Source organism: Heterodontus francisci, unplaced genomic scaffold (assembly GCF_036365525.1).
Source record: "Heterodontus francisci isolate sHetFra1 unplaced genomic scaffold, sHetFra1.hap1 HAP1_SCAFFOLD_61, whole genome shotgun sequence".
In the NCBI taxonomy this organism is placed as follows: domain Eukaryota; kingdom Metazoa; phylum Chordata; class Chondrichthyes; order Heterodontiformes; family Heterodontidae; genus Heterodontus; species Heterodontus francisci.
This window is the reverse complement of record NW_027141441.1, coordinates 991,563-1,063,651: the sequence shown is the minus strand read 5'-3', so window position 1 is coordinate 1,063,651 and position 72,089 is coordinate 991,563.

Here is a 72,089-nt window from a genome sequence, read left to right as displayed (position 1 = left end):
CCAAGTAACAATGACGTACACTTACACCAAGTAACAAAGACATACACTGACACCAAGTAACAAAGACATAAACTTATACCCAGTAACACAGACACACACTTACACCAAGTAACACAGACATACACTGACACCAAGTAACAAAGACATACACTGACCCCAGTAACACAGACACACACTTAAACCAAGTAACACAGACACACACTTACACCAAGTAACAGAGACATACACTGACACCAAGTAACAAAGACGTACACTTACACCAAGTAACAAAGACATACACTGACACCAAGTAACAAAGACATACACTTACACAAAGTAACACAGACATACACTGGCACCAAGTAACAATGACACACACTTACACCAAGTACACAGACATACACTGACATCAGGTAACAAAGACATACACTGATACCCAGCAACACAGACACACACTTACACCAAGTAACAAAGACAGACACTGATCCCCAGTAACAAAAACATGCACTGATACCCAGTAACACAGACACACACAAACACCAAGTCACAAAGACATACACTGACACCCAGTAACAAATACAAACACTGACACCCAGTAACAAAGAAACACACTGACACCCAGTAACAAAGACAAACACTGACACCAAGTAACAAAGAAATACACTGATACCCAGTAACACAGACAAACACTTACACCAAGTAACAAAGACATACACTGACACCAAGTAACCAAGGCATACACTTACACCAAGTACCACAGACATAAACAGACACCAAGTAACAAAGACATACACTGATACCCAGTAACACAGACACACACTTACACCAAGTAACAAAGACATACACTGACACCAAGTAACAAAGGCATACACTGACACCCAATAACAAAGACATACACTGACACCCAGCAACACAGACACACACGGACACCAAGTAACAAAGACATACACTGACACCAAGTAACACAGACATACACTTACAGCAAGTAACAAAGACAGACATTGATACCCAGTAACACAGACACAAACTTACACCAAGTAACAAAGACAGACACGGATACCCAGTAACAAAGACATACACTGACACCCAGTAACAAAGACACACACGGAAACCAAGTAACAAAGACATCCACTGACACAAACTAACAAAGACATACACTGATACCCAGTAACAAAGACACACACTTACACCAAGTAACAAATACATACACTGACACCAAGTAACAATGACATGCACTGATACCCAGTAACACAGACACTCACTGACACGAAGTAACAAAGACAGACACTGATACCCGGTAACACAGACAAACACTTACACCAAGTATCACAGACATGCACCGACACCAAATAACAAAGACATACACCGACACCAAGTAACAAATACATACACTTACACCAAATAACACAGACATACACTGACACCAAGTAACAAAGATATACACTTATACCAACTAACAAAGACACACACTGACACCAAGTTACACAGACATACACTGACACCAAGTAACAAAGACATGCACTTACACCAAGTAAGAAAGACACACGCTTACACCAAGTAACACAGACTTACACTGACACCAAGTAACAAAGATATACACTGATACCCAGCAACGGAGACACACTCTTACACTACGTAACAAAGACAGACACTAATACCCAGTAACAAAGACATGCACTGACACCCAGTAAGAAAGACACACACTGACACCAAGTAACAAAGAAATACACTTACACCAAGTAACAAAGAAATGCACTTACACCAAGTCACAAAGACGTACACTGACACCCAGTTACAAAGACATGCACTGACACCCAGTAACAAAGACATGCACTGACACCCAGTAACAAAGACACACACTGACACCAAGTAACAAAGACATACACTGATACCCAGTAACACAGACACACACTTACACCAAGTAACAAAGACATACACTGACACCAATTAATAAAGACATACAGTGATACCCAGTAACACAGATACACACTTACACCAAGTAACAAAGACATACGCTGATACCCAGTTACACAGACACACACTTACACCAAGTAACAAAGACATACACTGATACCCAGTAACACAGACACACACTTACAACAAGTAACAAAGACATACACTGACACAAAGTAACAAAGACATACACTGATACCCAGTAACACAGACACACACTTACACCAAGTAACAAAGACAGACACTGATACCCAGTAACACAGACATACACTTACACAAAGTATCAAAGACATACACTGACCCCAAGTAGCAAATACATACACTTACACCATGTAACAACGACATACACTGACACCAAGTAACAAAGACATACACTGACACCAAGTAACAAAGACATACACTTACACCAAGTAACAAAGACATACACTGACACCAAGTAACATAGACGTACACTTACACCAAGTAACACAGACATGCACTGACACCAATTAACAAAGACATACACTTACACCAAGTAACAAAGACATACACTGACACCAAGTAACAAAGACATACACTCATACCCAGTAACACAGACACACACTTACACCAAGTAACACAGACATACACTGACACCAAGTAACAAAGACATACACTGATACCCAGTAACACAGACGCACACTTCAACCAAGTAACAAAGACAGACAATGACACCAAGTAACAAAGACATACACTGATACCCAGTAACACAGACACACACTTACACCAAGTAACAGAGACATACACTGACACCCAGTAACAAAGACAAACACTGACACCCAGTAACAAAGAAACACACTGACACCAAGTAACAAAGACACACACTGACACCAAGTATACAAAGACATACACAGACACCAAGTAACAAAGAAATACACTGATACCCAGTAACACAGACAAACACTTACACCAAGTAACAAAGACATACACTGATACCCAGCCACACAGACACACACTTACACCAAGTACCACAGACATAAACAGACACCAAGTAACAAAGACATACACAGACACCCAGTAACACAGACACACACTTACACCAAGTAACAAAGACATACACTGATACCCAGTAACACAGACACACACTTACACCAAGTAACAATGACAGACACTGATACCCAGTAACACAGACACACACTTACACCAAGTCACAAAGACATACGCTGACACCCAGTAACAAAGACATATACTGACACCCAGTAACAAAGACACACAATGACACCAAGTAACAAAGGCACACACTGACACCAAGTAACAATGACATACACTGATACCCAGTAACACAGACACACACTTACACCAAGTAACAAAGACATACACTGACACCAAGTAACAAAGGCATTCACTGATACCCAGTAACACAGACACACACTTACACCAAGTAACAAAGACATACACTGACACCAAGTAACAAAGGCATACACTGACATCCAGTAACAAAGACATACACTGACACCCAGTAACACAGACACACACGGACACCAAGTAACAATGACATACCCTGACACCCAGTAACAAAAACATACACTGACACCTAGTAGCAAAGACATACACTGACACCCAGTAACAAAGACATTCACTGATCCCCAGTAACACAGACACACACTTACACCAAGTAACAAAGGCATACACTGACACCAAGTAACAAAGACACTCACTGACACCAAGTAACGAAGACATACACAGACACCAAGTAACAAAGACATGCACTGATACCCAGTAACACAGACACTCACTGACACGAAGTAACAAAGACATACACTGATACCCGGTAACACAGACAAACACTTACACCAAGTATCACAGACATGCACAGACACCAAATAACAAAGACATACACCGACACCAAGTAACAAATACATACACTTACACCAAATAACACAGACATACACTGACACCAAGTAACAAAGATATACACTTATACCAACTAACAAAGACACACACTTCCACCAAGTTACACAGACATACACTGACACCAAGTAACAAAGACATGCACTTACACCAAGTAAGAAAGACACACACTTACACCAAGTAACACAGACTTACACTGACACCAAGTAACAAAGACATACACTGATACCCAGCAACGGAGACACACTCTTACACTACGTAACAAAGACAGACACTAATACCCAGTAACAAAGACATGCACTGACACCCAGTAAGAAAGACACACACTGACACCAAGTAACAAAGAAATACACTTACACCAAGTAACAAAGAAATGCACTTACACCAAGTCACAAAGACGTACACTGACACCCAGTAACAAAGACATGCACTGACACCCAGTAACAAAGACACACACTGACACCAAGTAACAAAGACATACACTGATACCCAGTAACACAGACACACACTTACACCAAGTAACAAAGACATACACTGACACCAATTAATAAAGACATACAGTGATACCCAGTAACACAGATACACACTTACACCAAGTAACAAAGACATACGCTGATACCCAGTTACACAGACACACACTTACACCAAGTAACACAGACACACACAGACACCAAGTAACAAAGACATACACTGATACCCAGTAACACAGACACACACTTACAACAAGTAACAAAGACATACACTGACACAAAGTAACAAAGACATACACTGATACCCAGAAACACAGACACACACTTATACCAAGTAACAAAGACAGACACTGATACCCAGTAACACAGACATACACTTACACCAAGTATCAAAGACATACACTGACCCCAAGTAGCAAATACATACACTTACACCATGTAACAAAGACATACACTGACACCAAGTAACAAAGACATACACTGACACCAAGTAACAAAGACATACACTTACACCAAGTAACAAATACATACACTGACACCAAGTAACATAGACGTACACTTACACCAAGTAACACAGACATGCACTGACACCAATTAACAAAGACATACACTTACACCAAGTAACAAAGACATACACTGACACCAAGTAACAAAGACATACACTCATACCCGGTAACACAGATACACACTTACACCAAGTAACACAGACATACACTGACACCAAGTAACAAAGACATACCCTGATACCCAGTAACACAGACACACACTTCAACCAAGTAACAAAGACAGACAATGACACCAAGTAACAAAGACATACACTTACACCAAGTAACAAAGACATACACTGACACCAAGTAACAAAGACATACACTCATACCCAGTAACACAGACACACACTTACACCAAGTAACAGAGACATACACTGACACCAAGTAACAAAGACGTACACTTACACCAAGTAACAAAGACATACACTGACACCAAGTAACAAAGACATACACTCATACCCAGTAACACAGACACACACTTACACCAAGTAACAGAGACATACACTGACACCAAGTAACAAAGACGTACACTTACACCAAGTAACAAAGACATACACTGTCACCAAGTAACAAAGACATACACTTACACAAAGTAACACAGACATACACTGACACCAAGTAACAATGACACACACTTACACCAAGTACACAGACATACACTGACACCAAGTAACAAAGACATGCACTGATACCCAGTAACACAGACACACACTTACACCAAGTAACAAAGACAGACACTGATACCCAGTAACAAAAACATACACTGATACCCAGTAACACAGACACACACAAACACCAAGTCACAAAGACATACACTGACACCCAGTAACAAAGACAAACACTGACACCCAGTAACAAAGAAACACACTGACACCAAGTAACAAAGACACACACTGACACCAAGTATACAAAGACATACACAGACTCCAAGTAACAAAGAAATACACTGATACCCAGTAACACAGACAAACACTTACACCAAGTAACAAAGACATACACTGATACCCAGCCACACAGACACACACTTACACCAAGTACCACAGACATAAACAGACACCAAGTAACAAAGACATACACTGATACCCAGTAACACAGACACACACTTACACCAAGTAACAAAGACATACACTGATACCCAGTAACACAGACACACACTTACACCAAGTAACAATGACAGACACTGATACCCAGTAACACAGACACACAATGAAACCAAGTCACAAAGACATACGCTGACACCCAGTAACAAAGACATATACTGACACCCAGTAACAAAGACACACAATGACACCAAGTAACAAAGGCACACACTGACACCAAGTAACAATGACATACACTGATACCCAGTAACACAGACACACACTTACACCAAGTAACAAAGACATACACTGACACCAAGTAACAAAGGCATTCACTGATACCCAGTAACACAGACACACACTTACACCAAGTAACAAAGACATACACTGACACCAAGTAACAAAGGCATACACTGACATCCAGTAACAAAGACATGCACTGACACCAAGTAACACAGACACACACGGACACCAAGTAACAAAGACATACACTGACACCCAGTAACAAAAACATACACTGACACCTAGTAGCAAAGACATACACTGACACCCAGTAACAAAGACATTCACTGATCCCCAGTAACACAGACACACACTTACACCAAGTAACAAAGGCATACACTGACACCAAGTAACAAAGACACTCACTGACACCAAGTAACGAAGACATACACAGACACCAAGTAACGAAGACATACACTGATACCCAGTAACACAGACACACACTTACACCAAGTAACAAAGACATACACTGATACCCCGTAACAAAGACATACACTGACACCCAGTAACAAAGACACACACTTACACCAAGTAACAAAGACATACACTGACACCAAGTAACAAAGACATACACTTACACCAAGTAAAAAAGACATGCACTGACACAAAGTAACAAAGACATACACTTATACCCAGTAACACAGACACACACTTACACCAAGTAACAAAGACAGACACTGATACCCAGGAACACAGACATACACTTATAGCAAGTATCAAAGACATACACTGACACCAAGTAGCAAAGACATACATTTACACCAAGTAACAAAGACATACACTGACACCAAGTAACAAAGACATACACTTACACAAAGTAACAAAGACATACACTGACACCAAGGAACAAAGACATACACTTACACCAAGTAACACAGACATACACTGACACCAAGTAACAAAGACATACACTGACACCAAGTAACAAAGACATACACTTACACCAAATAACACAGACATACACTGACACCAATTAACAAAGACATACACTTACACCAAGTAAGAAAGACGCACACTTACACCAAGTAACACAGACCTACATTGACACCAAGTAACAAAGACATACACAGATACACAGTAACACAGACACACACTTACACCAAGTATCAAAGACATACACTGACACAAAGTAACAAAGACAAACACTTACACCAAGTAACAAAGACATACACTGACACCAAGTAACAAAGACATACATTTACACCAAGTAACAAAGACATACACTGACACCAAGTAACAAAGACATACACTTGCACCAAGTAAAACAGACATACACTTACACCAAGTAACAAAGACAGACAGTTACACCAAGGAACACAGACATACACTAACACCAAGTAACAAAGACATACACTGTTACCCAGTAACACAGACACACACTTACACCAAATAACAAAGACAGACACTGATACCCAGTAACACAGACACACACTTACACCAGGTCACAAAGATACACACTGACATCCAGTAACAAAGACGGACACTGATACCCAGTAACACATACACACACTTCCAACAAGTAACAAAGACAGAGACTGATACCCAGTAACACAGACACACACTGACACCAAGTCACATAGACACACACTGACACCCATGAACAAAGACATACACTGCACCCAGTAACAAAGAAACACACTGACACCAAGTAACAAAGACATACACTGACACCACTTAACAAAGACATACACTGACAACCAGTAACACAGACACACACTTACACCAAGTAACAAAGACATACACTGACACCAAGTAACAAAGACACACACTGACACCAAGTAACAAAGACATACTATTATATCCAGTAACACAGACACGCACTGACACCCAGTAACAAAGACAGACACTGACACCAAGTAACAAAGACAGACACTGATACCCAGTAACACAGACACACACTTACACCAAGTAACAAAGACATGCACTGACACCAAGTAACACAGACATACACTTACACCATGTAACACAGACATACACTGACACCAAGTAACAAAGACACACACTTACACCAAATACACAGACATACAATGACACCAAGCAGCAAAGACATACACTGACACCAAGTAACAAATACATACACTGACACCAAGTAAAAAAGACATACACTTACACAAAGTAACAAAGACATACACTGACACCAAGTAACAAAGATATGCACTTACACCAAGTAACACAGACATACACTGACACCAAGTAACAAAGACATACACTGACACCAAGTAACAAAGACATACAATGACCCCAAGTAACAAATACATACACTTACACCAAATAACACAGACATACACTGACACCAATTAACAAAGACATACACATACACCAACTAACAAAGACACACACTTACACCAAGATACACAGACATACACTGACACCAACTAACAAAGACATGCACTTACACCAAGTAAGAAAGACACACACTTACACCAAGTAACACAGACCTACATTGACACCAAGTAACAAAGACATACACTGATACACAGTAACACAGACACACACTTACACCAAGTATCAAAGACATACACTGACACCAAGTAACAAAGACATACACTTACACCAAGTAACAAAGACATACACTGACACCAAGTAACAAAGACATACATTTACACCAAGTAACAAAGACATACACTGACACCAAGTAACAAAGACATACACTTGCACCAATTAACAAAGACACACACTTACACCAAGTAACAAAGACATACACTGACACCAAGTAACAAAGACATACACTTACACCAAGTAACAAAGACATACACTGACACCAAGTAACAAAGACATACACTTACACCAAGTAACACAGACATACACTGACACCAAGTAACAAAGACATACACTGACACCAAGTAACAAAGACATACACTGACCCCAAGTAACAAATACATACACTTACACCAAATAACACAGACATACACTGACACCAATTAACAAAGACATACACATACACCAACTAACAAAGACACACACTTACACCAAGATACACAGACATACACTGACACCAAGTAACAAAGACATGCACTTACACCAAGTAAGAAAGACACACACTTACACCAAGTAACACAGACCTACATTGACACCAAGTAACAAAGACATACACTGATACACAGTAACACAGACACACACTTACACCAAGTATCAAAGACATACACTGACACCAAGTAACAAAGACATACACTTACACCAAGTACAAAGACATACACTGACACCAAGTAACAAAGACATACATTTACACCAAGTAACAAAGACATACACTGTTACCCAGTAACACAGACACACACTTACACCAAATAACAAAGATAGATACTGATACCCAGTAACACAGACACACACTTACACCAGGTCACGAAGATACACACTGACATCCAGTAACAAAGACAGACACTGATACCCAGTAACACATACACACACTTCCAACAAGTTACAAAGACAGAGACTGCACCCAGTAACACAGACACACACTGACACCAAGTCACATAGACACACACTGACACCACTTAACAAAGACATACACTGATACCCAGTAACACAGACACACACTTCCACAAAGTAACAAAGACATACACTGACACCAAGTAACAAAGACACACACTGACACCAAGTAACAAAGACATACTATTATATCCAGTAACACAGACACGCACTGACACCCAGTAACAAAGACAGACACTGACACCAAGTAACAAAGACAGACACTGATACCCAATAACACAGACACATACTTACACCAACTAACACAGACATACACTGACACAAAGTAACAAAGACATACACTGACACCCAGTAACAAAGACACACACTGACACCAAGTCACAAAGACATACACTGACACCAAGTAACAAAGACACACACTTATACCAAGTAACAAAGACATACACTGACACCAAGTAATAAAGACATACACTGATACCCAGTAACACATACACACACTTAAACCAAGTAACAAAGACATACACTGATACTCAGTAACACAGACACACACTTACACCAAGTAACAAAGACATACACTGACACCAAGCAACAAAGACATAAACTTACACCAAGTAACAAAGAAATACACTGACACCAAGTAACAAAGGCATACACTGACACCACTTAACAAAGACATACACTGATACCCAGTAACACAGACACACACTTACAACAAGTCACAAAGACATGCACTGACACCCAGTAACAAAGAAATAGACTGACACCCAGTAAAAAGACACACACTTACACCAAGTAATAAAGACATACACTGATACCCAGTAACACAGACACACACTTACACCAGGTAACAGAGACATGCACTGACACCAAGTAACAGAGACATACACTGACACCAAGTAACAAAGACATACACTTACACCAAGTAACAAAGACATGCACTGACACCAAGTTACAAAGACATACACTTACACGAAGGAACAAATACATACACTGACACCAAGTAACAAAGACATACACTTACACCAAGTAACAAAGACATACACTGACACCAAGTAACAAAGACATACACTGACACCACTTAACAAAGTCATACACTGATACCCAGTAACACAGACACACACTGACACCAAGTAACAAAGACATACACTGACACCAAGTAACAAAGACATACACTGACACCCAGGAACACAGATACACACTGACACCAAGTAACACAGAGAAAAACTGACACCAAGTAACAAAGACATACACTGACACCAAGTAACAAGACCAGACACTGATACCCAGTAACACAGACACACACTTACACCAAGTAACAAAGACATGCACTGATACCCAATAACACAGACACATACTTACACCAACTAACACAGACATACACTGAAACAAAGTAACAAAGACATACACTGACACCCAGTAACAAAGACACACACTGACTCCAAGTAACAAAGACATACACTGGCACCAAGTAACAAAGACATACACTGATACCCAGTAACACATACACACACTTAATCCAAGTAACAAAAACATACACTGACACTCAGTGACACAGACACACACTTACACCAAGTAACAAAGACATACACTGACACCAAGTAAAAAAGACATACACTGACAACAAGTAACAAAGGCATACACTGACACCACTTAACAAAGACATACACTGAAACCCAGTAACACAGACACACACTTACACCAAGTCACAAAGACATGCACTGACACCCAGTAACAAAGAAATAGACTGACACCCAGTAAAAAAGACACACACTTACACCAAGTAACAAAGACAGACAATGACACCAAGTAACAAAGACATACACTGATACCCAGTAACACAGACACACACTTACACCAAGTAACAGAGACATACACTGACACCAAGTAACAAAGACATACACTTACACCAAGTAACAAAGACATGCACTGACACCAAGTTACAAAGACATACACTTACACAAAGGAACAAAGACATACACTGACACCAAGTAACAAAGACATACACTTACACCAAGTAACACAGAAATAAACTTACACCAAGTAACAAAGACACACACTTACACCAAGTAACAAAGACATACACTGGCACCAAGTATCAAATACATATACTGACACCTAGTAACAAAGACACAAACTTATACCAAGTAACACAGACATACACTGACACCAAGTATCAAAGACATACACTAACACCAAGTAACAAAGACATACACTTACACCAAGTAACAAAGACATACACTGATACCCAATAACACAGACACACACTTACACCAAGTAACAAAGACAGACACTGATTCCCAGTAACACAGACAGACACTTACATCAAGTAACAAAGACATACACTGACACCCAGTACACAAAGACACACACTGACACCAAGTAACAAAGACGTGCACTGATACCCAGTAACACAGACACACAGTTACACCAGGTAACAAAGACATACACTGACACCAAGTAACAAAGCCATACACTGACACCAATTAACAAACACATACACTGATACCCAGTAACACAGAGACACACTTACACCAAGTAACAAATACAGACACTGACACCAAGTAACAAAGGCTTACACTTACACCAAGTAGCAAAGACATACACTGACACCAAGTATCAAAGACATACACTGATACGCAGTAACACAGACACACACTTACACGAAGTAACAAAGACAGACAGTGATACCCAGTAACACAGACACACACTTACACCACGTAACAAAGACATACACTGACACCAAGTAACAAATACATAAACTGACACCAAATAACACAGACATACACTGACACCAAGTAACAAAGACATACACTTACACCAACTAACAAAGAAACGCACTTACACCAAGTAAGAAAGACACACACTTACACCAAGTAACACAGACCTGCACTGACACCAAGTAACAAAGACATACACTGATACTCAGCAACACAGACACACTCTTTGATCTTTATGTCGTCATTGTCGACAGGAATAGTGCCGGAAGACTGGAGGATTGCAAATGTTGTCCCCTTGTTCAAGAAGGGGAGTAGAGACAGCCCTGGTAATTATAGACCTGTGAGCCTCACTTCGGTTGTGGGTAAAATTTTGGAAAAGGTTATAAGAGACAGGATTTATAATCATCTTGAAAAGAATAAGTACATTAGAGATAGTCAGCACGGTTTTGTGACGGGTAGGTCGTGCCTCACAAACCTTATTGAGTTTTTCGAGAAGGTGACCAAACAGGTGGATGAGGGTAAAGCAGTGGACGTGGTGTATATGGATTTCAGTAAGGCGTTTGATAAGGTTCCCCACGGTAGGCTATTGCAGAAAATACGGAAGTATGGGGTTGAATGTGATTTAGAGCTTTGGATCAGAAATTGGCTAGCTGAAAGAAGACAGAGGGTGGTGGTTGATGGCAAATGTTCATCCTGGAGTTTAGTTACTAGTGGTGTACCGCAAGGATCTGTTTTGGGGCCATTGCTGTTTGTCATTTTTATAAATGACCTGGAAGAGGGTGTAGAAGGGTGGGTTAGTAAATTTGCAGATGACACTAAGGTCGGTGGAGTTGTGGATAGTGCCGAAGGATGTTGTAGGGTACAGAGAGACATAGATAGGCTGCAGAGCTGGGCTGAGAGATGGCAAATGGAGTTTAATGCGGAAAAATGTGAGGTGATTCACTTTGGAAGGAGTAACAGGAATGCAGAGTACTGGGCTAATGGGAAGATTCTTGTTAGTGTAGATGAGCAGAGAGATCTTGGTGTCCAGGTGCATAAATCCCTGAAGGTTGCTAACCAGGTTAATAGGGCTGTCAAGAAGGCATATGGTGTGTTAGCTTTTATTAGTAGGGGGGTCGAGTTTCGGAGCCACGAGGTCATGCTGCAGCTGTACAAGACTCTGGTGAGACCGCACCTGGAGTATTGCGTGCAGTTCTGGTCACCGCATTATAGAAAGGATGTGGAAGCTATGGAAAGGGAGCAGAGGAGATGTACTAGGATGTTGCCTGCTATGGAGGGAAGGTCTTACGAAGAAAGGCTGAGGGACTTGAGGTTGTTTTCGTTGGAGAGAAGGAGGAGGAGAGGTGACTTAATAGAGACATATAAGATAATCAGAGGGTTAGATAGGGTGTATAGTGAGCGTCTTTTTCCTCGGAGGGTGATGGCAAACACGAGGGGACACAGCTTCAAGTTGAGGGGTGATAGATATAGGACAGATGTGAGAGGTAGTTTCTTTACTCAGAGAGTAGTAAGGGCGTGGAATGCCCTGCCTGCAGCAGTAGTAGATTCTCCAACTTTAAGGGCATTTAAGTGGACATTGGATAGACACATGGATGAAAATGGAATAGTGTAGGTCAGATGGTTTCACAGCTCGCCGCAACATCGAGGGCCGAAGGGCCTGTACTGCGCTGTAATATTCTAATTCTAATTCTAATTCTAAGTAACAAAGACAGACACTGATACACAGTAACACAGACACACACTTACACCAGGTCACAAAGACACTCAATGACATCCAGTAACAAAGACAGACACTGATACCCAGTAACACAGACACACACTTACACCAAGTAACAAAGACAGAGACTGATACCCAGTAACACGGACACACACTTACACCAGGTCACAAAGACACACAATGACATCCAGTAACAAAGACAGACACTGATACCCTGTAACACAGACACACACATACACCAAGTCACAAAGACACACACTGACACCCAGTAACAAAGACATACACTGACACCAAGTAACAAAGAAACACACTGACACCAAGTAACAAAAACATACACTGACACCACTTAACAAAGACATACACTGATACCCAGTAACACAGACACACACTTACACCAAGTCACAAAGACATACACTGACACCAAGTAACAATGGCATACACTGACACCACTTAACAAAGTGAGGCACAGTGTGGCTTTCGTGCAGAGAGATCGACTATTGACATGCTGTTCTCCCTTCGTCAGATACAGGAGAAATGCCGTGAACAACAGATGCCCCTCTACATTGCTTTCATTGATCTCACCAAAGCCTTTGACCTCGTCAGCAGACGTGGTCTCTTCAGATTACTAGAAAAGATCGGATGTCCACCAAAGCTACTAAGTATCATCACCTCATTCCATGACAATATGAAAGGCACAATTCAACATGGTGGCTCCTCATCAGAGCCCTTTCCTATCCTGAGTGGTGTGAAACAGGGCTGTGTTCTCGCACCCACACTTTTTGGGATTTTCTTCTCCCTGCTGCTTTCACATGCGTTCAAATCCTCTGAAGAAGGAATTTTCCTCCACACAAGATCAGGGGGCAGGTTGTTCAACCTTGCCCGTCTAAGAGCGAAGTCCAAAGTACGGAAAGTCCTCATCAGAGAACTCCTCTTTGCTGACGATGCTGCTTTAACATCTCACACTGAAGAATGCCTGCAGAGTCTCATCGACAGGTTTGCGTCTGCCTGCAATGAATTTGGCCTAACCATCAGCCTCAAGAAAACGAACATCATGGGGCAGGATGTCAGAAATGCTCCATCCATCAATATTGGCGACCACGCTCTGGAAGTGGTTCAAGAGTTCACCTACCTAGGCTCAACTATCACCAGTAACCTGTCTCTAGATGCAGAAATCAACAAGCGCATGGGTAAGGCTTCCACTGCTATGTTCAGACTGGCCAAGAGAGTGTGGGAAAATGGCGCACTGACACGGAACACAAAAGTCCGAGTGTATCAGGCCTGTGTCCTCAGTACCTTGCTCTACGGCAGCGAGGCCTGGACAACGTATGCCAGCCAAGAGCGACGTCTCAATTCATTCCATCTTCGCTGCCTTCGGAGAATACTTGGCATCAGGTGGCAGGACTATATCTCCAACACAGAAGTCCTTGAAGCGGCCAACATCCCCAGCTTATACACACTACTGAGTCAGCGGCGCTTGAGATGGCTTGGCCATGTGAGCCGCATGGAAGATGGCAGGATCCCCAAAGACACATTGTACAGCGAGCTCGCCACTGGTATCAGACCCACCGGCCGTCCATGTCTCCGTTATAAAGACGTCTGCAAACGCGACATGAAATCGTGTGACATTGATCACAAGTCGTGGGAGTCAGTTGCCAGCATTCGCCAGAGCTGGCGGGCAGCCATAAAGACAGGGCTAAATTGTGGCGAGTCGAAGAGACTGAGTAGTTGGCAGGAAAAAAGACAGAGGCGCAAGGGGAGAGCCAACTGTGCAACAGCCCCAACAAACAAATTTCTCTGCAGCACCTGTGGAAGAGCCTGTCACTCCAGAATTGGCCTTTATAGCCACTCCAGGCGCTGCTTCACAAACCACTGACCACCTCCAGGCGCGTATCCATTGTCTCTCGAGATAAGGAGGCCCAAAAGAAAAGAAACTTAACAAAGACATACACTGATACCCAGTAACACAGACACACACTTACACCACGCAACAAAGACATACAATTACACCAAGTAACAAAGACAGACACTGAAACCAAGTAACAATGACAGACTCTGACACCCAGGAACACAGAGAAAAACTGACACCAAGTAACAAAGACGCACAATGACACCAAGTAACAAAGACAGACACTGATACCCAGTAACACAGACACACACTTACACCAACTAACACAGACATACACTGACACAAATTAACAAAGACATACACTGATACCCAGTAACACAGACACGCACTGACACCCAGTAACAAAGACATACACTGACACCAAGTAACAAAGACAGACACTGATACCCAGTAAAACAGACACACACGTACACCATGTAACAAAGACATGCACTGAAAACCAAGAACACACACACATACTTACACCAACTAACACAGACATACATTGACACAAAGTAACAAAGACATACACTGACACCCAGTAACAAAGACACACACTGACAACAAGTAACAAAGACATACACTGACACCAAGTAACAAAGACACACACTTATACCAAGTAACAAAGACATACACTGACACCAAGTAACAAAGTCATACACTGATACCCAGTAACACAGACACACACTTACACCAAGTCACAAAGACATACACTGACACCCAGTAACAAAGAAATAGACTGACACCCAGTAATAAAGACACACACTGACACCCAGTAACACAGACACGCACTGACACCCAGTAACAAAGACATACACTGACACCAAGTAACAAAGACAGACACTGATACCCAGTAAAACAGACACACACTGACACCAAGTAACAAAGACATACACTGACACCAAGTAACAAAGACATACACTGACACCAATTAACAAAGACATACACTGATACCCAGTAACACAGACACACACTTACACCAAGTAACAAAGACATACACTGACACCAAGTAACAAAGACATACACTAACACCAAGTAACAAAGACATACACTGACACCAAGTAACAAAGACATATACTGACACCCAGGAACACAGATACACACTGACACCCAGTCACACAGAGAAACACTGACACCAAGTAACAAAGACACACACTGACACCAAGTAACACAGACATACACTGATACCCAGTAACACAGACACACACTAACACCAAGTAACAAAGACAGAGACTGATACCCAGTAACACAGACACACACTTACACCAAGTCACAAAGACACACACTGACACCCAGTAACAAAGACATTCACTGCACCAAGTAACAAAAAAACACACTGACACCAAGTAACAAAGACAGACACTGATACCCAGTAACACAGACACACACTTACACCAAGTAACAAAGACATACACTGATACCCAATAACACAGACACATACTTACACCAACTAACACAGACAGACACCGACACAAAGTAACAAAGACATACAATTACACCAAGTAACAAAGACAGACACTGACACCAAGTAACAATGACAGACACTGACACCCAGGAACACAGATACACACTGACACCCAGTAACAAAGACAGACACTGAAACCCAGTAACAAAGACACACACTTACACCAACTAACACAGACATACACTGACACAAAGTAACAAAGACATACACTGACACCCAGTAACACAGACATACACTGACACCAAGTAACAAAGACATACACTGACACCAAGTAAAAAAGACAGACACTGATACCCAGTAACACAGACACACACTTCCACCAAGTAACAAAGACATGCACTGTCACAAAGTAACAAAGACATACACTGACACCCAGTAACAAAGACACACACTGACAACAAGTAACAAAGACATACACTGACACCAAGTAACAAAGACACACACTTATACCAAGTAACAAAGACATACACTGACACCAAGTAACAAAGCCATACACTGATACCCAGTAACACAGACACACACTTACACCAAGTCACAAAGCCATACACTGACACCCAGTAACAAAGAAATAGACTGACACCCAGTAATAAAGACACACACTGACACCAAGTAACAAAGACACACACTGACACCAAGTAACAAATATATACACTGACACCAAGTAACAAAGACACACATTGACACCAAGTAACACAGACATACACTGACACCAAGTAACAAAGACATCCACTGACACCAAGTACAAAGATATACACTGACACCATGGAGCAAAGACAGACAATTATATCCACGAACACAGACACGCACTGACACCCAGTAACAAAGACATACACTGACACCAAGTAACAAAGACAGACTCTGATACCCAGTTACACAGACACACACTTACACCAAGTAACAAAGACATGCACTGATACCCAATAACACAGACACATACTTACACCAACTAACACAGACATACACTGACACCCAGTAACAAAGACACACACTGACACCAAGTAACAAAGACATACACTGACATCAAGTAACAAAGACACACACTTATACCAAGTAACACAGACATACACTTACAACAGGTAACAAAGACACACAGTTACACCAAGTAACACAGACATACAATGACACCAAGTAACAAAGACATACACTGACACCAAGTAACAAAGACATACATTTACAGCAAGTAACAAAGACATACACTGACACCAAGTAACAAAGACATACACTTGCACCAAGTAACACAGACATACACTTACAACAGGTAACAAAGACACAAGTTACACCAAGTAACACAGACATACACTGGCACCAAGTAACAAAGACATACACTGATACCCAGTAACACAGACACACACTTACACCAAGTAACAATGACAGACACTGATACCCAGTAACACAGACACACACTTACACCAAGTAACAAAGACACACAATGACACCAAGTAACAATGACAGACACTGACACCCAGGAACACAGATACACACTGACACCCAGTAACACAGAGAAAAACTGACACCAAGTAACAAAGACACACAATGACACCAAGTAACAAAGACAGACACTGATACCCAGTAACACAGACACACACTTACACCAAGGAACAAAGACAGACACTGATAACCAGTAACACAGACACACACTTACACCAAGTAACAAAGACAGAGACTGATACCCAGTAACACAGACACACATTTTCACCAAGTCACAAAGACACACACTGACACCCAGTAACAAAGACAAACACTGCAACAAGTAACAAAGAAACACACTGACACCAAGTAACAAAGACATACACTGACACCACTTAACAAAGACATACACTGATACCCAGTAACACAGACACACACTTACACCAAGTAACAAAGACATACACTGACACCCAGTAACACAGACACACACTTACACCAAGTCACAAAGACATACACTGACACCAAGTAACAATGGCATACACTGACACCACTTAACAAAGACATACACTGATACCCAGTAACACAGACACACACTTCCACCAAGTAACAAAGACATACACTGACACCAAGTAACAAAAACATACAATTACACCAAGTAACAAAGACAGACACTGACACCAAGTAACAATGACAGACACTGACACCCAGGAACACAGATACACACTGACACCCAGTAACACAGAGAAAAACTGACACCAAGTAACAAAGACACACAATGACACCAAGTAACAAAGACAGACACTGATACCCAGTAACACAGACACACACTTACACCAAGGAACAAAGACATGCACTGACACCCAGTTACACAGACACGCACTGACACCCAGTAACAAAGACATACACTGACACCAAGTAACAAAGACAGACACTGATACACAGGAACACAGACACACACTTACACCAAGTAACAAAGACATGCACTGATACCCAATAACACAGACACATACTTACAACAAGTAACACAGACATACACTGACACCAAGTAACAAAGACATATACTGACACCCAGGAACACAGATACACACTGACACCCAGTCACACAGAGAAAAACTGACACCAAGTAACAAAGACACACACTGACACCAAGTAACACAGACATACACTGACACCAAGTAACAAAGACATCCACTTACACCAAGTAACAAAGACATACACTGATACCCAGTAACACAGACACACACTTACACCAAGTAACAAAGACATACACTGATGCCCAGTAACACAGACACACACTTACAACAAGTAACACAGACCTACACTGACACCAAGTAACAAAGACATATACTGACACCCAGGAACACAGATACACACTGACACCCAGTCACACAGATAAAAACTGACACCAAGTAACAAAGACACACACTGACACCAAGTAACACAGACATACACTGACACCAAGTAACAAAGACATCCACTTACACCAAGTACAAAGATATACACTGACACCAAGTAACAAAGACATACAATTATATCCACTAACACAGACACGCACTGATACCCAGGAACACAGACACACACTTACACCAAGTAACAAAGACATGCACTGATATGCAATAACACAGACACATACTTACACCAACTAATACAGACATACACTGACACAAAGTAACAAAGACATGCACTGACACCCAGTAACAAAGGCACACACTGACACCAAGTAACAAAGACTTACACTGACACCAAGTAACAAAGACACACACTTATACCAAGTAACAAAGACATACAATGACACCAAGTAACAAAGACATACACTTACACCAAGTAACAACGACATACACTGACACCAAGTAACAAAGACATACACTGTTACCCAGTAACACAGACACACACTTACACCAAGTAACAAAGACATACACTGATATGCAATAACACAGACACACACTTACACTAACTAACACAGACATACACTTACAGCAAGTAACAAAGACAGACACTGACACCCAGTAACACAGACACACACTTACACCAAGTCACAGAGACACACACTGACATCCAGGAACAAAGACATGCACTGACACCCAGTAACAAAGAGACACATTGACACCAAGTAACAAAGACATACACTGATACCCAGTAACGCAGACACACACTTACACCAAGTAACAAAGACATACACTGACACCAATTAACAAAGACATACACTGACACCAAGTAACACAGACACACACTTACACCAAGTAACAAAGACATACACTGACACCAAGTAACAAAGACACACACTTACTAAAAGTAACACAGACACACACTTACACCAAGTAACACAGACAGACAATTACACCAAGTAACAAAGACATACACTGACACCATGTCACAAAGACATACACTTACGCCAAGTAACACAGACATACACTGACACCAAGTTACAAAGACAGACAATTACACCAAGTAACAAAGACATACACTGACACCCAGTAACACAAACAAACACACTGACACCCAGTAACACAGACACACACTGACACCAAGTCACAAAGACACACTCTGACACCAATTAACAAAGACATACACTGATACCCAGTAACACAGACACACACTTACACCAAGTAACAAAGACACACACTGACACCAAGTCACAAAGACATACACTTACACCAAGTAACACAGACATACACTAACACCAAGTAACAAAGACAGACAATTACACCAAGTAACAAAGACATACACTGACACCAAGTCACAAAGACATACACTTACACCAAGTAACACAGACATATACTGACACCATGTAAGAAAGACATGCACTGATACCCAGTAACACAGACATACACTTACACCAATTAACACAGACATACACTGACACCCAGTAAAACAGACACACACTTACACCAAGTAACAAAGACATGCACAGACACCAAGTAACAAAGACATACACTGACACCCAGTAACACAGACACACACTGACACCAAGTCACAAAGACACACTCTGACACCAATTAACAAAGACATACACTGATACCCAGTAACACAGACACACACTTACACCAAGTAACAAAGACACACACTGACACCAAGTCACAAAGTCATACACTTACACCAAGTAACACAGACATACACTAACACCAAGTAACAAAGACAGACAATTACACCAAGTAACAAAGACATACACTGACACCAAGTCACAAAGACATACACTTACACCAAGTAACACAGACATACACTGACACCAAGTAACAAAGACATATACTGACACCCAGGAACACAGATACACACTGACACCCAGTCACACAGAGAAACACTGACACCAAGTAACAAAGACACACACTGACACCAAGTAACACAGACATACACTGATACCCAGTAACACAGACACACACTAACACCAAGTAACAAAGACAGAGACTGATACCCAGTAACACAGACACACACTTACACCAAGTCACAAAGACACACACTGACACCCAGTAACAAAGACATTCACTGCACCAAGTAACAAAAAAACACACTGACACCAAGTAACAAAGACAGACACTGATACCCAGTAACACAGACACACACTTACACCAAGTAACAAAGACATGCACTGATACCCAATAACACAGACACATACTTACACCAACTAACACAGACAGACACTGACACAAAGTAACAAAGACATACAATTACACCAAGTAACAAAGACAGACACTGACACCAAGTAACAATGACAGACACTGACACCCAGGAACACAGATACACACTGACACCCAGTAACAAAGACAGACACTGAAACCCAGTAACAAAGACACACACTTACACCAACTAACACAGACATACACTGACACAAAGTAACAAAGACATACACTGACACCCAGTAACACAGACATACACTGACACCAAGTAACAAAGACATACACTGACACCAAGTAAAAAAGACAGACACTGATACCCAGTAACACAGACACACACTTCCACCAAGTAACAAAGACATGCACTGTCACAAAGTAACAAAGACATACACTGACACCCAGTAACAAAGACACACACTGACAACAAGTAACAAAGACATACACTGACACCAAGTAACAAAGACACACACTTATACCAAGTAACAAAGACATACACTGACACCAAGTAACAAAGCCATACACTGATACCCAGTAACACAGACACACACTTACACCAAGTCACAAAGCCATACACTGACACCCAGTAACAAAGAAATAGACAGACACCCAGTAATAAAGACACACACTGACACCAAGTAACAAAGACACACACTGACACCAAGTAACAAATACATACACTGACACCAAGTAACAAAGACACACATTGACACCAAGTAACACAGACATACACTGACACCAAGTAACAAAGACATCCACTGACACCAAGTACAAAGATATACACTGACACCATGGAGCAAAGACAGACAATTATATCCACGAACACAGACACGCACTGACACCCAGTAACAAAGACATGCACTGATACCCAATAACACAGACACATACTTACACCAACTAACACAGACATACACTGACACCCAGTAACAAAGACAGACTCTGATACCCAGTTACACAGACACACACTTACACCAAGTAACAAAGACATGCACTGATACCCAATAACACAGACACATACTTACACCAACTAACACAGACATACACTGACACCCAGTAACAAAGACACACACTGACACCAAGTAACAAAGACATACACTGACATCAAGTAACAAAGACACACACTTATACCAAGTAACAAAGACATACACTTACAACAGGTAACAAAGACACACAGTTACACCAAGTAACACAGACATACAATGACACCAAGTAACAAAGACATACACTGACACCAAGTAACAAAGACATACATTTACAGCAAGTAACAAAGACATACACTGACACCAAGTAACAAAGACATACACTTGCACCAAGTAACACAGACATACACTTACAACAGGTAACAAAGACACAAGTTACACCAAGTAACACAGACATACACTGGCACCAAGTAACAAAGACATACACTGATACCCAGTAACACAGACACACACTTACACCAAGTAACAATGACAGACACTGATACCCAGTAACACAGACACACACTTACACCAAGTAACAAAGACACACAATGACACCAAGTAACAATGACAGACACTGACACCCAGGAACACAGATACACACTGACACCCAGTAACACAGAGAAAAACTGACACCAAGTAACAAAGACACACAATGACACCAAGTAACAAAGACAGACACTGATACCCAGTAACACAGACACACACTTACACCAAGTAACAAAGACAGACACTGATAACCAGTAACACAGACACACACTTACACCAAGTAACAAAGACAGAGACTGATACCCAGTAACACAGACACACATTTTCACCAAGTCACAAAGACACACACTGACACCCAGTAACAAAGACAAACACTGCAACAAGTAACAAAGAAACACACTGACACCAAGTAACAAAGACATACACTGACACCACTTAACAAAGACATACACTGATACCCAGTAACACAGACACACACTTACACCAAGTAACAAAGACATACACTGACACCCAGTAACACAGACACACACTTACACCAAGTCACAAAGACATACACTGACACCAAGTAACAATGGCATACACTGACACCACTTAACAAAGACATACACTGATACCCAGTAACACAGACACACACTTCCACCAAGTAACAAAGACATACACTGACACCAAGTAACAAAAACATACAATTACACCAAGTAACAAAGACAGACACTGACACCAAGTAACAATGACAGACACTGACACCCAGGAACACAGATACACACTGACACCCAGTAACACAGAGAAAAACTGACACCAAGTAACAAAGACACACAATGACACCAAGTAACAAAGACAGACACTGATACCCAGTAACACAGACACACACTTACACCAAGGAACAAAGACATGCACTGACACCCAGTTACACAGACACGCACTGACACCCAGTAACAAAGACATACACTGACACCAAGTAACAAAGACAGACACTGATACACAGGAACACAGACACACACTTACACCAAGTAACAAAGACATGCACTGATACCCAATAACACAGACACATACTTACAACAAGTAACACAGACATACACTGACACCAAGTAACAAAGACATATACTGACACCCAGGAACACAGATACACACTGACACCCAGTCACACAGAGAAAAACTGACACCAAGTAACAAAGACACACACTGACACCAAGTAACACAGACATACACTGACACCAAGTAACAAAGACATCCACTTACACCAAGTAACAAAGACATACACTGATACCCAGTAACACAGACACACACTTACACCAAGTAACAAAGACATACACTGATGCCCAGTAACACAGACACACACTTACAACAAGTAACACAGACCTACACTGACACCAAGTAACAAAGACATATACTGACACCCAGGAACACAGATACACACTGACACCCAGTCACACAGATAAAAACTGACACCAAGTAACAAAGACACACACTGACACCAAGTAACACAGACATACACTGACACCAAGTAACAAAGACATCCACTTACACCAAGTACAAAGATATACACTGACACCAAGTAACAAAGACATACAATTATATCCACTAACACAGACACGCACTGATACCCAGGAACACAGACACACACTTACACCAAGTAACAAAGACATGCACTGATATGCAATAACACAGACACATACTTACACCAACTAATACAGACATACACTGACACAAAGTAACAAAGACATGCACTGACACCCAGTAACAAAGGCACACACTGACACCAAGTAACAAAGACTTACACTGACACCAAGTAACAAAGACACACACTTATACCAAGTAACAAAGACATACAATGACACCAAGTAACAAAGACATACACTTACACAAAGTAACAACGACATACACTGACACCAAGTAACAAAGACATACACTGTTACCCAGTAACACAGACACACACTTACACCAAGTAACAAAGACATACACTGATATGCAATAACACAGACACACACTTACACTAACTAACACAGACATACACTTACAGCAAGTAACAAAGACAGACACTGACACCCAGTAACACAGACACACACTTACACCAAGTCACAGAGACACACACTGACATCCAGGAACAAATACATGCACTGACACCCAGTAACAAAGAGACACATTGACACCAAGTAACAAAGACATACACTGATACCCAGTAACGCAGACACACACTTACACCAAGTAACAAAGACATACACTGACACCAATTAACAAAGACATACACTGACACCAAGTAACACAGACACACACTTACACCAAGTAACAAAGACATACACTGACACCAAGTAACAAAGACACACACTTACTCCAAGTAACACAGACACACACTTACACCAAGTAACACAGACAGACAATTACACCAAGTAACAAAGACATACACTGACACCATGTCACAAAGACATACACTTACGCCAAGTAACACAGACATACACTGACACCAAGTTACAAAGACAGACAATTACACCAAGTAACAAAGACATACACTGACACCCAGTAACACAAACAAACACACTGACACCCAGTAACACAGACACACACTGACACCAAGTCACAAAGACACACTCTGACACCAATTAACAAAGACATACACTGATACCCAGTAACACAGACACACACTTACACCAAGTAACAAAGACACACACTGACACCAAGTCACAAAGACATACACTTACACCAAGTAACACAGACATACACTAACACCAAGTAACAAAGACAGACAATTACACCAAGTAACAAAGACATACACTGACACCAAGTCACAAAGACATACACTTACACCAAGTAACACAGACATACACTGACACCATGTAAGAAAGACATGCACTGATACCCAGTAACACAGACATACACTTACACCAATTAACACAGACATACACTGACACCCAGTAAAACAGACACACACTTACACCAAGTAACAAAGACATGCACAGACACCAAGTAACAAAGACATACACTGACACCCAGTAACACAGACACACACTGACACCAAGTCACAAAGACACACTCTGACACCAATTAACAAAGACATACACTGATACCCAGTAACACAGACACACACTTACACCAAGTAACAAAGACACACACTGACACCAAGTCACAAAGACATACACTTACACCAAGTAACACAGACATACACTAACACCAAGTAACAAAGACAGACAATTACACCAAGTAACAAAGACATACACTGACACCAAGTCACAAAGACATACACTTACACCAAGTAACACAGACATACACTGACACCATGTAACAAAGACATGCACTGATACCCAGTAACACAGGCATACACTTACACCAAGTAACAAGGACATACACTGACACCCAGTAACAAAGACATACACTTACACCAAGTAACAAAGACAGACAATTACACCAAGTAACAAAGACACACATACACCAAGTATTTTGACATGCACTGACACCAAGTAACAAAGACATACACTGACACCAAGTAACAAAGACATACACTTGCACCAAGTAACAAAGGCATACACTGATACCCAGTAACACAGGCACACACTTACACCAAGTAACAAAGACCTACACTCACACCAAGTAACAAAGACAGACAATTACACCAAGTAACAAAGACATTCACTTACACCAAGTAACAAAGACACACACTGACACCCTTTAACAAAGACATACACTGACACCAAGTCACAAAGACATACACTTACACCAAGTAACACAGACACACACTGACACCCAGTAACACAAACAAACACACTGACACCCAGTAACACAGAAACACACTGACACCAAGTCACAAAGACACACACTGACACCGAGTAAAAAAGACATACACTGACACCAAGTCACAAAGACATACACTGATAACAAGTAACACAGACACACACTTACATCAAGTAACACAAACACATACTTACACCAAGTAGCAAAGACATACACTGACACCAAGTAACAAAGACATACAAGTACACCAAGTAACAAAGACACACACTTACACCAAGTAACACAGACATACAATTACACCAAGTAACAAAGACACACACTTCCGCCAAGTAACACAGACATACACTGACTCCAAGTAACAAAGACATACACTGACACCAAGAAACAAAGACAGACACTGATACCCAGTAACACAGACACACTCTTACACCAAGTATCAAAGACATCCACTGACACCCAGTAACAAAGACAAGCACTGACACCAAGTCACAAAGACATACACTGATAACCAGTAACACAGACACAAACTTACACCAAGTAACAAAGACAAACACTGACACCAAGTAACAAAGACATACAATGACAACAAGTAACAAAGACAGACATTTACACCAAGTAACAAAGACATACACTGACACCCAGTAACACAAACAAACACACTGACACCCAGTAACACAGACACACACTGACACCAAGTCACAAAGACACACTCTGACACCAATTAACAAAGACATACACTGATACCCAGTAACACAGACACACACTTACACCAAGTAACAAAGACACACACTGACACCAAGTCACAAAGACATACACTTACACCAAGTAACACAGACATACACTAACACCAAGTAACAAAGACAGACAATTACACCAAGTAACAAAGACATACACTGACACCAAGTCACAAAGACATACACTTACACCAAGTAACACAGACATACACTGACACCATGTAAGAAAGACATGCACTGATACCCAGTAACACAGACATACACTTACACCAAGTAACACAGACATACACTGACACCCAGTAAAACAGACACACACTTACACCAAGTAACAAAGACATGCACAGACACCAAGTAACAAAGACATACACTGACACCCAGTAACACAGACACACACTGACACCAAGTCACAAAGACACACTCTGACACCAATTAACAAAGACATACACTGATACCCAGTAACACAGACACACACTTACACCAAGTAACAAAGACACACACTGACACCAAGTCACAAAGACATACACTTACACCAAGTAACACAGACATACACTAACACCAAGTAACAAAGACAGACAATTACACCAAGTAACAAAGACATACACTGACACCAAGTCACAAAGACATACACTTACACCAAGTAACACAGACATACACTGACACCATGTAACAAAGACATGCACTGATACCCAGTAACACAGGCATACACTTACACCAAGTAACAAGGACATACACTGACACCCAGTAACAAAGACATACACTTACACCAAGTAACAAAGACAGACAATTACACCAAGTAACAAAGACACACATACACCAAGTATTTTGACATGCACTGACACCAAGTAACAAAGACATACACTGACACCAAGTAACAAAGACATACACTTGCACCAAGTAACAAAGGCATACACTGATACTCAGTAACACAGGCACACGCTTACACCAATTAACAAAGACCTACACTCACACCAAGTAACAAAGACAGACAATTACACCAAGTAACAAAGACATTCACTTACACCAAGTAACAAAGACACACACTGACACCCTTTAACAAAGACATACACTGACACCAAGTCACAAAGACATACACTTACACCAAGTAACACAGACACACACTGACACCCAGTAACACAAACAAACACACTGACACCCAGTAACACAGAAACACACTGACACCAAGTCACAAAGACACACACTGACACCGAGTAAAAAAGACATACACTGACACCAAGTCACAAAGACATACACTGATAACAAGTAACACAGACACACACTTACACCAAGTAACACAAACACATACTTACACCAAGTAACAAAGACATACACTGACACCAAGTAACAAAGACATACAAGTACACCAAGTAACAAAGACACACACTTACACCAAGTAACACAGACATACAATTACACCAAGTAACAAAGACACACACTTCCGCCAAGTAACACAGACATACACTGACTCCAAGTAACAAAGACATACACTGACACCAAGAAACAAAGACAGACACTGATACCCAGTAACACAGACACACTCTTACACCAAGTATCAAAGACATCCACTGACACCCAGTAACAAAGACAAGCACTGACACCAAGTCACAAAGACATACACTGATAACCAGTAACACAGACACAAACTTACACCAAGTAACAAAGACAAACACTGACACCAAGTAACAAAGTCATACAATGACAACAAGTAACAAAGACAGACATTTACACCAAGTAACACAGACACACACTGGCACCCAGTAACACAAACAAACACACACTGACACCCAGTAACATAGAGAAACACTGACACACAGTAACATAGACATACACAGACACATACTGACACCAAGTAACAAAGACACACACTTACACCAAGTAACAAACACATACACTGACACCAAGTAACAAAGACATACACTTACACCAAGTAACAAAGACATACACTGACACCCAGTAACACAGACACACACTTACACCCAGTAACACACACACTGACACCCTGTTAGAAACACACACTTACCCCCAGTAACACAGACACACACTGACCCCCAGTAACACAAACAGGCACTGATACCCAGTCACACAGACACACACTTACACCAAGTAACAAAGACAGACACTGATACCCAGTAACACAGACACACACGGACACCAAGTAACAAAGGCACACACTTACACCAAGTAACACAGACACACACTGACACCCTTTAACAAAGACACACACTTACACCAAGTAACAAAGGCACACACTTACACCAAGTAACAAAGACACACACTTACACCAAGTAACAAAGACACACGCTTACACCAAGTAACAAAGACATACACTTGCACCAAGTAACAAAGAAATACACTGACACCAAGTAAATAAGACATCCACTGACAACAAGTAACACAAACACACTCTTACACCAAGTAACTAAGACATACACTGACTTTCAGGAACAAAGACATACACTGACACCAAGTCACAAACACATACACTGACACCAAGTAACAAAGACATACACTTACCCCAAGTAACAAAGACATACCCTGATAGCCAGTAACACAGACACACACTTACACCCAGCAACACACACACTGACACCCAGTTAGAAACACACACTGGCCCCCAGTAACACAAACACACACTGACCCCCAGTAACACAGACATACACTGATACCCAGTAACACAGACACACACGTACACCAAGTAACAAAGACATACACTGACACCAAGTAACAAAGACATACACTTACACCAAGTAACACAGACATACACTGACACCAAGTCACAAAGACATACAATTACACCAAGTAACAAAGACACACACTTCCACCAAGGAACACAGACATACACTGACAACATGTAACAAAGACATGCACTGATACCCAGTAACACAGACATACAATGACACCAAGTAACAAAGACATACACTTACACCAAGTAACAAAGACATACACTGACACACAGTAACAAAGACATACACTGACATCAAGTCACAAAGACATACACTGATACCCAGTAACACAGACACACACTTACACCAAGTAACAAAGACAAACACTGACACCATGTAACAAAGACATACACTGACAACAAGAAACAAAGACATGCACGGACACCGAGTCACAAAGACATACACTGACACACAGACACACACTGTCACCAAGTAACAAAGACATACACTGACACCCAGTAACAAAGACATGCACGGACACCGAGTCACAAAGACATACACTGATAACCAGTAACATAGACACACACTTACACCAAGTAACAACGACAGACACTGACACCAAGTAACAAAGACATAAACTTACACGAAGTAACACATACACACACTGACACCAAGTAACAAAGACATACACTGAAACCAAGTAACAAAGGCAAACACTTACACCAAGTAACAAAGACACACACTTACACCAAGTAACACAGACATACATTGACACCAAATAACAAAGACAGACAATTACACCAAGTCACAAAAGCATACACTTACACCAAGTATTTTGACATACACTGACACCAAGTAACAAAGACATACACTGATACCCAGTAACACAGACACACACTTACACCAATTAACAAACACATACAATGACACCAAGTCACAAAGACATACACTGATACCCAGTAACACAGACACACACTTACACCAAGTAACACAGACATACACTGACACCGAGTAACACAGACACACACTTACACCAAGTAACAAAGACATACACTTACACCAAGTAACAAAGACATACACTGATACCCAGTAACACAGACACACACTTACACCAAGTAACAAAGACAAACACTGACACCAAGTCTCAAAGACATACACTGACACTGACACCAAGTATTTTGACATACACTGACATCAAGTAACAATGACATACACTGATACCCAGTAACAGACACACACTTACACCAAGTAACAAAGACATACACTGACACCAAGTTACAAAGACACACACTGACACCCAGTAACAAAGACATACACTGACACCAAGTCACAAAGACATACACTGATACACAGTAACACAGTCACACACTTACACCAAGTAACACAGACATACACTGACACCAAGTATCAAAGTCATACACTGATACCAGTAACACAGACACACACTTACACCAAGTAACAAAGACAGACACTGATACCCAGTAACACAGACACACACTTACACCAAGTAACAAAGACATACACTGACACCCAGTAACAAAGACATACACTGACACCCAGTAACACAGACACACACCGACACCAAGAAACAAAGACATACAATTACACCAAGTAACAAAGACACACACTTCCACCAAGTAACACAGACATACACTGACACCATGTAACAAAGACATGCACTGATACCCAGTAACACAGACATACAATGACACCAAGTAACAAAGACATACACTTACACCAAGTAACAAAGACATACACTGACACACAGTAACAAAGACATACACTGACATCAAGTCACAAAGACATACACTGATACCCAGTAACACAGACACACACTTACACCAAGTAACAAAGACAAACACTGACACCATGTAACAAAGACATACACTGACAACAAGAAACAAAGACATACATTTACACCAAGTAACAGACACATACTGACACCCAGTAACACAAACAAACACACACTGACACCCAGTAACATAGAGAAAAACTGACACACAGTAACAGGGACATACACAGACACACACTGACACCAAGTAACAAAGCCTAACAAAGACACACAGTGTCACCAAGTAACAAAGACATACACTGACACCCAGTAACAAAGACACACTCTGACACCATGAAACACAGACATACACTGACACCAAGTAACAAAGACATACACTGACTCCAAGTAACAAAGACACACACTTACACCAAGTAACACAGACATACAATTACACCAAGTAACAAAGACACACACTTACACCACGTAACACAATCATACACTGTCACCATGTAGGAAAGACATGCACTGATACCCAGTAACACAGACACACACTTACGCCAAGTAACAAAGATATACACTGATACCCAGTAACACAGACACACACTTACACCAAGTAACAAAGACATACACTGACACCAAGTAACAAAGACATACACTTACACCAGGTAACACAGACATACACTGACACCAAGTAACAAAGATATACAATTACACCAAGTAACAAAGACACACACTTACACCAAGTAACACAGACATACACTGACACCAAGTAACAAAGACATACGCAGTTACCCAGTAACACAGACACACACTTACACCAAGTAACAAAGACATACACTGATACCCAGTAACACTGACACACACTGGGCGGCACATTGGCACAGTGGTTAGCAGCCTCACAGCTCCAGGGACCCCGGCTCGATTCTGGGTACTGCCTGTGCGGAATTTGCAAGTTCTCCCTGTGTCTGCGTTAGTTTCCTCCGAGAGCTCCGGTTTCCTCCCGCATGCCAAAGACTTGCAGGTTGATAGGTTAATTGGGCATGAAAATGGACCCTAGTACAGGTAGGTGGTAGGGAAATAGATAGGGACAGGTGGGGATGTGATAGGAATACGGGATTAGTGTAGGATTAGTATAAATGGGTGGTTGATGGTCGGCAAAGACTCGGTTGGCAAAAGGGCCTGTTTCAGTGCTGCATCACTAAACTAAATACTGACACACAGTAACACAAACAAACACTCACTGACACCAAGTAACAGATAAACACTGATACACAGTAACAAAGACATACACTGACACACAGACACACACTGTCACCAAGTAACAAAGACTGCACTGACACCCAGTAACAAAGACATGCACGGACACCGAGTCACAAAGACATACTCTGATAACCAGTAACATAGACACACACTTACACCAAGTAACAACGACAGACACTGACACCAAGTAACAAAGACATAAACTTACACGAAGTAACACATACACACACTGACACCAAGTAACAAAGACATACACTGACACCAAGTAACAAAGGCAAACACTTACACCAAGTAACAAAGACACACACTTACACCAAGTAACACAGACATACATTGACACCAAATAACAAAGACAGACAATTACACCAAGTCACAAAAGCATCAACTTACACCAAGTATTTTGACATACACTGACACCAAGTAACAAAGACATACACTGATACCCAGTAACACAGACACACACTTACACCAATTAACAAAGACATACAATGACACCAAGTCACAAAGACATACACTGATACCCAGTAACACAGACACACACTTACACCAAGTAACACAGACATACACTTACACCAAGTAACAAAGACATATACTGATACCCAGTAACACAGACACACACTTACACCAAGTAACAAAGACAAACACTGACACCAAGTCTCAAAGACATACACTGACACTGACACCAAGTATTTTGACATACACTGACATCAAGTAACAATGACATACACTGATACCCAGTAACAGACACACACTTACACCAAGTAACAAAGACATACACTGACACCAAGTTACAAAGACACACACTGACACCCAGTAACAAAGACATACACTGACACCAAGTCACAAAGACATACACTGATACACAGTAACACAGTCACACACTTACACCAAGTAACACAGACATACACTGACACCAAGTATCAAAGTCATACACTGATACCAGTAACACAGACACACACTTACACCAAGTAACAAAGACAGACACTGATACCCAGTAACACAGACACACACTTACACCAAGTAACAAAGACATACACTGACACCCAGTAACAAAGACATACACTGACACCCAGTAACACAGACACACACCGACACCAAGAAACAAAGACATACAATTACACCAAGTAACAAAGACACACACTTCCACCAAGTAACACAGACATACACTGACACCATGTAACAAAGACATGCACTGATACCCAGTAACACAGACATACAATGACACCAAGTAACAAAGACATACACTTACACCAAGTAACAAAGACATACACTGACACACAGTAACAAAGACATACACTGACATCAAGTCACAAAGACATACACTGATACCCAGTAACACAGACACACACTTACACCAAGTAACAAAGACAAACACTGACACCATGTAACAAAGACATACACTGACAACAAGAAACAAAGACATACATTTACACCATGTAACAGACACATACTGACACCCAGTAACACAAACAAACACACACTGACACCCAGTAACATAGAGAAAAACTGACACACAGTAACAGGGACATACACAGACACACACTGACACCAAGTAACAAAGCCTAACAAAGACACACAGTGTCACCAAGTAACAAAGACATACACTGACACCCAGTAACAAAGACACACTCTGACACCATGAAACACAGACATACACTGACACCAAGTAACAAAGACATACACTGACTCCAAGTAACAAAGACACACACTTACACCAAGTAACACAGACATACAATTACACCAAGTAACAAAGACACACACTTACACCACGTAACACAATCATACACTGTCACCATGTAGGAAAGACATGCACTGATACCCAGTAACACAGACACACACTTACGCCAAGTAACAAAGATATACACTGATACCCAGTAACACAGACACACACTTACACCAAGTAACAAAGACATACACTGACACCAAGTAACAAAGACATACACTTACACCAGGTAACACAGACATACACTGACACCAAGTAACAAAGATATACAATTACACCAAGTAACAAAGACACACACTTACACCAAGTAACACAGACATACACTGACACCAAGTAACAAAGACATACGCAGTTACCCAGTAACACAGACACACACTTACACCAAGTAACAAAGACATACACTGATACCCAGTAACACTGACACACACTGGGCGGCACATTGGCACAGTGGTTAGCAGCCTCACAGCTCCAGGGACCCCGGCTCGATTCTGGGTACTGCCTGTGCGGAATTTGCAAGTTCTCCCTGTGTCTGCGTTAGTTTCCTCCGAGAGCTCCGGTTTCCTCCCGCATGCCAAAGACTTGCAGGTTGATAGGTTAATTGGGCATGAAAATGGACCCTAGTACAGGTAGGTGGTAGGGAAATAGATAGGGACAGGTGGGGATGTGATAGGAATACGGGATTAGTGTAGGATTAGTATAAATGGGTGGTTGATGGTCGGCAAAGACTCGGTTGGCAAAAGGGCCTGTTTCAGTGCTGCATCACTAAACTAAATACTGACACACAGTAACACAAACAAACACTCACTGACACCAAGTAACAGATAAACACTGATACACAGTAACAAAGACATACACTGACACACAGACACACACTGTCACCAAGTAACAAAGACTGCACTGACACCCAGTAACAAAGACATGCACGGACACCGAGTCACAAAGACATACTCTGATAACCAGTAACATAGACACACACTTACACCAAGTAACAACGACAGACACTGACACCAAGTAACAAAGACATAAACTTACACGAAGTAACACATACACACACTGACACCAAGTAACAAAGACATACACTGACACCAAGTAACAAAGGCAAACACTTACACCAAGTAACAAAGACACACACTTACACCAAGTAACACAGACATACATTGACACCAAATAACAAAGACAGACAATTACACCAAGTCACAAAAGCATCAACTTACACCAAGTATTTTGACATACACTGACACCAAGTAACAAAGACATACACTGATACCCAGTAACACAGACACACACTTACACCAATTAACAAAGACATACAATGACACCAAGTCACAAAGACATACACTGATACCCAGTAACACAGACACACACTTACACCAAGTAACACAGACATACACTGACACCCAGTAACACAGACACACACTTACACCAAGTAACAAAGACAAACACTGACACCATGTAACAAAGACATACACTGACAACAAGAAACAAAGACATGCACGGACACCGAGTCACAAAGACATACACTGACACACAGACACACACAGTCACCAAGTAACAAAGACATACACTGACACCCAGTAACAAAGACATGCACGGACACCGAGTCACAAAGACATACACTGATAACCAGTAACATAGACACACACTTACACCAAGTAACAACGACAGACACTGACACCAAGTAACAAAGACATAAACTTACACGAAGTAACACATACACACACTGACACCAAGTAACACAGACATACACTGACACCCAGTAACACAGACACACACTTACACCAAGTAACAAAGACATACACAGACACCAAGTAACAAAGACATACACTGATACCCAGTAACACAGACACACACTTACACCAAGTAACAAAGACAAACACTGACACCAAGTCTCAAAGACATACACTGACACTGACACCAAGTATTTTGACATACACTGACATCAAGTAACAATGACATACACTGATACCCAGTAACACAGACACACACTTACACCAAGTAACAAAGACATACACTGACACGAAGTTACAAAGACACACACTGACACCCAGTAACAAAGACATACACTGACACCAAGTCACAAAGACATACACTGATACACAGTAACACAGTCACACACTTACACCAAGTAACACAGACATACACTGACACCAAGTATCAAAGTCATACACTGATACCAGTAACACAGACACACACTTACACCAAGTAACAAAGACAGACACTGATACCCAGTAACACAGACACACACTTACACCAAGTAACAAAGACATACACTGACACCAAGTAACAAAGACATACACTGACACCCAGTAACACAGACACACACCGACACCAAGAAACAAAGACATACAATTACACCAAGTAACAAAGACACACACTTCCACCAAGTAACACAGACATACACTGACACCATGTAACAAAGACATGCACTGATACCCAGTAACACAGACATACAATGACACCAAGTAACAAAGACATACACTTACACCAAGTAACAAAGACATACACTGACACACAGTAACAAAGACATACACTGACATCAAGTCACAAAGACATACACTGATACCCAGTAACACAGACACACACTTACACCAAGTAACAAAGACAAACACTGACACCATGTAACAAAGACATACACTGACAACAAGAAACAAAGACATACATTTACACCAAGTAACAGACACATACTGACACCCAGTAACACAAACAAACACACACTGACACCCAGTAACATAGAGCAAAACTGACACACAGTAACAGGGACATACACAGACACACACTGACACCAAGTAACAAAGCCTAACAAAGACACACAGTGTCACCAAGTAACAAAGACATACACTGACACCCAGTAACAAAGACACACTCTGACACCATGAAACACAGACATACACTGACACCAAGTAACAAAGACATACACTGACTCCAAGTAACAAAGACACACACTTACACCAAGTAACACAGACATACAATTACACCAAGTAACAAAGACACACACTTACTCCACGTAACACAATCATACACTGTCACCATGTAGGAAAGACATGCACTGATACCCAGTAACACAGACACACACTTACGCCAAGTAACAAAGATATACACTGATACCCAGTAACACAGACACACACTTACACCAAGTAACAAAGACATACACTGACACCAAGTAACAAAGACATACACTTACACCAGGTAACACAGACATACACTGACACCAAGTAACAAAGATATACAATTACACCAAGTAACAAAGACACACACTTACACCAAGTAACACAGACATACACTGACACCAAGTAACAAAGACATACGCAGTTACCCAGTAACACAGACACACACTTACACCAAGTAACAAAGACATACACTGATACCCAGTAACACTGACACACACTGGGCGTCACATTGGCACAGTGGTTAGCAGCCTCACAGCTCCAGGGACCACGGCTCGATTCTGGGTACTGCCTGTGCGGAGTTTGCAAGTTCTCCCTGTGTCTGCGTGAGTTTCCTCCGAGAGCTCCGGTTTCCTCCCGCATGCCAAAGACTTGCAGGTTGATAGGTTAATTGGACATGAAAATGGACCCTAGTACAGGTAGGTGGTAGGGAAATAGATAGGGACAGGTGGGGATGTGATAGGAATACGGGATTAGTGTAGGATTAGTATAAATGGGTGGTTGATGGTCGGCAAAGACTCGGTTGGCAAAAGGGCCTGTTTCAGTGCTGCATCACTAAACTAAATACTGACACACAGTAACACAAACAAACACTCACTGACACCAAGTAACAGATAAACACTGATACACAGTAACAAAGACATACACTGACACACAGACACACACTGTCACCAAGTAACAAAGACTGCACTGACACCCAGTAACAAAGACATGCACGGACACCGAGTCACAAAGACATACTCTGATAACCAGTAACATAGACACACACTTACACCAAGTAACAACGACAGACACTGACACCAAGTAACAAAGACATAAACTTACACGAAGTAACACATACACACACTGACACCAAGTAACAAAGACATACACTGACACCAAGTAACAAAGGCAAACACTTACACCAAGTAACAAAGACACACACTTACACCAAGTAACACAGACATACATTGACACCAAATAACAAAGACAGACAATTACACCAAGTCACAAAAGCATCCACTTAAACCAAGTATTTTGACATACACTGACACCAAGTAACAAAGACATACACTGATACCCAGTAACACAGACACACACTTACACCAATTAACAAAGACATACAATGACACCAAGTCACAAAGACATACACTGATACCCAGTAACACAGACACACACTTACACCAAGTAACACAGACATACACTGACACCCAGTAACACAGACACACACTTACACCAAGTAACAAAGACAAACACTGACACCATGTAACAAAGACATACACTGACAACAAGAAACAAAGACATGCACGGACACCGAGTCACAAAGACATACACTGACACACAGACACACACTGTCACCAAGTAACAAAGACATACACTGACACCCAGTAACAAAGACATGCACGGACACCGAGTCACAAAGACATACACTGATAACCAGTAACATAGACACACACTTACACCAAGTAACAACGACAGACACTGACACCAAGTAACAAAGACATAAACTTACACGAAGTAACACATACACACACTGACACCAAGTAACAAAGACATACACTGACACCAAGTAACAAAGGCAAACACTTACACCAAGTAACAAAGACACACACTTACACCAAGTAACACAGACATACATTGACACCAAGTAACAAAGACAGACAATTACACCAAGTCACAAAATCATACACTTAAAACCAAGTATTTTGACATACACTGACACCAAGTAACAAAGACATACACTGATACCCAGTAACACAGACGCACACTTGCACCAATTAACAAACACATACAATGACACCAAGTCACAAAGACATACACTGATACCCAGTAGCACAGACACACACTGACACCAAGTAACACAGACATACACTGACACCCAGTAACACAGACACACACTTACACCAAGTAACAAAGACATACACAGACACCAAGTAACAAAGACATACACTGATACCCAGTAACACAGACACACACTTACACCAAGTAACAAAGACAAACACTGACACCAAGTCTCAAAGACATACACTGACACTGACACCAAGTATTTTGACATACACTGACATCAAGTAACAATGACATACACTGATACCCAGTAACACAGACACACACTTACACCAAGTAACAAAGACATACACTGACACCAAGTTACAAAGACACACAATGACACCCAGTAACAAAGACATACACTGACACCAAGTCACAAAGACATACACTGATACACAGTAACACAGTCACACACTTACACCAAGTAACACAGACATACACTGACACCAATTAACAAAGACAAACACTGATACCCAGTAACACAGACACACACTTACACCAAGTAACAAAGACATACACTGACACCAAGTAACAAAGACACACACTTACACCAAGTAACACAGACACACACTTACACCAAGTAACACAGACAGACAATTACACCAAGTAACAAAGACATACACTGACACCAAGTCACAAAGACATACACTTACACCAAGTAACACAGACATACACTGACACCAAGTAACAAAGACAGACAATTACACCAAGTAACAAAGACATACACTGACACCCAGTAACACAAACAAACACACTGACACCCAGTAACACAGACACACACTGACACCAAGTCACAAAGACACACTCTGACACCTATTAACAAAGACATACACTGATACCCAGTAACACAGACACACACTTACACCAAGTAACAAAGACACACACTGACACCAAGTCACAAAGACATACACTTTCACCAAGTAACACAGACATACACTAACACCCAGTAACAAAGACAGACAATTACACCAAGTAACAAAGACATACACTGACACCAATTCACAAAGACATACACTTACACCAAGTAACACAGACATACACTGACACCAAGTAACAAAGACAGACAATTACACCAAGTAACAAAGACATACACTGACACCCAGTAACACAAACAAACACACTGACACCCAGTAACACAGACACACACTGACACCAAGTCACAAAGACACACTCTGACACCGAGTAAAAAAGACATACACTGACACCAAGTCACAAAGACATACACTGATACCATGTAACACAGACACACACTTACACCAAGTAACACAACACACACTTACACCAAGTAACACAGACATACACTGACACCAAGCAACAAAGACATACACTGATACCAAGTAACAAAGACATACACTTACACCAAGTAACACAGACATACACTGACACCAAGTAACAAAGACAGACAATTACACCAAGTAACAAAAACATTCACTTACACCAAGTATTTAGACATACACTTACACCAAGTAACAAGTACATACACAGTCACCCAGTAACAAAGACATGCACTTACAATAAGTAACAATGACAGACAATTACACCAAGTAACAAAGACTCACATACACCAAGTATTTTGACATGCACTGACACCAAGTAACAAAGACATACACTGACACCAAGTAACAAAGACATACACTTACACCATGTAACAAAGACATACACTGATACCCAGTAACACAGGCACACACTTACACCAAGTAACAAAGACCTACACTCACACCAAGTAACAAAGACAGACAATAACACCAAGTAACAACGACATTCACTTACACCAAGTAACACAGACACACACTGACACCCTTTAACAAAGACATACACTGACACCAAGTCACAAAGACATACACTTACACCAAGTAACACAGACATACGATGACACCAAGTAACAAAGACAGACAATTACACCAAGTAACACAGACACACACTGACACCCAGTAACACAAACAAACACACTGACACCCAGTAACACAGACACACACTGACACCAAGTCACAAAGACACACACTGACACCGAGTAAAAAAGACATACACTGACACCAAGTCACAAAGACATACACTGATAACAAGTAACACAGACATACACTTACACCAAGTAACACAAACACATACTTACACCAAATAACAAAGACATACACTGACACCAAGTAACAAAGACATACAAGTACACCAAGTAACAAAGACACACACTTACACCAAGTAACACAGACATACAATTACACCAAGTAACAAAGACACACACTTCCACCAAGTAACACAGACATTCACTGACACCATGTAACAAAGACATGCACTGATACCCAGTAACACAGACATACACTTACACCAAGTAACACAGACATACAATTACACCAAGTAACAAAGACACACACTTCCACCAAGTAACACAGGCATACACTGACTCCAAGTAACAAAGACATACACTGACACCAAGAAACAAAGACAGACACTGATACCCAGTAACACAGACACACTCTTACACCAAGTATCACAGACATCCACTGACACACAGTAACAAAGACAAGCACTGACACCAAGTCACAAAGACATACACTGATAACCAGTAACACAGACACAAACTTACACCAAGTAACAAAGACAAACACTGACACCAAGTAACAAAGACATACACTGACAACAAGTAACAAAGACAGACATTTACACCAAGTAACACAGACACTCACTGGCACCCTGTAACACAAACAAACACACACTGACACCCAGTAACATAGAGAAACACTGACACACAGTAACATAGACATACACAGACACATACTGACACCAAGTAACAAAGACACACACTTACACCAAGTAACAAACACATACACTGACACCAAGTAACAAAGACATACACTTACACCAAGTAACAAAGACATACACTGACACCAGTAACACAGACACACACTTACACCCAGTAACACACACACTGACACCCTGTTAGAAACACACACTTACCCCCAGTAACACAGACACACACTGACCCCCAGTAACACAAACAGACACTGATACCCAGTCACACAGACACCCACTTACACCAAGTAACAAAGACAGACACTGATACCCAGTAACACAGACACACACGGACACCAAGTAACAAAGGCACACACTTACACCAAGTAACACAGACACACACTGACACCCTTTAACAAAGACACACACTTACACCAAGTAACAAAGGCACACACTTACACCAAGTAACAAAGACACACACTAACACCAAGTAACAAAGACACACGCTTATACCAAGTAACAAAGACATACACTTACACCAAGTAACAAAGAAATACACTGACACCAAGTAAATAAGACATCCACTGACAACAAGTAACACAAACACACTCTTACACCAAGTAACTAAGACATACACTGACTTTCAGTAACAAAGACATACAATGACACCAAGTAACAAAGACATACACTGACACCAAGTAACAAAGACATACACTTACACCAAGTAACACAGACATACACTGACACCAAGTCACAAAGACATACAATTACACCAAGTAACAAAGACACACACTTCCACCAAGTAACACAGACATACACTGACACCATGTAACAAAGACATGCACTGATACCCAGTAACACAGACATACAATGACACCAAGTAACAAAGACATACACTTACACCAAGTAACAAAGACATACACTGACACACAGTAACAAAGACATACACTGACATCAAGTCACAAAGACATACACTGATACCCAGTAACACAGACACACACTTACACCAAGTAACAAAGACAAACACTGACACCATGTAACAAAGACATACACTGACAACAAGAAACAAAGACATGCACGGACACCGAGTCACAAAGACATACACTGACACACAGACACACACTGTCACCAAGTAACAAAGACATACACTGACACCCAGTAACAAAGACATGCACGGACAACGAGTCACAAAGACATACACTGATAACCAGTAACATAGACACACACTTACACCAAGTAACAACGACAGACACTGACACCAAGTAACAAAGACATAAACTTACACGAAGTAACACATACACACACTGACACCAAGTAACAAAGACATACACTGACACCAAGTAACAAAGGCAAACACTTACACCAAGTAACAAAGACACACACTTACACCAAGTAACACAGACATACATTGACACCAAATAACAAAGACAGACAATTACACCAAGTCACAAAAGCATACACTTACACCAAGTATTTTGACATACACTGACACCAAGTAACAAAGACATACACTGATACCCAGTAACACAGACACACACTTACACCAATTAACAAACACATACAATGACACCAAGTCACAAAGACATACACTGATACCCAGTAACACAGACACACACTTACACCAAGTAACACAGACATACACTGACACCCAGTAACACAGACACACACTTACACCTAGTAACAAAGACATACACAGACACCAAGTAGCAAAGACATACACTGATACCCAGTAACACAGACACACACTTACACCAAGTAACAAAGACAAACACTGACACCAAGTCTCAAAGACATACACTGACACTGACACCAAGTATTTTGACATACGCTGACATCAAGTAACAATGACATACACTGATACCCAGTAACACAGACACACACTTACACCAAGTAACAAAGACTTACACTGACACCAAGTTACAAAGACACACACTGACACCCAGTAACAAAGACATACACTGACACCAAGTCACAAAGACATACACTGATACACAGTAACACAGTCACACACTTACACCAAGTAACACAGACATACACTGACACCAAGTATCAAAGTCATACACGGATACCAGCAACACAGACACACACTTACACCAAGTAACAAAGACAGACACTGATACCCAGTAACACAGACACACACTTACACCAATTAACAAAGACATACACTGACACCCAGTAACAAAGACATACACTGACACCCAGTAACACAGACACACACCGACACCAAGAAACAAAGACATACAATTACACCAAGTAACAAAGACACACACTTCCACCAAGTAACACAGACATACACTGACACCATGTAACAAAGACATGCACTGATACCCAGTAACACAGACATACAATGACACCAAGTAACAAAGACATACACTTACACCAAGTAACAAAGACATACACTGACACACAGTAACAAAGACATACACTGACATCAAGTCACAAAGACATACACTGATACCCAGTAACACAGACACACACTTACACCAAGTAACAAAGACAAACACTGACACCATGTAACAAAGACATACACTGACAACAAGAAACAAAGACATGCACGGACACCGAGTCAAAAAGACATACACTGACACACAGACACACACTGTCACCAAGTAACAAAGACATACACTGACACCCAGTAACAAAGACATGCACGGACAACGAGTCACAAAGACAGACACTGATAACCAGTAACATAGACACACACTTACACCAAGTAACAACGACAGACAATGACACCAAGTAACAAAGACATAAACTTACACGAAGTAACACATACACACACTGACACCAAGTAACAAAGACATACACTGACACCAAGTAACACAGACATACATTGACACCAAATAACAAAGACACACACTTACACCAAGTCACAAAAGCATACACTTACACCAAGTATTTTGACAACACTGACACCAAGTAACAAAGACATACACTGATACCCAGTAACGCAGACACACACTTACACCAATTAACAAACACATACAATGACACCAAGTCACAAAGACATACACTGATACCCAGTAACACAGACACACACTTACACCAAGTAACACAGACATACACTGACACCCAGTAACACAGACACACAGTTACACCAAGTAACAAAGACATACACAGACACCAAGTAACAAAGACATACACTGATACCCAGTAACACAGACACACACTTACACCAAGTAACAAAGACAAACACTGACACCAAGTCTCAAAGACATACACTGACAATGACACCAAGTATTTTGACATACACTGACATCAAGTAACAATGTCATACACTGATACCCAGTAACACAGACACACACTTACACCAAGTAACAAAGACATACACTGACACCAAGTTACAAAGACACACACTGACACCCAGTAACAAAGACATACACAGACACCCAGTAACACAGACACACACGGACACCAAGTAACAAAGACACACACTTACACTAAGTAACACAGACACACACTGACACCCAGTAACACAGACACACACTTACACCAAGTAACAACGACATACACTGACACCAAGTAACAAAGACATACACTTACATCAAGTAACAAAAACATACACTGACACCAAGTAACAAAGACATACACTGATACCCAGTGACACAGAAACACACTTACACCATGTAACACAGACATACACTGACACCATGTAACAAAGACATACACTGACACCAAGTAACAAAGGCATACACTTACACGAAGTAACAAAGGCATACATTTACACCAAGTATTTTGACATACACTGACACCAAGTAACAAAGACATACACATACACCAAGTAACAGACACACACTGACACCAAGTAACAAAGACACACACTTACAGCAAGTAACACAGACCACACACTGACACCCAGTAACAAAGACATACACTTACTCCAAGTAACAAAGACATACACTGACACCAAGTAACAAAGACATACACTGATACCCAGTAACACAGACACACACTTACACCAAGTAACAAAGACATACACTGATACCCAGTAACACAGAAATACACTTACACCAAGTAACACAGACATACACTGACACCAAGGAACAAAGACATACACTGATACCCAGTAACACAGGCACACACTTACACCAAGTAACACAGACATACACTGACACCAAGTAACAAAGACAGATACTGATCCCCAGTAACACAGACACACACTTACAACATGTAACAAAGACATACACTGACACCCAGTAACACAGACACACACGGACACCAGGTAACAAAGACATACACTTACACCAAGTAACAAAGACATACACTGACACCAAGTAACAAAGACATACACTGATACCCAGTAACACAGAAACACACTTACACCATGTAACACAGACATACACTTTCACCAAGTAACAAAGACATACACTGATACCCAGTAACAAAGACACACACTTACACGAAGTAACACAGACATCCACTGACACCATGTAACAAAGACAGACAATTACACCAAGTAACAAAGGCATACAGTTACACCATGTATTTTGACATACACTGACACCAAGTAACAAAGACAAACACTGATACCCAGAAACACAGACACACACTTACACCAACTAAAAAAGACATACAATGACACCAAGTCACAAAGACACATACTGACACCCAGTAACAAAGACATACACTGACACCAAGTCACAAAGACATACACTGATACCCAGTAACACAGACACACACTTACACCAAGTAACACAGACATACACTGATACCCAGTAACACAGACACACACTTACACCCAGTAACAAAGACATACACTGACACCAAGTAACAAAGACATACACTGATACCCAGTAACACAGACACACACTTACACCAAGTAACAAAGACAAACACTGACACCAAGTCTCAAAGACACACACTGACACTGACACCAAGTATTCTGACATACACTGACACCAAGTAACAATGACATACACTGATACCCAGTAACACAGACACACACTTACACCAAGTCACAAAGACATACACTGATACACAGTAACACAGTCACACACTTACACCAAGTAACACAGACATAGACTGACACCAAGTATCAAAGTCATGCACTGATACCAGTAACACAGACACACGCTTACACCAAGTAACAAAGACAGACACTGATACCCAGTAACACAGACACACACTTTCACCAAGTAACAAAGACATACACTGACACCCAGTAACAAAGACATACACTGACACCCAGTAACACAGACACACACCGACCCCAAGTAACAAAGACATACACTGACACCAAGTAACAAAGGCATACACTTACACCAAGTAACAAAGACACACACTTACACCAAGTAACACAGACAAACACTGACACCAAGTAACAAAGACAGACACATACACCAAGTAACAAAGACATACACTTACACGAAGTATTTTGACATACACTGACACCAAGGAACAAAGACATACATTGATACCCAGTAACACAGACACACAATTACACCAAGTAACAAAGACATACACTGACACCAAGTCACAAAGACACAAACTGATACCCAGTAACAAAGACATACACTGACACCAAGTCACAAAGACATAGACTGATACCCAGTAACACAGACACACACTTACACCAAGTAACACAGACATACACTGGCACCAAGTAACAAAGACATACACTGATACCCAGTAACAAAGGCACACACTTACATCAATTAACAAAGACAGATACTGATACCCAGTAACACAGACACAGACTTACAACATGTAACAATGACATACACTGACACCCAGTAACACAGACACACACGGACACCAAGTAACAAAGACACACACTTACACCAAGTAACACAGACACACACTGACACCCAGTAACAAAGACATACACTGACACCAAGTAACAAAGACATACACTGATACCCAGTAACACAGACACACACTTACACCAAGTAACAAAGACAAACACTGATACCCAGTAACACAGAAACACACTTACATCATGTAATACAGACATACACTGGCACCAAGTACAAAAGACATACACTGGTACCCAGTAACACAGCCACACACTTACACTAAGTAACACAGACATACACTGGCACCAAGTAACAAAGACAGACACTGATACCCAGCAACACAGGCACACACTTACACCAAGTAACACAGACATACACTGACACCAAGTAACAAAGGCAGATACTGATACCCAGTAACACAGACACACACTTACAACATGTAACAAAGACATACACTGACACCCAGTAACACAGACACACACGGACACCAAGTAACAAAGACACACACTAACACCAAGTAACAAAGACATACACTGACACCAAGTAACCAAGACATACACTTACACCAAGTAACAAAGACATACACTGACACCAAGTAAAAAAGACATACACTGACACCAAGTCACAAAGACACACACTGACACCCAGTAACAAAGACATGCACTGACACCAAGTCACAAAGACATACACTGATACACAGTAACACAGTCACACACTTACACCAAGTAACACAGACATACACTGACACCAAGTATCAAAGTCATACACTGATACCAGTAACACAGACACACACTTGCACCAAGTAACAAAGACAGACACTGATACCCAGGAACACAGACACACACTTACACCAAGTAACAAAGACATGCACTGACACCCAGTAACAAAGACATACACTGACACCCAGTAACACAGACACACACCGACACCCAGTAACAAAGACATACACTTACACCAAGTAACACAGACAAACACAGACACCAAGTAACAAAGACAGACAAATACACCAAGTAACAAAGACATACATTGATTCCCAGTAACACAAACACACACTTACACCAAGTAACAAAGACATACACTGACAACAAGTCACAAAGAAACACACTGATACCCAGTAACAAAGACATACAATGACACCAAGTCACAAAGACATACACTGATACCCAGTAACACAGACACACACTTACACCAAGTAACACAGACATACACTGGCACCAAGTAACAAAGACATACACTGATACCCAGTAACAGAGGCACACACTTACACCAAGTAACAAAGACAGATACTGATACCAGTAACACAGGCACACACTTACAACATGTAACAAAGACATACACTGACACCCAGTAACACGGACACACACGGACACCAAGTAACACAGACACACACTGACACCCAGTAACACAGACACACACTGACACCAAGTAACAAAGACATACACTGACACCAAGTAACAAAGACATACACTGATACCCAGTAACACAAACACACACTTACACCAAGTAACAAAGACATGCACTGATACCCAGTGACACAGAAACACACTTACACCATGTAACAGAGACATACACTGACACCAAGTAACAAAGACATACACTGACACCAAGTAACAAAGACATACACTGATACCCAGTAACACAGACACACACTTACACCAAGTAACAAAGACATACACTGATACCCAGTAACAAAGACACACACTTACACCATGTAACACAGACATACGCTTACACCAAGTAACAAAGACACACACTTACATCACGTAACACAGACATACACTTACACCAAGTAACAAAGACAAACACTGACACCAAGTCTCAAAGACACACACTGACACTGACACCAATTATTTTGACATACACTGACACCAAGTAACAATGACATACACTGATACCCAGTAACACAGACACACACTTACACCAAGTCACAAAGACATACACTGATACACAGTAACACAGTCACACACTTACACCAAGTAACACAGACATACACTGACACCAAGTATTCAAGTCATACACTGATACCAGTAACACAGACACACACTTACACCAAGTAACAAAGACAGACACTGATACCCAGTAACACAGACACACACTTTCACCAAGTAACAAAGACATACACTGACACCCAGTAACAAAGACATACACTGACACCCAGTAACACAGACACACACCGACACCAAGTAACAAAGACATACACTGACACCAAGTAACAAAGACATATACTGATACCCAGTAACAGAGGCACACACTTACACCAAGTAACAAAGACAGATACTGATACCCAGTAACACAGACACACACTTACAACATGTAACAAAGACATACACTGACACCCAGTAACACAGACAAACACGGACACCAAGTAACACAGACACACACTGACACCCAGTAACACAGACACACACTGACACCAAGTAACAAAGACATACACTGACACCAAGTAACAAAGTCATACACTGATACCCAGTAACACAAACACACACTTACACCAAGTAACAAAGACATGCACTGATACCCAGTAACACAGAAACACACTTACACCATGTAACACAGACATACACTGACACCAAGTAACAAAGACATACACTGACACCAAGAAACAAAGACATACACTGATACCCAGTAACACAGACACACACTTACACCAAGTAACAAAGACATACACTGTTACCCAGTAACAAAGACACACACTTACACCATGTAACACAGACATACACTGACACCAAGTATCAAAGACACACACTGACACTGACACCAAGTATTTTGACATACACTGAAACCAAGTAACAATGACATACACTGATACCCAGTAACACAGACACACACTTGCACCAAGTCACAAAGACATACACTGATACACAGTAACACAGTCACACACTTACACCAAGTAACACAGACATACACTGACACCAAGTATCAAAGTCATACACTGATACCAGTAACACAGACACACACTTACACCAAGTAACAAAGACAGACACTGATACCCAGTAACACAGACACACACTTACACCAAGTAACAAAGACACACACTTACAGCAAGTAACACAGACATACACTGACACCAAGTCACAAAGACATACACTGATACCCAGTAACACAGACATACACTTACACCAAGTATTTGGACATACACTGTCACCAAGGAACAAAGACACACACTGATACCCAGCAACAAAGACATACACTGACACCAAGTAACAAAGACATAAACTGATACCCAGTAACACAGACACACACTTACACCAAGTAACAAAGACATACACTGACACCAAGAAACAAAGACATACACTGATACCCAGTAACACAGACACACACTTACACCAAGTAACAAAGACATACACTGTTACCCAGTAACAAAGACACACACTTACACCATGTAACACAGACATACACTGACACCAAGTATCAAAGACACACACTGACACTGACACCAAGTATTTTGACATACACTGAAACCAAGTAACAATGACATACACTGATACCCAGTAACACAGACACACACTTGCACCAAGTCACAAAGACATACACTGATACACAGTAACACAGTCACACACTTACACCAAGTAACACAGACATACACTGACACCAAGTATCAAAGTCATACACTGATACCAGTAACACAGACACACACTTACACCAAGTAACAAAGACAGACACTGATACCCAGTAACACAGACACACACTTACACCAAGTAACAAAGACACACACTTACAGCAAGTAACACAGACATACACTGACACCAAGTCACAAAGACATACACTGATACCCAGTAACACAGACATACACTTACACCAAGTATTTGGACATACACTGTCACCAAGGAACAAAGACACACACTGATACCCAGCAACAAAGACATACACTGACACCAAGTAACAAAGACATAAACTGATACCCAGTAACACAGACACACACTGACACCAAGTAACAAAGACATACACTGACACCAAGTCACAAAGACACACACTGATACCCAGCAACAAAGACATACACTGACACCAAGTAACAAAGACATAAACTGATACCCAGTAACACAGACACACACTTACACCAAGTAACAAAGACATACACTGACACCAAGTCACAAAGACATAAACTGATACCCAGTAACACAGACACACACTTACACCAAGTAACAAAGACATACACTGACACCAAGTCACAAAGACACACACTGACACCAAGTAACAAAGACACACACTTACACCAAGTAACACAGTCAAACACTGACACCAAGTAACAAAGACAGGCAAATACATCAAGTAACAAAGACATACACTTACACCAAGTATTTTGACATACACTGACACCAAGGAACAAAGACATACATTGATACCCAGTAACACAGACACACACTGACACCAAGTAACAAAGACATACACTGACATCAAGTAACAAAGACATACACTGATACCCAGTAACACAGACATACACTTACACCAAGTCACAAAGACACACACTGATACCCAGTAACAAAGACATACACTGACACCAAGTCACAAAGACATACACTGATACCCAGTAACACAGACATACACTTACACCAAGTATTTGGACATACACTGTCACCAAGGAACAAAGACATACATTGATACCCAGTAACACAGACACACACTGACACCAAGTAACAAAGACATACACTGACACCAAGTCACAAAGACACACACTGATACCCAGCAACAAAGACATACACTGACACCAAGTAACAAAGACATAAACTGATACCCAGTAACACAGACACACACTTACACCAAGTAACAAAGACATACACTGACACCAAGTCACAAAGACATAAACTGATACCCAGTAACACAGACACACACTTACACCAAGTAACAAAGACATACACTGACACCAAGTCACAAAGACACACACTGACACAAAGTAACAGAGACATGCACTGACACCAAGTCACAAAGACATACACTGATACACAGTAACACAGTCACACACTTACACCAAGTAACACAGACATACACTGACACCAAGTATCAAAGTCATACACTGATACCAGTAACACAGACACACACTTACACCAAGTAACAAAGACAGACACTGATACCCAGGAACACAGACACACACTTACACCAAGTAACAAAGACACACACTTACAGCAAGTAACACAGACAAACACAGACACCAAGTAACAAAGTCAGACAAATACACCAAGTAACAAAGACATACATTGATTCCCAGTAACACAAACACAAACTTACACCAAGTAACAAAGACATACACTGACACCAAGTCACAAAGAAACACACTGATACCCAGTAACAAAGACATACACTTACACCAAGTCACAAAGACATACACTGATACCCAGTAACACAGACACACACTTACACCAAGTAACACAGACATACACTGGCACCAAGTAACAAAGACATACACTGATACCCAGTAACAGAGGCACACACTTACACCAAGTAACAAAGACAGATACTGATACCCAGTAACACAGACACACACTTACAACATGTAACAAAGACATACACTGACACCCAGTAACACAGACACACACGGACACCAAGTAACACAGACACACACTGACACCCAGTAACACAGACACACACTGACACCAAGTAACAAAGACATACACTGACACCAAGTAACAAAGACATACACTGATACCCAGTAACACAAACACACACTTACACCAAGTAACAAAGACATGCACTGATACCCAGTAACACAGAAACACACTTACACCATGTAACACAGACATAAACTGACACCAAGTAACAAAGACATACACTGACACCAAGTAAGAAAGACATACACTTACACCAAGTAACAAAGACATACACTGACACCAAGTAACAAAGACACACACTTACACCATGTAACACAGACATACGCTTACACCAAGTAACAAAGACACACACTTACATCACGTAACACAGACATACACTTACTCCAAGTAACAAAGACAAACACTGACACCAAGTCTCAAAGACACACACTGACACTGACACCAAGTATTTTGACATACACTGACACCAAGTAACAATGACATACACTGATACCCAGTAACACAGACACACACTTACACCAAGTCACAAAGACATACACTGATACACAGTAACACAGTCACACACTTACACCAAGTAACACAGACATACACTGACACCAAGTATCAAAGTCATACACTGATACCAGCAACACAGACACACACTTACACCAAGTAACAAAGACAGACATTGATACCCAGTAACACAGACACACACTTACACCAAGTAACAAAGACATACACTGACACCCAGTAACAAAGACATACACTGACACCCAGTAACATAGACACACACCGACACCAAGAAACAAAGACATACAATTACACCAAGTAACAAAGACACACACTTCCACCAAGTAACACAGACATACACTGACACCATGTAACAAAGACATGCACTGATACCCAGTAACACAGACATACAATGACACCAAGTAACAAAGACATACACTTACACCAAGTAACAAAGACATACACTGACACACAGTAACAAAGACATACACTGACATCAAGTCACAAAGACTTACACTGATACCCAGTAACACAGACACACACTTACACCAAGTAACAAAGACAAACACTGACACCATGTAACAAAGACATGCACTGACAACAAGAAACAAAGACATACATTTACACCAAGTAACAGACACATACTTACACCCAGTAACACAAACAAACACACACTGACACCCAGTAACATAGAGCAAAACTGACACACAGTAACAGGGACATACACAGACACACACTGACACCAAGTAAAAAAGCCTAACAAAGACACACAGTGTCACCAAGTAACAAAGACATACACTGACACCCCGTAACAAAGACACACTCTGACACCATGAAACACAGACATACACTGACACCAAGTAACAAAGACATACACTGACTCCAAGTAACAAAGACACACACTTACACCAAGTAACACAGACATACAATTACACCAAGTAACAAAGACACACACTTACACCACGTAACACAATCATACACTGTCACCATGTAGCAAAGACATGCTCTGATACCCAGTAACACAGACACACACTTACGCCAAGTAACAAAGATATACACTGATACCCAGTAACACAGACACACACTTACACCAAGTAACAAAGACATACACTGACACCAAGTAACAAAGACATACACTTACACCAAGTAACACAGACATACACTGACACCAAGTAACAAAGATATACAATTACACCAAGTAACAAAGACACACACTTACACCAAGTAACACAGACATACACTGACACCAAGTAACAAAGACATAAGCAGTTACCCAGTAACACAGACACACACTTACACCAAGTAACAAAGACATACACTGATACCCAGTAACACTGACACACACTGGGCGGCACATTGGCACAGTGGTTAGCAGCCTCACAGCTCCAGGGACCCCGGCTCGATTCTGGGTACTGCCTGTGCGGAGTTTGCAAGTTCTCCCTGTGTCTGCGTGAGTTTCCTCCGAGAGCTCCGGTTTCCTCCCGCATGCCAAAGACTTGCAGGTTGATAGGTTAATTGGGCATGAAAATGGACCCTAGTACAGGTAGGTGGTTGAGAAATAGATAGGGACAGGTGGGGATGTGATAGGAATACGGGATTAGTGTAGGATTAGTATAAATGGGTGGTTGATGGTCGGCAAAGACTCGGTTGGCAAAAGGGCCTGTTTCAGTGCTGTATCACTAAACTAAATACTGACACCCAGTAACACAAACAAACACTCACTGACACCAAGTCAGAGAGAAACACTGATACACAGTAACAAAGACATACACTGACACACAGACACACACTGTCACCAAGTAACAAAGACTACACTGAAACCCAGTAACAAAGACATGCACGGACACCGAGTCACAAAGACATACTCTGATAACCAGTAACATAGACACACACTTACACCAAGTAACAACGACAGACACTGACACCAAGTAACAAAGACATAAACTTACACGAAGTAACACATACACACACTGACACCAAGTAACAAAGACATACACTGACACCAAGTAACAAAGGCAAACACTTACACCAAGTAACAAAGACACACACTAACACAAAGTAACACATACACACACTGACACCAAGTAACAAAGACATACACTGACACCAAGTAACAAAGGCAAACACTTACACCAAGTAACAAAGACACACACTTACACCAAGTAACACAGACATACATTGACACCAAATAACAAAGACAGACAATTACACCAAGTCACAAAAGCATCCACTTACACCAAGTATTTTGACATACACTGACACCAAGTAACAAAGACATACACTGATACCCAGTAACACAGACACACACTTACACCAAGTAACACAGACATACACTGATACCCGTAACACAGACACACACTTACACCAATTAACAAAGACATACAATGACACCAAGTCACAAAGACATACACTGATACCCAGTAACACAGACACACACTTACACCAAGTAACACCGACATACACTGACACCCAGTAACACAGACACACACTTACACCAAGTAACAAAGACATACACAGACACCAAGTAACAAAGACATACACTGATACCCAGTAACACAGACACACACTTACACCAAGTAACAAAGACAAACACTGACACCAAGTCTCAAAGACATACACTGACAATGACAACAAGTATTTTGACATACACTGACATCAAGTAACAATGTCATACACTGATACCCAGTAACACAGACACACACTTACACCAAGTAACAAAGACATACACTGACACCAAGTTACAAAGACACACACTGACACCCAGTAACAAAGACATACACTGACACCAAGTCACAAAGACATACACTGATACACAGTAACACAGTCACACACTTACACCAAGTAACACAGACATACACTGACACCAAGTATCAAAGTCATACACTGATACCAGTAACACAGACACACACTTACACCAAGTAACAAAGACAGACACTGATACCCAGTAACACAGACACACACTTACACCAAGTAACAAAGACATACACTGACACCCAGTAACAAAGACATACACTGACACCCAGTAACACAGACACACACCGACACCAGGTAACAAAGAGATACACTGACACCACGTAACAAAGACACACACTTGCACCAAGTAACACAGACAAACACTGACACCAAGTAACAAAGACAGACAAATACACCAAGTAACAAAGACATACACTTACACCAGGTATTTTGACATACACTGACACCAAGTAACAAAGACATACATTGATACCCAGTAGCACAGACACACACCTACACCAAGTAACACAGACATACACTGGCACCAAGTAACAAAGACATACACTGATACCCAGTAACACAGGCACACACTTACACCAAGTAACAAAGACAGATACTGATATCCAGTAACACAGGCACACACTTACAACATGTAACAATGACATACACTGACACCCAGTAACACAGACACACACTTACACCAAGTAACACAGACACACACTGACACCAAGTAACAAAGACATACACTGACACCAAGTAACAAAGACATACACGTACACCAAGTAACAAAGACATACACTGACACCAAGTAACAAAGACATACACTGATACCCAGTAACACAGAAACACACTTACACCAAGTAACACAGACATACACTGACACCAAGTAACAAAGACATACACTGACACCAAGTAACAAAGGAATACACTTACACCAAGTAACAAAGACACACACTTACACCAAGTAACACAGACATACACTGGCCCCAAGTAACAAAGACATACACTGATACCCAGTATCACAGACACACACTTACACCAAGTAACACAGACATACACTGACACCAAGTAACAAAGACATACACTGACACCAAGTAACAAAGACAGACAAATACACCAAGTAACAAAGACATACACTTACACCAGGTATTTTGACATACACTGACACCAAGTAACAAAGACAGACATTGATACCCAGTAACACAGACACACACGGACACCAAGTAACAAAGACATACACTGACACCAAGTAACAAAGACATACACTGACACCAAGCAACAAAGACATACACGTACACCAAGTAACAAAGACATAGAGTGACACCAAGTAACAAAGACATACACTGATACCCAGTAACACAGAAACACACTTACACCATGTAACACAGACATACACTGGCACCAAGTAACAAAGACATACACTGATACCCAGTAACACAGACACACACTTTCACCAAGTAACACAGACATACACTGACACCAAGTAACAAAGACATACACTGACACCAAGTAACAAAGGAATACACTTACACCAAGTAACAAAGACACACACTTACACCAAGTAACACAGACATACACTGGCCCCAAGTAACAAAGACATATACTGATACCCGGTAACACAGGCACACACTTACACCAAGTAACACAGACATAGACTGACACCAAGTAACAAAGACATACACTGACACCAAGTAACAAAGACAGACAAATACACCAAGTAACAAAGACATACACTTACACCAGGTATTTTGACATACACTGACACCAAGTAACAAAGACAGACATTGATACCCAGTAACACAGACACACACTTACACCAAGTAACACAGACATACACTGGCACCAAGTAACAAAGACATACACTGATACCCAGTAACACAGGCACACCCTTACACCAAGTAACAAAGACAGATACTGATACCCAGGAACACAGGCACACACTGACAACATGTAACAATGACATACACTGACACCCAGTAACACAGACACACACGGACACCAAGTAACAAAGACACACACTTACACTAAGTAACACAGACACACACTGACACCCAGTAACACAGACACACACTTACACCAAGTAACAACGACATACACTGACACCAAGTAACAAAGACATACACTTACATCAAGTAACAAAAACATACACTGACACCAAGTAACAAAGACATACACTGATACCCAGTGACACAGAAACACACTTACACCATGTAACACAGACATACACTGACACCAAGTAACAAAGACATACACTGACACCAAGTAACAAAGGCATACACTTACACGAAGTAACAAAGACACACACTTACACCAAGTAACACAGCCATCCACTGACACCAAGTAACAAAGACAGACAATTACACCAAGTAACAAAGGCATACATTTACACCAAGTATTTTGACATACACTGACACCAAGTAACAAAGACATACACTTACACCAAGTAACAGACACACACTGACACCAAGTAACAAAGACACACACTTACAGCAAGTAACACAGACCACACACTGACACCCAGTAACAAAGACATACACTTACTCCAAGTAACAAAGACATACACTGACACCAAGTAACAAAGACATACACTGATACCCAGTAACACAGACACACACTTACACCAAGTAACAAAGACATACACTGATACCCAGTAACACAGAAATACACTTACACCAAGTAACACAGACATACACTGACACCAAGGAACAAAGACATACACTGATACCCAGTAACACAGGCACACACTTACACCAAGTAACACAGACATACACTGACACCAAGTAACAAAGACAGATACTGATACCCAGTAACACAGACACACACTTACAACATGTAACAAAGACATACACTGACACCCAGTAACACAGACACACACGGACACCAGGTAACAAAGACATACACTTACACCAAGTAACAAAGACATACACTGACACCAAGTAACAAAGACATACACTGATACCCAGTAACACAGAAACACACTTACACCATGTAACACAGACATACACTTTCACCAAGTAACAAAGACATACACTGATACCCAGTAACAAAGACACACACTTACACGAAGTAACACAGACATCCACTGACACCAAGTAACAAAGACAGAAAATTACACCAAGTAACAAAGGCATACAGTTACACCATGTATTTTGACATACACTGACACCAAGTAACAAAGACAAACACTGATACCCAGAAACACAGACACACACTTACACCAATTAAAAAAGACATACAATGACACCAAGTCACAAAGACACCTACTGACACCCAGTAAGAAAGACATACACTGACACCAAGTAACAATGTAAAGCTGAATTGCCAATCACTGTGCAGTTTTTTTAGATATATTCACAATGATACATTCACATAACTAAACATTAAGGAGAATTCAATTACAAGGACAAGTTGCATAAATTTGGCTTACTTTCCTTTGAGAAGATTGAAGGAGTGATTTCACTGAAGTGTTTACAGTGGTAAAAAGATTCAGTAGGGGAGATAAACATTTGCCCTGGTGGGAGAGACCAGAACAAGGGGCACAACCTTAAAATGAGATCTAGGTCATTCAGGGGTGAAATCAGGAGGCACGTTTTTACACACAAAGGTTAGTGGAAATCTGGAAAATACTCTCCCAATAATGCTGTGGATGCTGGGGGAAATTGGACCATTCACGACGTGATAGATAGATTTGTATTTGGTAAGGGTATCAAGAGCTATGGAGCAAAGATGGGTAAATGAAATTGAGGTTCAGATCAGACGTAATCTAACGTTCACTCCCTCCACCACCGACGCACAGTAGCAGCAGTGTGTACCATCTACAAGATGCACTGCAGCAACGCACCAAGGCTCCATTGACAGCACCTTCCAAAGCTGTGACCTCTACCAACTAGAAGAACAAGGGCATACACTGATACCCAGTAACACAGACACACACTTACAACAATTCACAAAGACATACACTGATACACAGTAACACAGTCACACACTTACACCAAGTAACACAGACATAGACTGACACCAAGTATCAAAGTCATGCACTGATACCAGTAACACAGACACACGCTTACACCAAGTAACAAAGACAGACACTGATACCCAGTAACACAGACACACACTTTCACCAAGTAACAAAGACATACACTGACACCCAGTAACAAAGACATACACTGACACTCAGTAACACAGACACACACCGACCCCAAGTAACAAAGACATACACTGACACCAAGTAACAAAGTCATACACTTACACCAAGTAACAAAGACACACACTTACACCAAGTAACACAGACAAACACTGACACCAAGTAACAAAGACAGACACATACACCAAGTAACAAAGACATACACTTACACGAAGTATTTTGACATACACTGACACCAAGGAACAAAGACATACATTGATACCCAGTAACACAGACACACACTTACACCAAGTAACAAAGACAGTCACTGACACCAAGTCACAAAGACACAAACTGATACCCAGTAACAAAGACGTACACTGACACCAAGTCACAAAGACATAGACTGATACCCAGTAACACAGACACACACTTACACCAAGTAACACAGACATACACTGGCACCAAGTAACAAAGACATACACTGATACCCAGTAACAAAGGCACACACTTACATCAATTAACAAAGACAGATACTGATACCCAGTAACACAGACACAGACTTACAACATGTAACAATGACATACACTGACACCCAGTAACACAGACACACACGGACACCAAGTAACAAAGACACACACTTACACCAAGTAACACAGACACACACTGACACCCAGTAACAAAGACATACACTGACACCAAGTAACAAAGACATACACTGATACCCAGTAACACAGACACACACTTACACCAAGTAACAAAGACAAACACTGATACCCAGTAACACAGAAACACACTTACACCATGTAATACAGACATACACTGGCACCAAGTACAAAAGACATACACTGGTACCCAGTAACACAGACACACACTTACACTAAGTAACACAGACATACATTGGCACCAAGTAACAAAGACAGACACTGATACCCAGCAACACAGGCACACACTTACACCAAGTAACACAGACATACACTGACACCAAGTAACAAAGGCAGATACTGATACCCAGTAACACAGACACACACTTACAACATGTAACAAAGACATACACTGACACCCAGTAACACAGACACACACGGACACCAAGTAACAAAGACATACAATGACACCAAGTAACCAAGACATACACTTACACCAAGTAACAAAGACATACACTGACACCAAGTAAAAAAGACATACACTGACACCAAGTCACAAAGACACACACTGACACCCAGTAACAAAGACATGCACTGACACCAAGTCACAAAGACATACACTGATACACAGTAACACAGTCACACACTTACACCAAGTAACACAGACATACACTGACACCAAGTATCAAAGTCATACACTGATAGCAGTAACACAGACACACACTTGCACCAAGTAACAAAGACAGACACTGATACCCAGGAACACAGACAAACACTTACACCAAGTAACAAAGACATGCACTGACACCCAGTAACAAAGACATACACTGACACCCAGTAACACAGACACACACCGACACCAAGTAACAAAGACATACACTGACACCAAGTAACAAAGGCATACACTTACACCAAGTAACAAAGACACACACTTACACCAAGTAACACAGACAAACACAGACACCAATTAACAAAGACAGACAAATACACCAAGTAACAAAGACATACATTGATTCCCAGTAACACAAACACACACTTACACCAAGTAACAAAGACATACATTGACACCAAGTCACAAAGAAACACACTGATACCCAGTAACAAAGACATACACTGACACCAAGTCACAAAGACATACACTGATACCCAGTAACACAGACACACACTTACACCAAGTAACACAGACATACACTGGCACCAAGTAACAAAGACATACACTGATACCCAGTAACAGAGGCACACACTTACACCAAGTAACAAAGACAGATACTGATACCAGTAACACAGGCACACACTTACAACATGTAACAAAGACATACACTGACACCCAGTAACACGGACACACACTGACACCCAGTAACACAGACACACACTGACACCAAGTAACAAAGACATACACTGACACCAAGTAACAAAGACATACACTGATACCCAGTAACACAAACACACACTTACACCAAGTAACAAAGACATGCACTGATACCCAGTAACACAGAAACACACTTACACCATGTAACACAGACATACACTGACACCAAGTAACAAAGACATACACTGACACCAAGTAACAAAGACATACACTGATACCCAGTAACACAGACACACACTTACACCAAGTAACAAAGACATACACTGATACCCAGTAACAAAGACACACACTTACACCATGTAACACAGACATACGCTTACACCAAGTAACAAAGACACACACTTACATCACGTAACACAGACATACACTTACACCAAGTAACAAAGACAAACACTGACACCAAGTCTCAAAGACACACACTGACACTGACACCAATTATTTTGACATACACTGACACCAAGTAACAATGACATACACTGATACCCAGTAACACAGACACACACTTACACCAAGTCACAAAGACATACACTGATACACAGTAACACAGTCACACACTTACACCAAGTAACACAGACATACACTGACACCAAGTATCAAAGTCATACACTGATACCAGTAACACAGACACACACTTACACCAAGTAACAAAGACAGACACTGATACCCAGTAACACAGACACACACTTTCTCCAAGTAACAAAGACATACACTGACACCCTGTAACAAAGACATACACTGACACCCAGTAACACAGACACACACCGACACCAAGTAACAAAGACATACACTGACACCAAGTAACAAAGACATACACTGATACCCAGTAACAGAGGCACACACTTACACCAAGTAACAAAGACAGATACTGATACCCAGTAACACAGACACACACTTACAACATGTAACAAAGACATACACTGACACCCAGTAACACAGACACACACGGACACCAAGTAACACAGACACACACTGACACCCAGTAACACAGACACACACTGACACCAAGTAACAAAGACATACACTGACACCAAGTAACAAAGTCATACACTGATACCCAGTAACACAAACACACACTTACACCAAGTAACAAAGACATGCACTGATACCCAGTAACACAGAAACACACTTACACCATGTAACACAGACATACACTGACACCAAGTAACAAAGACATACACTGACACCAAGTAACAAAGACATACACTGATACCCAGTAACACAGACACACACTTACACCAAGTAACAAAGACATACACTGATACCCAGTAACAAAGACACACACTTACACCATGTAACACAGACATACGCTTACACCAAGTAACAAAGACACACACTTACATCACGTAACACAGACATACACTTACACCAAGTAACAAAGACAAACAGTGACACCAAGTCTCAAAGACACACACTGACACTGACACCAAGTATTTTGACATACACTGACACCAAGTAACAATGACATACACTGATACCCAGTAACACAGACACACACTTACACCAAGTCACAAAGACATACACTGATACACAGTAACACAGTCACACACTTACACCAAGTAACACAGACATACACTGACACCAAGTATCAAAGTCATACACTGATACCAGTAACACAGACACACATTACACCAAGTAACAAAGACAGACACTGATACCCAGTAACACAGACACACACTTTCACCAAGTAACAAAGACATACACTGACACCCAGTAACAAATACATACACTGACACCAAGTAACAAAGGCATACACTTACACCAAGTAACAAAGACACACACTTACACCAAGTAACACAGACAAACACTGACACCAAGTAACAAAGACAGACAAATACACCAAGTAACAAAGACATACACTTACACCAAGTATTTTGACATACACTGACACCAAGGAACAAAGACATACATTGATACCCAGTAACACAGACACACACTGACACCAAGTAACAAAGACATACACTGACATCAAGTAACAAAGACATACACTGATACCCAGTAACACAGACACACACTTACACCAAGTCACAAAGACACACACTGATACCCAGTAACAAAGACATACACTGACACCAAGTCACAAAGACATACACTGATACCCAGTAACACAGACAGACACTTACACCAAGTATTTGGACATACACTGTCACCAAGGAACAAAGACATACATTGATACCCAGTAACACAGACACACACTGACACCAAGTAACAAAGACATACACTGACACCAAGTCACAAAGACACACACTGATACCCAGCAACAAAGACATACACTGACACCAAGTAACAAAGACATAAACTGATACCCAGTAACACAGACACACACTTACACCAAGTAACAAAGACATACAGTGACACCAAGTCACAAAGACATAAACTGATACCCAGTAACACAGACACACACTTACACCAAGTAACAAAGACATACACTGACATCAAGTAACAAAGACATACACTGATACCCAGTAACACAGACACACACTTACACCAAGTCACAAAGACACACACTGATACCCAGTAACAAAGACATACACTGACACCAAGTCACAAAGACATACACTGATACCCAGTAACACAGACAGACACTTACACCAAGTATTTGGACATACACTGTCACCAAGGAACAAAGACATACATTGATACCCAGTAACACAGACACACACTGACACCAAGTAACAAAGACATACACTGACACCAAGTCACAAAGACACACACTGATACCCAGCAACAAAGACATACACTGACACCAAGTAACAAAGACATAAACTGATACCCAGTAACACAGACACACACTTACACCAAGTAACAAAGACATACACTGACACCAAGTCACAAAGACATAAACTGATACCCATTAACACAGACACACACTTACACCAAGTAACAAAGACATACACTGACACCAAGTCACAAAGACACACACTGACACCAAGTAACACAGACATGCACTGACACCAAGTCACAAAGACATACACTGATACACAGTAACACAGTCACACACTTACACCAAGTAACACAGACATACACTGACACCAAGTATCAAAGTCATACACTGATACCAGTAACACAGACGCACACTTACACCAAGTAACAAAGACAGACACTGATACCCAGGAACACAGACACACACTTACACCAAGTAACAAAGGCATACACTTACACCAAGTAACAAAGACACACACTTACAGCAAGTAACACAGACAAACACAGACACCAAGTAACAAAGTCAGACAAATACACCAAGTAACAAAGACATACATTGATTCCCAGTAACACAAACACAAACTTACACCAAGTAACAAAGACATACACTGACACCAAGTCACAAAGAAACACACTGATACCCAGTAACAAAGACATACACTGACACCAAGTCACAAAGACATACACTGATACCCAGTAACACAGACACACACTTACACCAAGTAACACAGACATACACTGGCACCAAGTAACAAAGACATACACTGATACCCAGTAACAGAGGCACACACTTACACCAAGTAACAAAGACAGATACTGATACCCAGTAACACAGACACACACTTACAACATCTAACAAAGACATACACTGACACCCAGTAACACAGACACACACGGACACCAAGTAACACAGACACACACTGACACCCAGTAACACAGACACACACTGACACCAAGTAACAAAGACATACACTGACACCAAGTAACAAAGACATACACTGATACCCAGTAACACAAACACACACTTACACCAAGTAACAAAGACATGCACTGATACCCAGTAACACAGAAACACACTTACACCATGTAACACAGACATACACTGACACCAAGTAACAAAGACATACACTGACACCAAGTAAGAAAGACATACACTTACACCAAGTAACAAAGACATACACTGACACCAAGTAACAAAGACACACACTTACACCATGTAACACAGACATACACTTACACCAAGTAACAAAGACACACACTTACATCACGTAACACAGACATACACTTACTCCAAGTAACAAAGACAAACACTGACACCAAGTCTCAAAGACACACACTGACACTGACACCAAGTATTTTGACATACACTGACACCAAGTAACAATGACATACACTGATACCCAGTAACACAGACACACACTTACACCAAGTCACAAAGACATACACTGATACACAGTAACACAGTCACACACTTACACCAAGTAACACAGACATACACTGACACCAAGTATCAAAGTCATACACTGATACCAGTAACACAGACACACACTTACACGAAGTAACAAAGACAGACACTGACACCAAGTCACAAAGACATAAACTGATACCCAGTAACACAGACACACACTTACACCAAGTAACAAAGACATACACTGACACCAAGTCACAAAGACACACACTGACACCAAGTAACACAGACATGCACTGACACCAAGTCACAAAGACATACACTGATACACAGTAACACAGTCACACACTTACACCAAGTAACAAAGACATACACTGACACCAAGTCACAAAGACACACACTGACACCAAGTAACACAGACATACACTGACACCAAGTATCAAAGTCATACACTGATACCAGTAACACAGACACACACTTACACCAAGTAACAAAGACAGACACTGATACCCAGGAACACAGACACGCACTTACACCAAGTAACAAAGACATGCACTGACACCCAGTAACAAAGACATACACTGACACCCAGTAACACAGACACACACCGACACCAAGTAACAAAGACATACACTGACACCAAGTAACAAAGGCAAACACTTACACCAAGTGACAAAGACACACACTTACAGCAAGTAACACAGACAAACACTGACACCAAGTAACAAAGTCAGACAAATACACCAAGTAACAAAGACATACATTGATTCCCAGTATCACAAACACAAACTTACACCAAGTAACAAAGACATACACTGACACCAAGTCACAAAGAAACACACTGATACCCAGTAACAAAGACATACACTGACACCAAGTCACAAAGACATACACTGATACCCAGTAACACAGACACACACATACACCAAGTAACACAGACATACACTGGCACCAAGTAACAAAGACATACACTGATACCCAGTAACAGAGGCACACACTTACACCAAGTAACAAAGACAGATACTGATACCCAGTAACACAGACACACACTTACAACATGTAACAAAGACATACACTGACACCCAGTAACACAGACACACACGGACACCAAGTAACACAGACACACACTGACACCCAGTAACACAGACACACACTGACACCAAGTAACAAAGACATACACTGACACCAAGTAACAAAGACATACACTGATACCCAGTAACACAAACACACACTTACACCAAGTAACAAAGACATGCACTGATACCCAGTAACACAGAAACACACTTACACCATGTAACACAGACATACACTGACACCAAGTAACAAAGACATACACTGACACCAAGTAAGAAAGACATACACTTACACCAAGTAACAAAGACATACACTGACACCAAGTAACAAAGACACACACTTACACCATGTAACACAGACATACGTTTACACCAAGTAACAAAGACACACACTTACATCACGTAACACAGACATACACTTACTCCAAGTAACAAAGACAAACACTGACACCAAGTCTCAAAGACACACACTGACACTGACACCAAGTATTTTGACATACACTGACACCAAGTAACAATGACATACACTGATACCCAGTAACACAGACACACACTTACACCAAGTCACAAAGACATACACTGATACACAGTAACACAGTCACACACTTACACCAAGTAACACAGACATACACTGACACCAAGTATCAAAGTCATACACTGATACCAGTAACACAGACACACACTTACACCAAGTAACAAAGACAGACACTGATACCCAGTAACACAGACACACACTTTCACCAAGTAACAAATACATACACTGACACCCAGTAATAAAGACATACACTGACACCCAGTAACACAGACACACACCGACACCAAGTAACAAAGACATACACTGACACCAAGTAACAAAGGCATACACTTACACCAAGTAACAAAGACACACACTTACACCAAGTAACACAGACAAACACTGACACCAAGTAACAAAGACAGACAAATACACCAAGTAACAAAGACATGCACTTACACCAAGTATTTTGACATACACACACTGACACCAAGGATCAAAGACATACATTGATACCCAGTAACACAGACACACACTGACACCAAGTAACAAAGACATACACTGACACCAAGTCACAAAGACACACACTGATACCCAGTAACAAAGACATACACTGACACCAAGTCACAAAGACATACACTGATACCCAGTAACACAGACACACACTTACACCAAGTAACACAGACATACACTGGCACCAAGTAACAAAGACATACACTGATACCCAGTAACACAGGCACACACTTACACCAAGTAACAAAGACAGATACTGATACCCAGTAACACAGACACAGACTTACAACATGTAACAATGACATACACTGACACCCAGTAACACAGACACACACGGACACCAAGTAGCAAAGACACACACTTACACCAAGTAACACAGACACACACTGACACCCAGTAACAAAGACATACACTGACACCAAGTAACAAAGACATACACTGACACCAAGTAACAAAGACATACACTGATACCCAGTAACACAGACACACACTTACACCAAGTAACAAAGACATACACTGATACCCAGTAACACAGAAACACACTTACGCCATGTAACACAGACATACACTGGCACCAAGTACAAAAGACATACACTGGTACCCAGTAACACAGACACACACTTACACCAAGTAACACAGACATACACTGGCACCAAGTAACAAAGACATACACTGATACCCAGTAACACAGGCACACACTTACACCAAGTAACAAAGACAGATACTGATACCCAGTAACACAGACACAGACTTACAACATGTAACAATGACATACACTGACACCCAGTAACACAGACACACACGGACACCAAGTAGCAAAGGCACACACTTACACCAAGTAACACAGACACACACTGACACCCAGTAACAAAGACATACACTGACACCAAGTAACAAAGACATACACTGACACCAAGTAACAAAGACATACACTGATACCCAGTAACACAGACACACACTTACACCAAGTAACAAAGACATACACTGATACCCAGTAACACAGAAACACACTTACGCCATGTAACACAGACATACACTGGCACCAAGTACAAAAGACATACACTGGTACCCAGTAACACAGACACACACTTACACCAAGTAACACAGACATACACTGGCACCAAGTAACAAAGACATACACTGATACCCAGTAACACAGGCACACACTTACACCAAGTAACACAGACATACACTGACACCAAGTAACAAAGACAGATACTGATACCCAGTAACACAGACACACACTTACAACATGTAACAAAGACATACACTGACACCCAGTAACACAGACACACACGGACACCACGTAACAAAGACACTCAGTAACACCAAGTAACACAGACACACACTGACACCCAGGAACACAGACACACACTTACACCAAGTAACAAAGACATACACTGACACCAAGTCACAAAGACACACACTGACACCCAGTAACAAAGACATGCACTGACACCAAGTCACAAAGACATACACTGATACACAGTAACACAGTCACACACTTACACCAAGTAACACAGACATACACTGACACCAAGTATCAAAGTCATACACTGAAAACAGTAACACAGATACACACTTACACCAAGTAACAAAGACAGACACTGATACCCAGGAACACAGACACACACTTACACCAAGTAACAAAGACATGCACTGACACCCAGTAACAAAGACATACACTGACACCCAGTAACACAGACAAACACTGACACCAAGTAACAAAGACAGACAAATACACCAAGTAACAAAGACATACACTTACACCAAGTATTTTGACATACACTGACACCAAGGAACAAAGACATACATTGATACCCAGTAACA